Consider the following 72,089-nt stretch of genomic DNA (forward strand, 5'->3'; position numbering starts at 1 on the left):
ACAGATGGGAAACAAAGATGCAAAGATCATTCCCTATCCCACAGGGGTATTGACAGGATACATAGATGGTGAGGCATTCCATTAATCAGGGCCAGATAAAGATCTTAGATAGATAGGTATTTTTAAAAGAGACGCACACCTTATAGTAGATGGTGACATACATCAGGTGGTTTTTGTGGGGGAAACAGGTAGGGTTGTCCAGCTTTATCTCTTAAAAGCAGAAACAAAAAGAACTGGGCCAGCATTGACGATGAAAAATGTAAAGTGAAAGTCTGAGCAAAGCTGCTATGGGCTCTTTTTTGTTCGAAATGCTTGATTTACAGCAAGCCTGTAATTTTGCAGGATAAGAAGATCAAGTTGGTGGCAAAGGGGGAAAAATAATGTCTAGGCTTTGGGGAGAGGGGGAAGGAGGTTGGTGAAAATGCTGATATTTACTTACTGTAAATGTTGAGCCTATAAAATGTTCCCTCACACAGCAGCCTAAAGTGCCAGGCAGACAACAATAGCATGCTTGAATGAAGTTGTATATTGTTTTGTGAAAGCAGCAGCTCACAGCAGAACTGAGATTAATAACAACACGGGTCTTCTCGGTGTAACTTACAAGAACACACCAACACTTTGTGATCGCATTGAGCCTGGCCAAACTGCTAGGTTTGGCACTACTACAGCTATTTACATGAATGTCTCTTTTTACCAAAGGTGAGAGGGAATCAATTTCCAGGATGCTGCCTGAACAGCAACAAATGCCCCAACACAGAAATTTAGTCTGCTTGTAAAACATGCCTCTCTTAATAAGAGATGTTTGCAAGGAAGCATTGTCTAGTGGAAGGAGATAAAGGCAATGTTTAAAATAGCCTGTGTATGACTGAGCTTGCAATGCTGTCCCTGAAGCCCAACTAACAGACAATCTTTGCTGGGGATGCGAGAGGTTATAGTTCTACCTCTGGCATCTTTCTATAAAATGCATTTGTTAAGGGGCATTAATTCTTTGGGGCTTAATGAGGTGTGTGCATCTTCTGGTGTGCTTGAAAATACAGGGCCAAATTCTGCTCTCAGTTATGACAGCAAAAATCTGGAAAAGCTCTGCCAAAGTCATTTCAAACTGGGGAAATGAAGAAGTGACTAGCTTGTGACTTCAGCTCCCAACAGAGACGACGTGTAAGAGTTAATAGGGGGAGGGCATGATTTAAAGGTTCTGGTGGTATGCAGCGGTATTCAGGGCAGGGCATATAAACCCTGGCAGAAATCTGGAGAGGCACATGACTCCACATGTCCTCCTCACATACATGTTGCCTCTGGCTCTCAACACTGCCTCTCCTTTTCCCTCCACCACCAACAGCTCAGGAATGAACCTGGCTTCAGAGGAGGATTTGGAGTAACAGTTAATAAGCCTATTGTATTTACACAATAGAAATATTTACATAGGACTGTTCTGGACTGGTTCTAGTCCCACCTGAAACTATACCCAGTGTCTGGCCCTTTCTTAATTGGCATGTTTGTCTGTTTATTTAATGAGGTGTGTAGCAGCCTCTAGTGGTGGACAGCAGAAAGCTACATAGTTCAACAGCTAGGACAACAGCTAATTTAGGTGAGAGATTTCTTTTTTCTCCTAAACAATGGATCAGTTAGCTATTTCTAAAGTCCACTGGAGGCCATTTACTTGCACAAGGAGGTGACTCTAGCCCTTCAGAGTACAAATTTATCTATGGCAGGAGGGGATGTCTCTGTTTGTTGGTCTTTAACCCCTCTGTAACACACTCACACGTGGCATTATCTCAAGAAGGTCTGAGTAAAAGCAGAGTGGAGATCTCTAAACTTGTCCCCATTATAATATTTACTGTACCTTCCGTTCAGGGGTGGCTGAGAGGTTCAATTCATAGTCGTAAAAGCACTCTGAGATGGGTGAAGTCTGTAGCAATGCCCCTCTTCTGGCTTGTTTTCACTCTGCTCCACCCATAGATCTCTTCGGGTCTGCCTGCCAGTAAGGCAGTGGCCATTTTGTGAGGCAGAGCTGACGCATCACGCAGCAGAGACCACACACTGGACTCTCTCTCTCTCTCACCAGGATTTTATTCCTTCTTGTTTAGTCATTTCCCTTCCTCTAAGGAGCAGGTCAATCACACTGGAAGTTCTATATATTGCAGAAGAAATTATAAAAAGTGCCAAAGGTGAAAGAGGCTATGTCTCAGACAAAATGGGTGATACCCGGGCTCCATTAAAGTCAATACAACAGTATTTCACCTGGATCCCACGCTACTCACCTCCTTTCTTCAGATTTCTTCAGAAATCTACAGAAAGACTCCTGTGAAGTGCAGTGGGTTTTGGATCAAGCCCTTAATCTCTCTGACACTGAAAGAGAGACAGGGTGTGGGACAAAAATCGGTATTTAACTAGATTGCTCCCATCTCTCCTCTCCCTTCTGAGTCTCAAGCTCACATCCAAATACAAACAAATCCCAGACTGTGGTTACGACGACCTAATAGTCTCCCCCAGAATGTCAATGCCCCCCTTCAGTCCTTGCGCTTGGAGCAGCTGGATCTTCCCACTGGCTCAGCCGTGTAATTTCCTGCAGCTTCTTAATGAGAGAGTGCAATTTTTAAGTGGATTCTTCCACAAAAGGTTAATGAGAAATGGCTTGGGCTTGCAAGATATAGCTAAGAAGGGCCAGATATGGGATCTGATGAAAAGCTTCATTGCAGCTCTGGTGAGACAGATAGTGTGACACAATGTGCTAGCTGATATTGGTTTGCAAAGGCCTCTCTTGTTGCCTGGAACTAGGCTCCTATTTAATCTTCTTTATAATAAAGGGTAGTTTTCTTAAAGCAGAGACATAAGTTTCAGTATACAAAATTGTCAGCTTCTTCTTCTCCTTTCAGTTATCTGTGGCACCCAGACAATATGAGTGCTTTAGAAATAGATTAGATTCCATACTAATGAGGATGGGATGGGTGGATCACCACGATTTTTTTTCTCCAAATACTTATCCAACTCTTTGAAAAGTACTTTTCTTCTGGTTACCATTGGAAGTGTGCTATACCGAGAGGCCTGATTCACCACTCATGACTCCAGAGTGCACTAGTAGTCAAGATTCCTGGCTTCTACTCCCAGCTGTGTGCTGCATCAGTGCCAGCTATATACATTCGCCATTTCCCTCTGTTGATTTAGCTCAATTCAGTCACTTCCAGCACTTCACTTGTTTTTCCCAAATGCTAAAATTCAACATCTCCCACCTCTTTTTCCTGGCTCCGTTTAGTTTTTATGACAAACTTAAGCAGACCATGGTCACTCCTGTACTTAGATGTACAGTATTGCTAGTTAACATGAAGTATCAACCAATAGAAAGACCATAATCATTTATTTTAGTTTACATCACATGTAAGCAGCACTATATCCAGTCTATTAACTCAAGCCCTGATCCTACAGTCCTTTTGCAGGCAAAACTTCCATTGCCTTCAGTAGAGTTACACCAGGAAGGATTTTGACTCCATGAGTTTGCAACAGTGTATTTAAGGATTTGTCCACACATGGACATTCATGAAAATTAATCTGAATTAACCAAAGGTAAGAATTTGAAGTGGATTAGTGGGCACTGTTAATCAAAATTAAAGTACCCTTAATTCAGTTTAGTTTAATTCACTTTGGAAATTAGTTAATTCTGATTAATTTTTACTGGATGTCCCTGGGTAGACAAGCGCTAAGAGAATAATTTGGCTCACTAACTGGAACACTAGGGGCAGAATTTTGCCCTCACATATGTAAACTCAGTTTCCCTGGACTCCTACTCAGTGGTAAATTGACCTTTACATCTAGCCGAAATATCCAATGACTTGTTCTTTGTTAACCCTTTTAGATTTCTAGTTCTTCATCCTTTTGTTCATTCTCGCTCAGTGACTGCCCTACGTTTACTACATTTGTTAACTGCAAGTTTGAACCATAATAAATCCCACACACATAGTTCCTCTCTGTTATTAAAAATGTGTGTCTACCCTACTCTCACAAATTTTGAGGAACTTAGCCTCTTAGGGTCAATTGGAAAATATGGACATTTAAGGGGAACCCATTCAACGGTCATGTGTTTCTTCCACATTTTTGTATCACTATTATTAATAGATGCACCTGGTTTCCCTTACCACCCTTCTGCCCTCATAGATATTCTTACCTTTTGTGGAGTAGCAGCACCCGCTTGGACACTTCACGGAATGTGGGAACCAATAAAAAGACATTCATGAAAATGACCATTTCAAGGGAGATAAAATATCATTGTGTGAAATGGATTTGCTGGCACCACTCACCAAATTTAGCACCTATTCAATTATAGAAACCATTATTCCTCTTATACAGAAAATTCAGAAACTTTCCCTCACAGATATATTTTATTGTTTTAAGTGGGGTTTAAAACCATTTTGTTCCTTGTGATAAATCTCTGCTTATGAATTTTCTTAGAGATACAATGCATTCTTGTTCTGCTAATAACTTTACTGATCAAATACCATAGGACAATACACCCCTCTGCCACTTGAAAAAAATTAAGGGGCTATTTTGCAGCAAAGAGAGGTTTTTCCTAGGTGTGTGTGTGGCAGTGGGTGTTGAGCTTTTGATTTTCTCCTGATACAAAGGTTGGCTGGCTAGTAGGTTGAGTTTCCCCATGAGGAGTATTTAGCCAGCAAATATTGGTCAACACTTACAATGTACTTACAAAACCAGTCTTAGAAAGTGATATAACTTATTGCACTAACCTTACTAAAAAGAGTATCAACTTACATCAGACCAAGTCTCCTCGGATACGGGATCTTGGGAAGTCCTCCAAACATGTTTTCTCTGGATCATTAAATTATCTCATGCTTTCCTTCTGGATTCTTCATTTTTCTAAACTTTGTCTCCCCATTCGCTAAACGGCTGGTCTAGATGATTGATTAAATTAATGTCTGAACACATACACCAATCAATTTGTGTTATTTAGGAAGTGTTCTTTGGTTGAATGATGGCACTACCATCAAGGCAAGGAAGGAGTAGTTTATGCATCCTGAGAATCTACAGTCAGACTTCCTCTCCTCTGGCTGGTCATTTGGCTAAGAGCAACCAAACTAATTAGCCGGAATATTAAAGTGCAAAGACAACCAAGGCATGGAGAAAAGTTGCATGGAGAGAGAGGGGTGGGATGGAGAAGGTGCTCCAGAAAGTGAAAATGACTTTGCAATATTGTGCTGTTGACTAGGGATCTGGACTTTTTAAGGATGCCTGAAGGAAACCACAAGTCATAACTGCTTCCTGGTGGATGTTATTGCAGAGGCTCGTGAAAGAGAACTAAAAGCATGGAGGAGAAACGAGAGGAAGACCTGTCCCACTTGATCACTTGAGCATAGGAGAAACAAAAGGATGTGGCCGGACCTTCACAGCCATTTTTTTTTTTTTTCCTTTTTAACATTTAAAAACTTCGAAACACCTGCAGTGGGAAACAAAAGGTTAATTAAAAAGAACCCCCGTCTTTGCACTAAGCTGATTGCTGGGACTCCTGCCAGCCTGGGAAGGTTAAAAAGCTCAAGCATGTGTGGGCTGCGGGGGGAATGGCTAAAATTTACAGCCAGCTCCCTGGAAAGTCACAGTTCAGCTGTTCTCCCAGAGAAGGTGCTCATGGGAGCGGGCCTGTCCCTTTCAAAGCGTGGAGATTGATGAAGCCTTCGCTCTCACCAACTGTAAATATACAACCAGCCTTGTCAGAGCAGGTTTGCAACATCACTCGCTGACAGCAAGACATTTTTTTTAAACCTCCTAACCACACACACGCGCACCCCCGGACGAAACAAGGTTTTCTCAGCAAATAGAAAAAGCCAGTAAATAACACTGTGGGAAATACAGACATGTTGTGAGTGCCCAGGGAGATAATGTGCAGAGGGCATATGTGAGGGGTTTAATTCTCTCCTTTAGAAAAACAAACAAACAAAATAATCTTCCTTTGAAATCACAATTTATGGCCGAGTCCTGCAAGGTGGACTGAGATACTATGGTGATTGGGTGCCAATATGGGAAGCTGGATAGATTAGATACATTAGATAGATGGCTGCTGAGTTGAGGGCACTCAGCAGTTTACAGGAGTGAACAAAAATAATACTGAAATGACACTTTGCCCTTTGCCTACTATCTGGGGATCTCAAAGCACCTTGCAAACATTAATGAATTAACCCTCACACCTGCTCCTTGCATGGAGGGTAAGTATTATCCTCATTTGAAAGGATGGAGGAAAAAAAACTGAGACAAAGAAGCTGAAGCTAAGATTTTCAGCGAGTTCAGTGCCCAACTCCCATCCCTGCCTAAGTGACCTGTCCATGGTCACGCCGCGAGCCTGCGGGATAGCCAAGTCTCCCGATTCCCAGTTTAACTTATAGAACAAGAAACAGAGGTGAGGGGAGCTGGAAGTTATATCAAAGGAAGATACTTAGAGCGATGACTGGTGCACGGGTTGTTACCCTCTTGGTCTCGGTTTCTTTGCTTTTGCTTTGTATGTATAATACACATCCAACAATTCCTCTCCTGAGCCATAATGAATGGGCAAATTTCATTCAAGCATCATGGCAGAGGGGTATCCTCAGGAGGTGTGTGGGTGAGGAGAAGGCAGAACTCTTCAGGAGTAACTTAAGGTGGGTGTTTTAGCATCTGGTTAATCAAGCAAATGGCTCAGTAACAGAGGTCAGATCAGATGTTCCCCAAACCCAGTTACTGGTGCTTCCTATGATTAAAGAAGAATGATGCAAGAGTAAGATGTAACGTGCGGTGGAGCAATCCAGCCTCTGGGAAGAGGAGGCATAGGCGAGAGTTGATCGATTGACAGGATTAACCCAGAGGAAAGGCCCAATTTTATCTTCCCTCATCCCTTCTTTCAGATCTAACATAAAGACCCGAGTTAGAGACGGAGGAGGAGGAGACTGCGGAATGGAGGATCCCCTCCTGGTCGGATCCTACACTAAATATACACTAAAATCGTGGGCACTCTTATTTTCCCTTAAGGGACTAGTCCCCCTCTGGAAGAAATCACCTCCACCAATGGACATCAAAGGGGCATAGGAACATCCAAAAGAAAAGCAGAGCACAGATGGGGCCTGATCCAAATCCTATTGAAATCAATCAGAGCCTTTCCACTGACATCAATGGGCTCTGGGTCAGATCCTTGATGACCAAACTACTTAGACAGCAGGAAGCAACACTGTTATTACTGTATGAGTGTTTCTTGATCATCCAGTGCTAGAATTAACTTCTATCATTACAGTACCTATGGCTGGTTAAACCAAAATCACTCTCCAGTATTCTTTGCCCTTTTCTTCCCCCAGGAAATTTTTCTCTGTTATCATTTCTCTAAGGCAAAATTTCTGGGTAATAGGAACTTGTTACCTCATTTCCTAAGAAAAATTTCACATGCTTGATTTTATGCATGGAGAGAGGGGGGGAGGAGAGAGAGAGAGAGGTTAAATTGGCTGTCTTAGGAAATACATAACAAAATTCTGATTACTACAAAATTTTGCCTTAAAAAGAAAGTCAGCATTTCTTTTTTGCTCCACTGCTTCTGTTTTATAACTTGCTTCTGCTTTATGTTTAATAGATCAGACAGAGACAACTCTTCTTCCTCTTCGCCAGGGCTTGCTGAAGCATTCCTTTTGTACCCAAAACTCCCATACAAGTCAAGCCCCAAATCATTTCTTTATAGTTTTTTAAAGCCCTCTTCTTATCTGAGTCTGTATTTCCCTAACATAACCACCTGGGCCTTTGCAGGCCTTGCTCTCATTTAGACTGATCCAGGATGAATTTCAATTGCACACACTTCAAAATACTAAAAAACAAAAAAACAAACAAAGAAAAGAAAAGAAAAGAACAACAAAAATTATGGCACTAACATGACATTTGCAAACCATCACTTTGTTCATTCTGTTTGTATGTTACACCCCTTAACCTCAATTCTTTGACTGTCTTGTCTATTTAGACTGTAAGCTCTGTGGGGGCGGCGACTGCCACGGTCTTTTATCGTATGTTTGTACAGAACCTAACAAAATGGGATCGTGATCTTGATTGTGGGTCTGTGGCTTTACAAAGAAATATAAATGAATAATAAATAAAATAAATAATAAATAATAATATTAATAAATATTTCCCTTTCGGCTGCAACGGAAATCAAATGATTTCTGTGAAAATTCCTGGGGATGGAATGTTTCTACAAACTGTAAAAAGAAAAAGAGAAAAAAAAACGTGACGTAGCACAAGTGGTGGACAAAACCAAAATCACAACACCTCTGGAAGGAAGTGCTCACCCCTTGCTCATACAAATGGAACAGTCCTCCAGGAAACTGCAAGGACCTGTTCCCATCTTAGTTAATGGCAAAACTCAAATAGATTTCAGCAGAAGATTTCTATCCATAGCATGCATTATGCAGAAAAACCAACTGCAAAGTACACTCACTCTGCCTGACAATTAATATTTTCCAGATAAAATGTCACTGATGTCTCTCATGTGAGCCAAAATGGTTCGACCAATTTTCCATCAGACTCAATAACAGCCTTCAACAAATAGCATTGCCATTCTCCTCCAGTTTTATTTTGCTCATCCCATCGGTAAACTCTGCCTGCTGATGTTTAAAATCCCCAATTATTTGCCTGGTTCAGCCATACCTGTCATTCCACTGAACCTGCCTCTGCAAACATGCAAATCCATTGCCACCATCGGAGGGCCAAATATCCCCTCTGCCTCTGGGGGGATCTGTAGGTTTTGGGCTCTGAATCCCTGGTGTTTTCTTTCATGGGGAGGGGCACAAAATACCACACTCCCTAAAGGATGATCCAAAAGGAACTCCATGGGGGAAAACAGTCTCCTGTACCCTCCATGGATTTTTCCCACATGGGGGACAATCTGGATTGTTATTATGGGCCTGATCCAAAGTCAAATGATGTCAAAATTCCCATTGACTTCAAAGGGATTTGGATCAGTCCCCAGGTTTGCTAATGGCTAGATTCTCAGCTGATATAAACTGGCATAGCACATTTGAAGTCAATAAAGCTGCTCCAATTTACAGCAACTGAAGATCAGGCCTGATAATAAGTTTTTGTTACTTAGCCTTCTTTTGCTTATCTCCATTGACGTTACCCAGTAGATATAAAACTTATATTACACTGCAATTCCCTTTTAAATTCCTCTCTCCTTTTCTCCCCAGACCCTATCTTTCATTGCCACACTTTAGATTGCTGAAGATGAGAAAACCAAACTGAGGATGAAAAGTCCCAGTCGTCATGCTCAGTCTTTTATTTTATTTATTTATTTATTTCTAACCCTTCGATTCACCATTTGGAAGAACTTTAGATTTCAGACTTTAGCAGCTGTGAGCATCTGCTTATTTTTATGGAAATTGATGCTGTGTTCAGAAGGGGATCAATGACAATTTCTCAAGCTGGTTCAATTTTAAAAGCCAAAAATTGGCTCCCAGAGTCGTTCCTTCTCAGCCTTTCCCCACCAAAAAGAAAGAAATGGGAGCATGGATCAATTCAACAGCTAAGAGGTTCTAGGGCTGGTCGTGTTACCATTGCTGTCAATGGTAAAACACACGTGGATTTCAGTGGGAGCAGCATCAGGCCCTTTGTAGCCATTTACACCTGTGCAAAATAGGTGTAAAACTGATTTGGAAGCATTTAATACTCACTTTGAACAGGTGCAAATGACAGCATGAGGTGTAAGTCAGGTGAGAATCAGGCCCTCCATTCTGAGCTTGTTAGTTTTGCCATTTCGCTGTCTCATTAACCTGCCTCTTTGCTTTCTATATTGTCTTTTCTTCTGCCCTTTTCTCTCTTCATTTCACTTTCCTTTTAAATCTGAAAATACTTTTCTCCTACTTTCATGCTATTTCCACTGTGTATACATAGCTCCTTTACTTTGCCTCCATTTATCCATCTATCTAACTTAGACGGCTCTACAGTAGTGAATCTCAAACTTTTCCATGCCAGGAAACACAGACCAGTGGGATTCATCTCCCATCTAGTCAGGTCTGAGCCAGGATTTCTCTCTTCATTAGCAATCTAAATGGGACAAGTTGATTATAACACCCCTGCTGCATAGCAACCATCACAGTAGTACTGAAATTGTAGCATACACCCCAGATATCTTGTCATGTTTTCCTTTCTCCTTTATACTCTTTCCTTCTTCTTTAGGGTCCTGATCTAGAATGTAAACCATATGCACGGACCTTTGCACCCACTTGGATTTCCACTGATTTCAATGGGGGTCCGTTTACATGGAGTAAAGAGTAGGACTGAAGCCTACGTGAAAGCGATGAAATCTCTCTGATTCCATGATGCCAAAGTTTCTTTTCTTTTTCTTTCTTTCTTTTTTTTTTTTTTGGCAATGCTCAATCTGATCAAGTTAAATCAGAGTTTAACATTTATGTGCTGCTCTGAATACATCCCTTTGCTCTTTTGGCGACATGTTTGACTCACTTTCCATTTAATTGTTTTAAAACCACAATTCCAATCATTGAAGAGGGGTTTTAATTGAAGACTCAGCTCATAAAAGGCAGTGCAGTGTTAAAGCTTCATTTTTACAAGCTGTAACTCTGTTAACGGAGTACATTCGACATTGGACAGGCTTAGGAGGACAAATGAGGCTTATGCTTGGTGCAATCTTTAATCCACCTAGCATTTCTCAAGTCTTTGCTCGTCCTACCAGTCACTTTACTGCATTGTCTATAAATGTAGTTGAATTAAATATCATCGTGTTACTAGATGGTTTGCAGGATTGGTGATAGGATACAAAGCCTTTCGCCTCTAGATTGCCTTTTCAAATCCAGCCCAAGACAGTAGGGACCAAGAGTTATTAATGTTTCATGGCTTGTACCCAGTGGATTGAGAGGTCTTGAATCATTTCTCAATTGGCAGGCATCCATAACACAGATTGCACCTGTGATGGTAGAGGCCTATCCTGGAGATCCGGGGTTCAATGACACAAGGCAATCTCAACAGAGAGGACAAGGATGGAATAAACCTTACTGCTTTATCCCCTCTCTTTTTCTCTTCTCTGTGGAAGCTCTACGGCTGAGGGGTGAGAAATACAAACCTGCTCTTCTCACTACAAAAGCCCCCCCACCACCTCAAACTTTCCCTTCTTCTAGTCCTGTCCCTTTGATTCCTCCTTTCTCTGGTCGTAGGCTCCAACCAACCCCGACACCATGCCATGTACTGCTGCAGGGAGTACCGAGATGAACTATGTGTATCTTACATACGATTCCACTTGGCAGATATTTAAGCAAATCTTCATCGGTCTAGCACTACGCTGTACAATTCAACACGGGCCCAAACTCAACAGTCTGAGCCCCTTTGAAAGTGCTGAGCGCCCACAAGTTCCATTAATTTCAGGATGATGGAAATACTATCCTTTTGCCCTTTGACTTTTCATTTAATGTGTTAAAGCTATCCTGGGGAGATTGGAGATAACCTGGCATCAGGCTCACAAGATGCAGCTTTTCCTGCATGGTACCCATAAACTGGCATTTAATTGAGGTTTAATAGGAAAGTTATTGTATGTTAAATAAATACTAATTGATTATTTCAGATATATGTGTTAAGGGTTAACAGCTATGTAATGAGCTCCTCCGCATTAGTACAGCTGTTAAACATCAATTAATATGGGTTTTATAATCAATTGATATTTAACAGGCCTAAAGTTTCCTAGTGAGATTTAATGGGTCAGCATTGGTATAGTCGCCAATACCAATTGTTTATTTTTAAAAAGAAAAATATTTGTTGAAGGATTTACAAGTAGGTGAAAAATATGAATCCGTTAAACCTCAGCAAATCTGCTTCACACAATTAGCTGGTATTTACTAGACATGGAGGGGCTATCTTCTCAGACTCATATGCAGGCCAGGAAGCCTTTAGATTAAAAAGCGGATGTAGTTCAGATTCCCTACTAAACCCAGGGAAGAACTACTACACAGACCCCCAGAGAAATAGACTCGAGTCTTAGGGAAGAACCAAGGGGCTGAGAATATTGTCCATTGTTTCAGTGAATCTCCTCATACAGCAATGGGACCCTAGTTCTGAAACACTGCGCAGTGAAGTGGGTTAGCACCGGCTCTGGGGCACATGCCCACAGGGTTCAGACGTGTAGGGCACTCTACTCATCTAAACAATGCCGCACCATGTACACTGCTATTTATGCCTGTGCTAGCTGGGTGTGCAGTGACTGTCCTGTACTTGACCAAATAGGTGTAGACCTACCCTCAGATAGACACTACGGTGCTTAGAGATGAGATAAACAATAAGAGAAACACTTATAACTGACTACAAGAGAAGTACGACAGTCAGGATTCTGAAAGCTGACTAGGGGATTTAGACACACACAATTATCTTTAATTTTAATAGACATAAAGAGAATATACTGTTCTATTCTTGCCCTCTTCCATGCCTAGCTACAGTCTGTCTTTCATCCCCACACTCAGATATGCCCCTTCAAGAGTTAAACCACACCACTAATTATCAATATATCTCAAATTAAATTATGGCTGAGCTGGATCAAGTGGGACAGATTCTCACCTCAATGCTCTCACTATGGCATGCAAAAACACCCATTAGTGCTTTAATTCGACCAGTTGAGCTCTTGTTAAAGGCAGCACTAGACCGGTCTGTGCTAAACTTTTACACGTGTTGTTTAGTACACGTTAGCTAACAGTATTATCATCACGCCTTAAATCCCAGTCTAGACAAGGCCTATGTCTTCCATACTTGTTCAGAGCTGCATGGTTTGATAACAACTACTGGCATTTATTTTTTAAGTACTACAGAACATGATGCAGGATAGACAGAAAGCTAAAGAAATAGTAAGTGTATGTCTTATCCTGTCTTTGTTCAGTATCTGACACAATGGGGCCGTTAGGCAACATTGTGATACAGGTAACAAATAAGTCGAAGAAAAAGAAGGGAGAAAGATTTTAATGGCATTTGCCAACAGATATAAGGTGCAAGAACTTCTGTCAAAGCCAATGGAGCGACAGCAATTTACACCACATGAGAATTCAGCCCAAGAAATACAGATTTAGGCTTTACCTGATCCTGGCATCCTTGTCAATTTCTCTTTAATAGCAAACTGCCACTCTGGAGTCTTTTCCCCCATGCATGCATGGTCTCAATCACCATGTTTTGGTTCTCAAATGGTAATTTGCAGTATCTTTCCATTATCATTTAAAGCCTGAATATTTCATTCCTAGTGATTTTCCCATTATGCAAAAATTTATGTCCACTGGTTCAATAGTGTAATTAATTTTCTTTTAAAAATATTTCTTTTTTTCAAGTCTGGGGAAAAAACAGTACTTAAACCAGACAGGGCCACTGTATTATCAAAAACCTTAAAGTAGCAAAGGAGCTAATTACTGGTGACATGTAGTTACCAGGTGTCTCTGGGGTATACAGCAAACAGCCTAAATTCTCCTTATAAGCATTTTAAATAGATGATGATACTAATGAACTTAATAGCATCACTATCCAAGGTCAGCATCAACTCATTGCCAACTTATATTTTGCAGAAGGAGCTTCTCTTTAAATAGTGCACCCCTGCTTTGAACTGTAATGGTTTTTAAAAGTGTCTTAGCACACAAAGGCAAAATCTTTTTTGAAACAGGGTGGAATTGGTTGGTGATTATCACTGAAAAGCTGGCAGCCACCAGCTAACCTTCTAACAATGAAATATGGGAATTTACCTTCATGCTTCAATGCTTGCTATTCAGCTGTCTACCAGGGTCTAAATCAATGGTTCTACACCCTCCACTCAAGGTTTCTCTTTCAAACGCTGCAGATATGACCTTAAGTTCATCATCTAAACAATGCAGTTCACGTTTAATTTCATTAATCTAAGATCTTCCATAAAATTGCAATATGGCACCATACCTTTCAAGTACCTTCATTAAAATCCATGTTATTTCTAAATCCTATGCATAACTATGAGGTCACACGGTGTTTTATTAAAATGGGTTTTTGAAAGGCTCAGCTCTTTTATCATCAATTGTCATAAGGTAGCTCACAATAAAAAAAAATCATAAAACCTTCTCTTATCATTTAGACTAGGAACAGCTGACCCATCTCAGTAAATTACCCCTTCCCACTTTTCACCTTTTTTCCAGGATTTTACAGTTGGAGGAGAGAAACAAATGTTACTAAAACCCTCTTGTTTATGAATTTTCTGTTATTTATTAGAGGTAAAGTGGTTGTCCTTTTGAAATTAACCATACCATAAAAATCTAGAAGCAAGAATAGGAGAGATTATTTCCATAAAATCACTTTCCGACATGTTCTCTGACTACAAGTTGGAGTTTCTTGATATTTTTGTAATAGTGCATTGACACAAACTATACGCTTGCATGTTACATCTCTTTCACCTGACCTTTTGTCTGTCTTGTCTATTCACAACGTAAGCTCATTAAGGACATGGACTGTTTTTTATGTTTGGCTAGCAACGGCCTCTTATCCAGATTGGGGCTATAGGCACTATTGGAATACAAACAATAAAATAATAATAATAATAATAATTAAATAAACAAACTCAACTTTCTACCATATCTGCATAGAGTTCAGCTGCTAAGGCCCTGATTCTGCAAAGACTTCTGTGCATGCTTAACTTTACATACATACATGAATTGATGTTAAGCACTTATGGAAGTATTTGCACAATTGGAGTCTAAGCTCCAACAATCTGTTCCTGATATTCATATTTTTGGGTTGCAGGGGAGCCAACTCACGATGCTAGTTGATTTACCTGAAAGTGCATGTAACACTGTTAGGCCATGCACAGAATACACAGCCACTTTCACTAAATTAGTTGTTTGTTTTTTTTGCCAAATGCAGTTCCAAACACACATCTCCCAGCAACTTAGGCAGGAGGTGCACATATCACACTCTAGGGTAGAATGAGGCTCATCTTTGTATCTTCATTATGAATTTTTTTTTCACATCTCATTATATTATATATGAAAAGAGGGGAGCCACATGCCTTTTTTCATTTGCTACGTTCTAATAATGCAGCATCACAACAGGTTCACAAAACCTCTAAAACCCACAATTTAAAAAAAAATCAGAGCAATAGCAAGACTTCTTAAAATGAGAGAGATTCATCCATCATAGGAATCTTAGAGAGAAAGGATGTCAGAACAGACTACGGGTAACATTTAGAAAAGTGACTTAGGAGCCTAACTCCCATTTTCTAAGGTGATTTAGGCAGACAGGAACCAGATTTTTAAAGGTATTTAGGTACCTAAAGATGCAGATAGATGCCTAATGGGATTTTCAAAAGCACTTGGGCATCTGGCTCCCGATGTTTTTTAATATCCCCATAGGTGCCTATTCATGTCTTTGGAGACTTACATAACAGCCTATAGGCCAGCTCTTTAAAGGTAAGTCACAGAGAGCTTTTGAAAATGTGACTCTTAGTATCAGTTTTAAGCACAGCTGAATTATTTTTCAACTTCTGACTCCCGTGTGCCAGCTACCCCTACAACCACTGGCCCCACAGAATGAAGAGCAGTCTCCCCAGGAGAGCTACATGCCCCCTCCCCATATCTGCAAGAGTGGGAAGAGATGAAAGGGGAACCAGTGGAGACTTGGCTGCCCGCTGACAGCACCGGCCCGGGCAGCTACCCTAATGAGCCAGGGGAGAGTAGTTCTACAATGCAAGACTTTGACACATCTTTCTCACTGTGCTGGAACAGAAATAAGGGCCAAAGCAGTAAGATCAGAGAATGTCTCTGAAAATGAGGACATAAACCACAGAAAGCAATAATCTCAGTTGATCCTCATATCAAGATTATGGCATTTGTAAAAAACAACTATTATTTTCTGCTCTTTAAATAGAGCTGATTCAAAATCACTGATAATGTTTTGTGAAAAATTCCCAAAGAATTCCACAGATTTCAAAAAGGACTGATTTTTCAAGTTTGCATGAAATATTCCTACCCAAAATGTTTAGTTTTTCAAAAAATTTTAAGTGAAAATTTTACAGGTCTTGTTTTGTTTTGTAGGTTTTCCCCCTTTTCTTCCTTTTGGCATTTTGTCCCTGAAAAGAGAACAGGGGAAGGAAAAAGAGGGGACAAAACAAAAATTGAAAAGCAGAAAATGGAAAAGGTTTAATTTCACTGAAAAACCTGACAATTTTTATTTGCTTTAAAAAAAGACCATTTTTATTTAAAAAAAAAAATTCAACTACAAAATTTTAACCAACTCTATTTTTAAAATAGCTGTAAAGTGTTCAGAGTGTTCCCGTCCAAGATAGCTGCTAATAAGGTATGGGAAAAGAAACAATGCATCTTGGTCCCAGCCCAGCAGTTGCTACTCAGGTAAAACTCTCTTTGACATCAATAGTTTTGCCTGAGTAAAGGTTGCGTGACCAGACCACACTGAAACTGGGAGCCTGGCCTGCGTAGGCACTATAGGTTCAGACCTCACATTTTTAATACATTCTCAGACATGTTTTCCCTAAAAAATGGCACTTGCAGGGATGCCATGATGCCTCCAGCTAAACAATGTTGACTTGACGTTTGTGGGGCAGCAATTCATACTAGCAACACATTGGAGCATACTGGTGAATCTGGCCCTTACAGGACACGTTTTCAAAAGAACCAGATTTTGAAAAGAGCTGGGCGTCTATTTAGGTGCTTAAACAAGGGTCACATTTTCAAAAGCACGCAGCAGCCACCACTGCAACATTGTTGGCCACTTATTCTGGTGCCTAAGTGAGAACTGAGCTTTTCTTAAAATCTAATCCTATGTCTTTTCAAGATGAAAAATTTAAACCAAACTTGTTTTTTGTTGTTTTTTTTTTTTAAATGGTAAAATGACATTTTTCCTACCAAAAGAAAAAAAATCAAAGGTACTGTATTCCCAATTTTAAGAGGCCTGCAAAAAAAAAAAAGCATTGATATGAGATCTAGAGACACCATTACCCTTGTTGCCTATGTCCACTGTACTATTTTGCTTCTTTAACTGTACAACAAGAGATACTGAGACACTGCTATTGAGATGTCATTTGTGACAAAGCTTCCACAGTTAATATTAGCTGATGACTTCAACCTCGCCTTCCCTCATTCTTCCATAAAAAAGTACTCAGGCTGCAGTACTGCGGTTACAGCGTAACATTACTCTGAAGAAGCAATTACAGCAAACAGAGTGAGGAACTAAAGACAGGTCACCTAAATGAACTGAGGGAAAAGTACACGAGAAAACAAGAAAATGTCTTCATCACTTTTCAGGCTTCAAATTGGAAAAACAGGGATCAATACAGCAGAACTTCATTTAATGGTGTGAAAAAAACAATCCAACACAAGACAGGCAGGAATCACTTATTACAAAACAAACAAGCCAATTAGAACCAAGCAAGAAATACAGGTATGTGGAGCCAAATGTTCATTCCATTGGCCAGGGTTTTGAAGGGGGAACAAAAGCCTTTAAATGAGGATTCTCCACTGTTGTTTTACAAGGTGAGGGCATGTGAAATATGAAACAAAAAAGGGGTTTAATTGGCAGCAATTTATTCCTGTTTTCTCTTATTTTTCTTCCATTAATTTTAATGTTCATGAAAACCAGGGCAGGTAGCACTGGTGAATGCTAATGCTAAGCCAGGCATGGATAGGCGCTCTTCAGGCTTTCTCTCTCACTAAAGTTCTGCCAAAGGAATCTCAGTCCTGACCTGCAGAAGAACGGCTGGAAGTAAAATAATACTGAGCCACACTTCCAGATTCTTCAAGGTCCTGCAATGGAGGCACAACAGAACCCCTCTTCATTTGGGTTCTGGGATGTAGCTCAAATAATTGTACAAGCTCACTGTCCAAAATAAGGACAAGAGACAAGACGTGCCTGCTTCCACACATCAGTCCTGTAACCCAGATCATTTCAAATGGGCATCATAATCAATTTCAGACGCATTTCTGACTTTTAAAGCTACTCCTTAAGACCGTGCTGAGTCTAGCCCGGACTTCTCAGTGCATCGCTCTGCATGGCCATTATGAAGAACCTCAGCTGGCGTAAACTGGCATAACTCCACAGGCTTCAATGGAACTATGTCAGTTTAACCCGCAGAGGATCTGGCCCACAGATTGCTCTGAGGCATTTGGCTCACTATTACCCCTACCCTTGCTACGCACACAACAATATCAGGACTATTCTCTTTCAGCCACACACAGTAGGGGACAAATCACAGATCCACATGCAGGTGAGTCAGGGAAGCCACTGGAACCATGCGGGGTGGATGGGAAATAGAGATGGAAAGTGCTCAATGGCACCAAGAGGGTCAGTAGGAGAACCAGGTTCGACCTGGCGCCCAGCCAAGAGCTCAATCCTGCAGGCCACACTGCACATCATGTAAGTGAAAGGTGGCAAAGTCAAAGCTGTGATTACCATTCCCTGGAATGTCCATGGCAAAGGAAGGGGTTTTTATTATATCGCGTTACCAACAGTGGAAGAAGTATCAATGTCACCAAATGCAGCAATCAGCCAATGACCTCACTAGCTAGAAACGAAAGGACAATGAAGCAAGACTGGCCAAATCATGTGGGTAGAACTGTCTCATTCATTCCCCATTAAAACACTATGGGCCTGACTTGTCTTCCCTCCAGCCAATGTAAATCAGGAGCAACTCCACTGACGACAAAGATGTTACACCAGCGTGGGAGCAGAATACGTTGCTTTAATCATGACAACGCCAACAAATCAATCCATCTGACGCTTCTGTAAGGCCTCTTCAGAACGCAGACCACACTCAATGTAAATGTTAACTGATCAGCATCTGAAAGAAAAGCCAGTACCACACACTAAATCCACTGTGAAGAAGTCCTCATTAACGCAAAGAGCTGGTAGCAGAAAATCTAAACTGGAACAGGGGAAAAATAAGAAGCTACCGTACTCCAGAGTGCGCGCTGTCAGTGCTATATACCTGAATACAAACAGCTCTGCCATGCTGGGATTTTATTACCTTTACTGCCAATTCCCACCACAGCGTTCTGTAGCATATTAAATAGATTAATAGAAGTAACCTAGAGGGAGTATAAAAAGTGCCAATCTTCACTTATGGCCAAGTGCCACTGAAATGGAAAGAGAGAGAGAGTCTGGAGCTGACATTTGCAGAAGTAACGTCATGTTATTAAAACAAATTTGGCATGAGGGAGAAATATGTTTGCTTTGCGATTAATAATGGCTATGGGAGCATATTCAAAATCAAATATTTGTAAGGCAGCACATTAGCATTCTCCCCTCCCTACAAATAAAAACACTGCTTACATTATTTAAATCACGGGACAGGTATTTAAAAGGTACATGAGGGTGTGTGGAAGACATTAAGCCTAAACCTCAAATCTAACTTTGAATTTCATTTAGTCTTTAAAAAAAATAATCTGTAGCCACACACTCTAGATGCATTTACAAAAAACTGCCACACATTGCAATTTTTCTGCCTTTTTTCCCCTCTTAAAACATTGGTTGTATTTTCTCCCTTTATTTATTGGACTGCTAAATGGATTATTTCAGTAATAAATCAGGTTCTTTCATTACATTTTTTAAGGTATTGTCAGTTATGAAGTACAGTGTGCCATCAAAATTAAGCTCAGATTGCATTACCACCTATTTTATAGATACAGAATTACTTGATGGATTTTTCGCAGCAGTCTAAGCACTTTGTGTCTCTCCTTCAGAGAACAATGGGCTCCCTTGCTTCACAGAATCACCCTCCCCCCAAATTATAAAAATTTCATACCGATTTTTTCATGGATATCTTCATATTATGTTTTAAAAGTGAGGAAGGATTTTTTTATTCTTTTAGCCAGAGCTCACTAGTAACCCAAATGAAAGAAGTTTTTAATATGAACAAGAAATGATTCAGCAAATATATCCAGTGGGTCTGATTATTTCTAACTTGTACAGGTGTAAATCAGGAGTAACTCCATTGAATCCAATATAGTTACCTCACAGTGTAAAACCAGTTTGAATGTAATCAGAATCAGGCAACGTAATTCGTTTTACTCCTTTTATATCAAAGGCTACTGGCCTGATTCTGATCTCAGGTGTAATAATGCCAGAGTAACTCAGAGGAAGATACATTTAGTTGCCCAATGGAAGCAATGGAATTATTCCAGATGTAAACGAAGCCAATTCCACTGGAAGGAGAGCCTGGCTGTAATACACTGTTGTTGGGCAGGATAAACAGACTAAGTTTAAACTCAACACATTCTAGACAAATCTCTCCTTATGATAGCTCTGAATTTCATTTCTGAAAATTCTCTCATTTTGGGTGAGATTTCCATTATTTTGTTTCTTTGGGGTTTTTTAATGTTTCTTTTCATTCTTGTGAAAACTGTCAGTTTCACAGCGCTGGAGACAAACGTCCTTTTGGCATGGAGCAGATACAACAGAGGCAAGGTAGCTCTGTAGTTCAGGCACTGTGGTGGGACTCAAGAGATCTGGCTTTCGTTCCTGGGTCTACTACATTTGATCTTGGGTGAGTCACTTAATCTCTCTCTCCATGCTCTGTCTGTAAAATGGGAATAATACTACTTCTCTACCTCCCAGGGTTTTCTGGGAGTATATTAATTAATGTCCATGCAGGACCTCAGACACTACAGTGATGAGGGTCATATACTGGTAGGTAGGTAGACAAAAAGCAGGGGAAGCAACAGTGAATCCTTTCCCACAGCCCCGCCACCGAGCCTCAGTCATGAGGGATAAAAGGATACCACAGTCTCCACACAATGCACAATCCTTTGGCTCCTTGCTAAATCTCCCAACAAGAATATCCATTAGATTCATGGAAGTTAGGGATTAAAAGAGCCCTGTTAGATCGCCTACTCCAACCCCAGATGGATATCTCAGGTATTAAGGCCTCAGTTTAGGAAAGCATCCTTATTCAGGAAAGCACTATACGCAAATGCTTCACGTTAAATATATGGCCCCACTGAAGACAATGGGACTTACACAAGGTGCTGAAAGTTAAGCATGTGCCTAAGACCTTTCCTGAACTGGCACCTAAAAAGATATTATATTTATCTCGGACACAAGGCCAAGTAGACGTGGTCATTACTTGTCAACTGTATTCACTGGGTTGTGATGTGGAGACGTGTCTACTAGGAAATGAACTGAAAGCCCCAATTCATTTAATATAGGCCAGCGAATAGCCAGGTGGATATACTTTCAGTCACTATTAACCTGGGCCCCGTGTTCAAACCACTGATCTAGATGTCAATGTCTCTTTGTCCTATTACAGACCCCCTCAGCTCTCCAGTCACAGAGTTTGTTTGTTTGGGTTTCTTAAGCAAATAGCTAGCATTTTAGAGTTTGTTTTTTCCATTTTTAAAAATCCAATTTCTCTGAAGCTTCTTTTGCTTCTCGCCTAAATTAACAATAAAGTGATTTTTTTTAAAAAAAAGCAGAATGAAAAATGTGTCAGAATCAACTGATACAGAATGTATCACCCGCAAAGTTATTTTTAAAAAACCTTCTTTTAACCACATATTAGGCCCAATCTTTCTTTCAGCATACTAATATAAACGAGGAGTAAATCCACAGGGCCAAGTGGAATCACACCTTTTATACTTCCTGTCCCACTCACCCACTTCCAGTGGGATGGGCAAGGTTAGTCTAGCTCCACCCACTTGGGTAGGGAGGGTGACTCCTCCTCCTCTGGGTCGGAAGGAGGCCACAACGCCTCACTACAAGGTCTGTAATCTAATCTGGATCATGTCACAGAATTGCAGCATGTTTCATTCATCTTCCTGTGCTGTACATGTAGCTGGTAAACTGAGCATCTGGAATTTGATGCATAACTTAAGTCTTCTTTTCCCACTCAGCATCTCCAATTATTCTACTGCTTCAGTTCCACTCTAAAGAGTGTAGATACTGAACTGAAAACTTGGATCCAAACAGACCTCATAATTAGACAACATTCAGATTTAGATCCAAATTATACAACTTGCCCATGACTGTAACGGGCCAAACTCTAGGAAACTTGGGATCTTGACTCAAAGTTGGCAGTTTCTGGATCATCCCTAGGGAAAAACCACAACTTCCCTATAAAACTTTAGATTGACCTTTTGTTAAGCACGAAGTGGATAAACTATGAACTCAGAACCTTTCAGTGAAAAAAAATACCATGGAGCATCCCATAAAGACAACAACTATTTGTGTCTTGAAACTTTTATCGTTCATTAAAGACACATCACAGGACCAAGCTGCTCAAGGAGTTAAATGTATTAAGCAATTTACAATTAATATAGAACTCATTCCAGAGATATCTACTAGAGAGTACAACAGGGCAATTAACCCACTAATACACTAGGCTATTACATCGCTATGTCTCTTATTTTAGCCTGAGGTGATTTGAAACGCATTGGATTAAAGGATATTACAGGAGATAGCATGAAAAATAGCTTAATGTAATGAGCCGTCCCGTGATGTCTGCTATTAAAGATGATTTGCAGTTGAAAACTACAACATACAGTAGTTCAGCCATTTAGAAACACGAGTATATTTAACCCTTTTCTATATGGAATCCTTTAGATAAATCAGCATGGTGGTTTCTCCCTCCATTGTCCCACCTTCAGTTCCTTTATCTGAGGATTATCAAACGCACCTTATTAAAGTACAATGGTATCTTTGGGAGATTGGTGCCTGAGGTTGATAGAAAACCAGTAATCTGCTAATAACTTTTAAAAATAGATCCCTGAGAGAATAAATAGGCTCAGATCGAGGGAGGCTATTTGATTGTCAACGCCTTTGTGAAATGGGAACTTGTAGCACATTTCTATACTCGCCTTAGGCTTGTCATGCCAGTTTCAAATGGTAACTCAAACAGAACTGAGAGACAAAAGCACCGTATCTCATCATCTATCTATACATCTTACTATGGAAATAATGGCACCCAGCTAGAGGAGGGTTTAGCAGTTTGAAAAAGTTCCATCGCAGACTTACCAGAAAGACACCTTTGACAGTTAAAACGCTATTGGGAGGTTGCCTGGACTGATGGGCTGAAGTCCGCTCTCACACTGTGCTCAATCCAGAGTGACTCCAGAGGATTGATTGACAGCAGTGTAACTGAGATCAAGATCTATTTCTTCAAACAGGAACATGCCCTTTAGAGCCCACTTCATAAACCTTGACATTTTAGGATTTCAGATAAAGGATCTTCCTTGTGTAACCGCTACTTTTGTCCTTTAATTTGGCTTCCCTCTTCGTCCTTTTGTTATTTTTGTTTTCTTCTTTAAAGGGATGAGTTAAAACCCAATTAAACAAGGTACTTAAGCATGCGCTGAGCTTTAAGCACGAGTACTACCACTGAGTTCGACAGACCGCAGTGAACAGGCTTAAAGGTTGTACAGTGAGAATATCTGGGGTGTTGGCTGGCAATTATTACAAGTACCACTAAGGCTCCTTACACAAACTGCTAGGTTGTCTTTGCTGAAGAAGGGGAGACTGAAATTCTCATTGCAGCACAGGTGCCTCCATGTACATAGCCTTAACAGCAGCTCTCTCCTACTGACATGTACGGTTATTGATAGCCAAATTATACAACTCTAAAACAGCTTTCAAAACTCTGATCTCGTTCTCAGGGAGGAGGAGAGGGGACAGAGGGAGGAAGCACTTTCATTGCACACCTGCATAAAGTGATCAAAACAAAGGGTGGAATTTGTGTTATTTTTAAATACAAATGAATTGGTTCCTGAAATCAAATTAGACAGTGGCTTACATTGACCAGTGAGTGATTTAAATACAGGGTTCTGAATTCAGCATGCCTCAGTCCTGCAATCAGACACTTGCACTTAAACGTGAGGTCCCACTGACTGTGATGGACTTTCTGTCAGTGGACCCATGACTAGAGCTGGGCAAAATTTTCAGATGAATAGTTTATTTGCAGAAAAATGTAGTTTCAGGTTGACCAAACTATTTGCGAATTCAGATTGAAATCAATCCAAAACAATAAAATTAGAAAGGGAGGGAGGGGATTAGAAAAAGTCAAAACATTTCATCTTGACATTTTTTAAATGAAACGTTTTGACTTTTTGCTTTGAAATAAAGTTTCCTTTTAAAAGTTAGCTAGATTTAATTTTTATTTTTTAAAGGTTAAAAGAACACCTCCAAAACATTTTTGTTGGTTTCTTTTTAGCAAGAAAAACCAAAACATTTCTATTTCTGTTCAACCCAAAACAAAAATGATTTCTGATTTTTCAGTTCAACCACGAATTGAAAATTCAATTATTTGCTCAGCTCTACCCAAGACCGTAGTTTGCTCTGTGGGTACGGTTGTTTCTCTGAAGACTGGTGGTATAATAGGCTAATGCACTAGCCTTTATTTATTTAGATTTAAGTAATAGTGAAAAAGAGACACCTATAGAATTGTTTTAGGTGCCCAGACTTACTTAATCTTGTAATAGCAGAATACACCCATCAACATCAAAAAAACAAGCATTCAGCAGGAACAAATCAACAATGTGACAATGAATCACCCCCCTCACCTCAACTTTTTCAAAAAACCCAATCAAAGAAATGGTTTCTGCACAAGGCTTAGAAGGGCACCAGACTCTGGCTACTTCAGACCAAGGGAGTGAGGTCCAGAATCCTGGGGTACTCACAACAAATGCCCTATCAATAAACCCATCTCCGGGAGACCTGTTTGCAAAGCCACAGCTAAAAGTCAGTTTGTTCTTTGTTTCTTTGCCAGTGGCTACTTCTGTACCATGGTTCTAAACAGGATGATGTTTATTGTCCTTTTTACACTGGGCACTTCAGTCCTCTTTGTCATTTGCCAATAGGTGCCCTGCTACTAGGACAGAACTCCAGCTGACCTAAGTTGCCCAGGAAAAATGTAGTACTAGTAAAATGATACACACATAGTCTACACAGAAGTACCTTCCTCTTATTTCTACATCATGCCATTTCACTTGAACTGAGATAAGGAGCCACACTGTTAAAGATATTTAGGTGCTAACATCCACTGGGAGCTAGGTGTCTAAATACCTTTAACAATCTGGCCCAGTATATGGCCCATACTATATGTCTAGATATTTTTGTACATGAGCTGGCTTAGATTCTACAAGCCCTATTCAAAAAACTCTTTTTTAACAATCTCTATTTGCATAGAAGCAGAGGTAGTTAAAAATGCCAATTATTTTTCACAAGAAACTTTTAAAAAATTATGTCCCTCCCACCAAAAAAATAATTTCTTGTGATCATTTTGTTCTTCAACAAAAAAATGAAACAAAACAAATTCTCAGTTTTCAGGGGAAAAAAATTGGTTTAAAATTTGGGGGGGAGGTTGTGTTTTTGATTAAAAAAATCCAGAACATTTCAAACAAAGAGAAACATTTTCTGCAGAAATGTTCACATTGGTTTAAAAGCCATTTCTCATACAAAAAAAGGATTTTGACAAATAATTCTGACCTGTTCTAGGGAACATTGAAACATAGGGCTTACCAGACTGGATCAAACCCAAGTCCAGTGACCCATCTCTGTGTAAGAACGCTACAGAGATAAAAACATAAAGGGTGGTGGAGTTAAGCTGAGTTTGTATAGTTATATAGTGATACAGTGTGGACATCTACTGTGTCTCAGATACAGTCCCACAGTCACTCTTAACTATCTTCCCCCCACTTTAACATGTCCTTCCTCATCTTACTTTTGGAGGAGGTCCCATGTCATTAAAAGATGAAGGATCTTACCTCTTCATTTCAGGCTGTTGTCTGCCCCCTCATTAGTCATTGCTTTGACATCTTAACTTGAAGAAGCCATTCCTCACCATCAATGAAGTTTAGTGAATCTGCCAGCAAAAAGTGCTGAAGAATAACAAGGCCAGCCTCCAAGAGATATCTGCCTTGAACTGGCGCAATGGAGAAAATCACAAGGATGCTTACCGCCCTGGATCCTACTAGAGCTTTCAACATCTGAGATAACCCAGGCTCTCTATGCAGCATTTCTATTGGGTGCAAAAGCACATTGTCCCTCCCATAGTATTGAATAAGGATAACAAACAACAATGAACAGTTTGCATTTACACAGGGCCTTAAGTCCAAGGATCTCAAACAAATGCGAAATGCACTGATCCTCATAATACAAGTGAATAATTATTAGTATCCCCATTTTAGAGAGAGGGGGCTGGTGAGTCTGTTGCAAAGCAAGGAGCAGATCCCAGATAGTCTCTTTCCCAGCACTGTATCTTAGCCGCCAGATCATCCTTTCTCCACAATCTGCTGCCTATGGTACAGTACAATCCATCATCCTCCAAGAGCACAATGCACTATAGGCTTCAATAACTAAATCTTCTCCCATAATCTGGGGGATCTTAATGAAGGGTTTGATTTGTGTTTCAGGGGCATGTTTCTGCCAGCAATTCAGCCATCTGGCCTTCTCCGGGGCAGCATTCTGCATCTGAAAATAATAAAATAAATAAAAGCACTTTTTTCTTTAAAAAAAAAAAAAAAAAAAAAGGATTACATGTGGATTTTCTTATTTAAACAACAACAAAATGGAGAAGGACAATTAAAAGTGTGGAACAAACAAAGTTGATCTTAATTATCGGTAAAAATGTTTGGCTGAAACGCACTGTAAATCAAGAGTAACTCCATACAAGTCAACGGGGTTACCCCAGAATCACACCAGTGGAAGTGAGAGCTAAATTAGGTCTGTCTGTTTTTATATGGACCTAAATTCTGCTTTAACTTACCCCCCACACCTCATGCAACCTTATTTAGATTTTAATACCCTGCAATAAAAGACCTCCCCTCTAGTGTTCTCTTTGTCCCAGGCAGTCTTTTACAAGTACAGGCAGAAATAAACAAACGCAACAATTATCCCAAGATCAAACCAAATAACCCCCCCCAGCAACATAAATATAACAAATATTAATTAACCTCCTTACAAAATACTCACCAGAGTCCCAAACTACTTTCACCCATCACCCATACCCTTACAGATGAGGGAGAAATGACAGGCCCTGCAGGTTTTATGGGGATGAAAGTCTTTGTAAAATGTGACCTATCGTCTTACTAACATGAACATATAGGGTATAAAAATATGGGGGAAGTGGAACATTGTGTGTGTGCGCGCGTGCACGCGCATGACAGAAAGAGAGGGGGAGTGTCTGTGTCCATATATTCTTTTAAGATAGTCTAACATGAAAACATATTTCAGTTCCCTTGTCAGAGAGCACAGACTACTGAAGAGCATTCATCTTTTTTCCCTTGGTTTTGGATGCCAACAATGGGCATGATTATTATTTATGATACAAAATTTCTAATTTATTATTAATTATTTATTCCTGATTATGATTATTATTAGTCTTTCCTTGTACTCTCCTGCCTGTCTGGATCTATCCGATGTCTCTCGTCTTATACTTAGATTGGAAACTCCTTGGGGCAGGGATCAATTTTTCATTCCATGTTTGCACAGCATGACTAGGATGCCTAGGCATTATGGTAACACAAATAATGAAATAGATAATAATCATGTGCATTACTGTGGCAACAAAGAATGGGGCTCCATTGAGCTAGGCACTGCACACAGAGTAGTAAACAGTCCTTGCCCTCAGGAGCTTACAATCTACACAGACCAGATGGTTGCCGGTGGAGAAAAGGATGTAACACACACGCCGAATGAACGTGACGTCAGCAAACATCATGATAGCGCCATGATTTGGGGGGGGGAGGGGGGAGATAGTTAGCAGGGGATCAGCTAAATGGAAGAAAAAGTGAAGGGAGAGGGGGACACTGAAAGGAAGGAAGGTGAGGGGGCACAGGGCAGGGGAGAAGAGGGTCAGAGGAGCAGGTGTGGAGTAAAACTGAGGTGAAGAGGCTATGAGGGAGGGAGAGGAAACAGTTGGAGCAAACTGCCAGTCAGCACAGTGCACAGAAAGCCTAGTCAAAACAGTAGTACGTTCCCTGAATGGTCTCTGATTCTGATCTCCCTTACACTGTTGTAAACCAGGAGTGACTCCAATGAAATGTCAGACCAATGCAAGTGAGACCAGAATCAGGCGCAGTAAGTTGTCAAACAAGCCTTTTGCAGCTGTCTCCCTTTATTAGCTTCTGCGCTTCCTGTCATTGGCCCATGACACACACACAGTGAAAGTGTCGCTCTTCCCTTGTTCCTCACCCCGCCTCTCCCAATAGTCTGTCATCTTTATTCATTGTGTCATATCTACAGCCCCCACCTCACGTGGCACATTCCACAGGCTGGCTCTTGTGCCAGGGTGGAATCCCACTGACATAAGTAGGGCTCTTGGGGACCCAGAAGTCCACCCGTATGGGGCTCATTGCAGAATCAGGGCCTTAGACTGTAAGCTCTTTGGAGCAGAGACCATGTCTTTTTATGTCTTCTGTGAAGCATCCAGCACACCTTTGAACACTATAATATAACAAATAATAATGACAATAATTATAGTAAGTAGAGTAATAAAAGAAGAGCTGTCCAGATTATGGCAAATAGCAAATTAGTAAAAAGCATGCTCTGAAATTTAAAAAGTATGTAGATTTATATATATAAAGAGAGAGAAAGCCTCTGAAATGAGAATCATTATCACCATCATCATGGTTTCTCCTTTGAATAATTTAGAAGGAATAAGATTGAGAAAGGGGGGGGGGGGAAGTAAACTCAGCACAAGAATCTCCTAGGCAAACGGATCCTGAGCTGAGAAAATTCTGCACTGAACTGGAAAAAGGAAAACAAAACAAGCCACTTCCCAAAATTAAGCACCCACTCAGCAGCATTCATCAGGGTTTTAGGTGGAGGATGATGTTTTCCACAAAACCTCCTAGATGGGGTGGGAGGGAGTGTGAGGGAGAGAACTCTTTCTAATCAAAGAACTTGTCACTGTCGCTTTGGTGGTAGCAGATGCCATGAACAATAACTAGGATTCTGTGCCTTTGAAATGCATTATTAACAGGTTACATTCATTGCTATCTCCTCCCTCTAACAAGCTTTCCTTTTTATTTTACTCTGGTTTGTCTATATCCCAAGTGGCAGGGGAACCTGTCATTTCTTATTTTCTTCCAAAGGAACAAGTGATTTTGGAGGAGGGGAGAGGATGACCAGCCCTTTCTGACCTTTTCTCCTTCAATTTTACTCCTTTCTTCTCCTTGAAAAAAATGGCAATCACACTAGGTGGAACTGACAAACTCATCTCTGTGTCACACCGTTACATATACAATCGCCATGTCACTTGGCATCAGGAGAGAGGAGGTATGGCCCCATGATGGGTCTAATCTGTTAGTAGATTTAAGCTTTCCTTCTGCATCTCATGCTCTTTCTGTGTCTGCTACTTGGTACAGGGTGGAGTTATTTAATTATTAGGTGTTTAATTCGATAATACCAATGAAAACCTGCATTCTCCCTTTTTTAAAGTAGGTTTTTATACACGTGTGTATCTGCAAATTTCCCCAGTGAACAATTTTGACAGTGATAATTTGCATCTTTCATCACAAAGGGTCACAAAGCACTTCACAAACCTTCATGAATTAACACTTACCTACCATGCAGGGATGTTGTAAGATTTATTACCCCCATTTTACAGATGGGGAAACTGAGGCAAAATGGCCTGCTCAGGTCACAGAGAGCCAGTGGCTGCAATGAGGTAAAACTCTAGAGCCCAGACTCCCATTCTGTTGCATCCATCACAAAGTTACACTCCACTGAAGGCTAAGGGGAGATGTCATGGGAAAACGCACATGATGGGCTCACGACCCCTCACTACCTACCTACTACGCCTAGCACCACCACGATGAAAGTTAGCGGAGGAAAACAATTAATCACTCTCTTTGGAGCTCTGAGGGTGTGAGTAATTCAAAATTCAAATTAGCCGTAAAATGTGGACCCAAGGACTGTTTTTCACTCCTCAAGTCATTCTTCCTCCTTGCCGTTGACTGGAAATGAGTGACAGAGCCATTCACTCTTCCTCTTTGTGAGGCGTCAATGGGACTACACATGAGCAAGGTGACAGGATTGGGCCCATATAGGGGAAGTGAGAGGCCTGGGAGCAGCTAAATAAGGACACTGGAGTATTATTTTAAGCACAGAGGCATCAGGAGAGGGCCTTTAGGACGAGACCCTTTAGGTGGCTCTGAGACCAAACAAGACCCCCTGTTCAAGAAGGCCCTTAATCACATGCCCATCTTTAAGCAAAAGGCCTCCTCACATGCTGAAAGTTAGGCTTCTATTTCAGCATCGATAAGGGCCTCACCCTGAAGCAGCGACCATGAGAATGGGGATTTTGCCATTGACTTCATTGGACGAACGATCAAGCCTAGCGAGAGAGAGAGAGAAGGCCAAGGCACAGCCTGAACACCTGCTCTGTCACTTTGTCATCCCAGAAGTACCCCTAAGCCAGCCTCACAACATTCTACTTGCATGATTACCCAGAATATCAACATTTTCATCCCCATCATCATAACGATGAAAAGGGCAGAGACGATCTACTTCTCTGTGTTTGTGCAGTGCCTTGCACAGTGGGCCATGTTTTTGGCTGGTCCCTAGGCGCTACCATAAGCAGCATGATTACAGCAATAATTATGACAAGGGCCACATAAGTATATTTTGTGCTGGGGCTGATATGTCCGTAGGAATTTTGTAGGATGCCCTAACCCTACATACTCCAGTCCTTCTGAAGAAGTTGCCCTATGACATCCAACTCTGTATAAAATGTATTTGTTGGTTTTCATATTGAATGTAATTATGTGCACACAAGCCAAACTGGTTTTGCCTACCAGAAGGCAATACCTCTGCCTCTCTCTGACTAAATGCACTGAACCCATACATGTTACCAACCACTGCATGCCAAAGATTCAGTCCTTACCAATAGATTCTAGCCTAGGGCAGAATGCAATTCAAGCTGACTCTGGGTCTGGTTGACTCACAGAGGTTCAGGAGAAGAAGTCAGTGGATTTAAAAGCCACCATTGTAAAATCAAAAGGTTTCAGCAAACTTTAAATTTTATAACTTAGACAGTGATTAGCAATTAGCATTTGATTTGAGTTATGTTGTTTGATTTGATTTGGTTTTTCTTTTGCATTGAAAACTAGAGATATTAATAAAATTTAATCTGATTTTTTTAAATTACTCTTAGAATCTCTTCACTTAAAAAAGAGTAGAACAGACACTGATGCTTTTTTTTTTTTTTTTTTTTAAACAAATAGTATTTTTGACTTTCACCCCCTACCTCACCCTAGGTAAAGCATCATTTTAGTTAAATCAGTGTAAATAATTCTGCCTGGAATACATTTTTTCAGGACTACATATTCCTGGTGGGCCTGATGTGCACTGGATGATTATTTCTAATGTTTGAATGGAAAAGCACAAGGAGACGAGGGGGGCCTTCATTCAGAGAGATTTTTCCACAGAAAAGTCCTTTTTTTGAGGGTGGGGGGGATATTAGATGGTAACAGCAAGAGCATAGATTTTTGCACTCCTATAAATCATTATTCCTGGAGTGTCCCTGAGGGAACTGGAAGAATGAATCAGTTATACACACACATAATGCCAAACTTTTGAAAGAAAAGAAAAGAAACTAACTAACTTTAGGAATCCTTTTATAATTCCCTTCACCTACACCATGAATTGAACATGCAAAAGGGGAAAAAAAAAAAGGAGGGAGGAAGGAAAAAAATATTCCGCCCAGCATGCAGATTATCATTTGAAAAGATTCTGTTGCTATGTTTTTGTCCCTGGGTGATGAAAATGAAATTGTCTGATGTGTGCGCCGTGTTAGATTTACCTTCGCAGGGTTCACCCACAATCAGTAGAGAGGGGTCATGCCACAATATGTCATCTCACAGCTCCATCACACCAACTCCAATTTATACGAGGAGGTATTATGCATTTCAAAGGAACCCCCTGTGCGTGGCTCTTGTTACTGATCTATATCACAGCTCGGCTGAGGGAAGATTAGTTCTGCTGCAAAAGGCAACTACACTTATTTGTTTATTATTATATTCTGCTTAAAGATGCACTATTCCCTTTTTGAAAAATGTCTAATTTAAAGTGTGCATGAAAGGTTTTTGGTTTTTTGTGGGCGGGGGGAGAGGAGGAGTAAGAAGTGAGAAAATGCTGTACTCTCCCATAAGGAAACCTAATAGTCTTAAGTCTCCCATGTGTCCTGCTCATTAAAAAAAAAAAGAAAAAACTATTTAAATGCAAATTTGAGTTTTAGCTAGGGACTCCCCCAAAAGCTTCTCTGGAAGCACCAGGGAAATAGGATTCAGAAATCTAAAATGGCTGACAGCAGTTGAATGCCCAGAGAAAATGCTTCCCTTCTAAATACCCTCTTCCTCCCCAAACCCTGCTATCTGTGGGTTCTTGACTTCACAAGCTTTTGCTGTAGCGTGCCCTGGTACAGTCTGGCTGAATCACACTCAGTATCAGTTATCACTTTTCTTCACCACGAGTCTGTTTTACTCGAGGCAAAACACCACCCTACCGAGCTAAAACTGATAATATTAGCCTTTCAACTTGTGCTCACTGTTGCTTTAATCAACGTTTTCTCAGAAAGTAGATATTTTTGTCCCTGATAAAGGCTCTGAAGGATTTAATGAGGACACAGAGCATTACAGAACCTGGGAAGCAATGACGCTTTATGTAAATCCATATGTATTTCTCATTTAGGGAGGACACCAGATCGACACACACAGACACACACACAAGAAATCTCAACAAGCATCCAATAATTCAATACAGCCTTTTATCTTTGCTGTCAGATTTCACATAACCTACAGCATCTATAATCCAACAGGTCCTGGAAACTTTTCATAGCTAAAAATCATATTAGTTTGATGAGAAAAAGATATGGCACATAAGGAGAATTATTCTAAATGGCTCACCTCAAAATCCTGCCTGAAATCTTTATGGTTTTAAAAGTAAAGCTGCCAAAGCAGGGAAATATCTCATTTCTCTGCCCACAGGTGTAACTAGCAATTTGAAATATGCATATACGTACTGCATGATTTGTTGTTATATGCTCTCCCACTGCCTGCAGTACAGTATATAGTCATAATGTTCCACCGTAGACATGCTATTACACATAATATGATCACTAACAATTAGTCAGCGAGACAGCGATATCTCCCCATGTGTTACTAAGAGTCCTTGTGAACACATAAGCCTGTGACTTAGTCCTACAGTTTCATATAGCACCATAGAAGTGCATGGTGTATCACATGCTAACTGAAAAAATAAGATTTCCCACCCCAAATTTATAAGGACCCTACATGAATCTTGGATGTTATGAGAAAGGATTGTAAAATCAGATGCTAATTTAAGAGAAGACACCTCAAGAAAATAAAGGTTTGTCCACCAGGGCATAAAGTATTCATTTATTATTTATACTTTTTTTATGTATACATTTCTCATGCATTTTAATAATGATATAATTTGTTATAAATAATAATTACTATTATTACTAGGCCATATCCTGAGGTCCCCTGCCTATTTACAGGGCAATAGTTACGGAAAGAGAGAGATTATAGGGATAGTGAACAGACAATGAAACTTCCTGAAAGAAGTGCGCTTCAAAAAAAGATACACAAAATATGCCTGTCTTAACCCTGTTTCAGTTGTCCATACAGCTTCTCTAATGGCTTTAATGACACTGACATTTTGAATCTATCCAATGGGGTTACGGCTAGCCTGGACACAAATGATGTATCTTGTTCATGCAAAAGTATCGATACAAATGACAAGGAATACACACACTAATGCCCGGTCGAGCTGTGACTGAAGTTAATGGGAATTTTGCCACTGGTTTCTGTGGAGAAAGGAAGGGGTCCAATTTAGTGCTCAGCCCATCTTTCCCTTTAGTCAGAGAAAAATAATCCAGGTTCAGTTCCCTGCTCTACCACAGACTTCCCGCATGACCTTCACACATTCCAGTGACAACATCCCCTGCTCCAGAGTCCCATTCATTCCTCCATCCAGAGCTGACTATTGTGATGGAAAGTACTGATGATTTTCACAAATGCAAGTTATGAATTTATTATCCTCTGTATGACTGTATAAATATTGATAATCACTAAACACATTGCAACACGGTGCAGCAGATTCCGTCTCTGCAACTCCACTAGTGTTACATGATGATATCTCAGCCAGGGTGGGTGGAACATGCTTTGTCCATCATTTTAATCTCCTTTTGAAAGGGTCCATGAGTGAGTATCATGAATCAATGGTAGCATTTCTTATGCAGCTGGCTATACATGCTCAGTAGCTGTTCTTGAAAACAAATCTCAAAGCTGGGTTTATTTATCAATGTATTTATTTTAATGTAGGGGGATTTTAAAACTCCTGAAAGACGCTGCATTGACAGCTTGAAGACAGAAGTCCCCTATTCAGCCACACAAGTTATTAACTTTCAGTGATGGCTCTCTACACGGTGTCCTGCAAATATGCTTTAACTCTGACCTGGAAGGATCAAGGAATGTGGGAGGGATGGAAGGTAACTGTCCCCTTGTCTATTCATTCCTTGTTCTTTCTGATGATACAGTCAACAAAATTGCCAAACAATGCCCAGTTAATGCAGTGGCTTTAATTTCACAGACACAAACACACTGAGGACCAAGCAGAGATTCACTAAACCGGAAGGTGAATTGTGTTTCACTGTTCACCTTTTGTACCAACACTGCTTTAAAAGACACACAAAAATCGAAGGTTCGATCCTCAAGATCACAGTATAGTTCACATTAAATATATACAGTATAGCTTGCATTCAATATATTAACACAATAGGGAAAACCCTTTGCTGGTGTAAATTGGCGTAGCTCTGTTGAAGTCAGTGGAACTATGACAACTGAAATCCGCTAAGAACCTCGATCAGTGGGTCTGCCTGGAATAACCCTGTATAAACCAAGGCCCCATCTACACCACAGGTACTACAGCGGCACAGCTACGGCACTGCAGCTGTGCAAAGTGTAGACTCTTCCTTCAGTGACGAAAGGAGTTTTTCCATCTCCCTAAGTGACGGCAGCTAGGTCTATGGAAGAACTCTCTTCCCTCAAACTAGCCACATATACACTGGGAGGTTAGATCAACTTAGCGATGGCATTCAGGGGTGTGATTTTTCATACCTCTGAGCATCGTAGTGATGTTGACTTAACTCTTAAGTGTAGACCAGGCCTAAGTGAAGTCAATAGGTTACACGGGGTTTAAGGCAAGGCAGAACTTAGCTGAATGAGGCCTGGTCTATACTTATTTACTGGCATAGTTATGCTAGTCAGGGGTGCAAAAAAACACACACCCAAGTGACATAGATATGCTGACAAGCTCCTCAGAGTAGAGGCAGCTATGCCATAGTAGACAGCTTCTGGCGGCACAGCTATCATCATTTGGGGAGGTGGAAATGTCTTCTGTCAGTGTACAGTGCGACTATACTAGGAGGCTACGCCGGCCTGGCTATACTGACATAGCTAAGCCAGCACAAGCTCTGTAGTGTAAACATAGCCTGAGTAACTAAGCTGTGGTCTACATCTATATTTAGGTCCACTTAGCTACGTCACTCAGGGGGTATGAAAAATGTATACCCCTGAGAGATGTAGATAAAATGACCTAAGTCCCAGTATAAACACCATTAGGTTGATGGAAGAAATCTTCCATCGACCTAGCTACCACCTCTCAAGGGGCGGATTTACTACTGTGACAGAAAACCTCCTCCCATAGTTGTAGCAAGTACAGAACAGCAGCACAGCTGCAGCTGTAGCACATGTAGTGTAGACACACCCTAGAGTAAAACTACTGGTTCCTACCTTCCCTGGAAAATGAGCATTTTTAAAAGCAAGATTAAAGGCTTGTCCCAGCAGTTTAGGGACAGTTATGAACATTCTCACTAGGACTTCACTGGAAAGATTCTGTGACTTGTCCTCATTTTGTTCTTCCACTTTTTAAAAAAATATTTTTTTACATACAGGATTCATTTTTCCCTCTTATTCTCTCAAGAGACCAGCCTAGAGCAAACAATTTATAATTGCTCAGCATTTATTAAGGTGGAAATGTTTCACAGTCATGCCTAATTTTATTTCCCCCTAAAATGGTCTTTTGTACTATGAGTGTGATGCAGGGATGTATGGGACCCTAAAATGTGTGGGCATGTTTAAGTGTGCAGTGCCACTCATTAACTGCTCAACTAAGCACATGCTTTAGTGGAACACAAGAGACAAGGATTTATCTGTCCTTTAAAATGTGAAGGGTGGAAAAAAAAAATTATTTTTGGTAGGAACAGTAAGTAGACTGGCAGCATTCTTCACAAATGAAAATGATGCAGAAATCAGGCCAATGTTTCAGTTGCTGTGTTTTTCTTACACATACGGAAATCCATTGCTAAGTACTGCAACATAAGGTTATTGTGAGAGGGGACAGGGGAGCAACCTGATGGTCCTTGATCTTCTGTCTCCCTTTACAAAGAAACTCTGGGGAAGGGCTGTAGAAATGTGATCATTGGATAGTCAGTGTGGGAAGAACGCATGTAGGAAGCCAGAGTTCCACACCTATGGCTCACAGATTAGAACTGGGGAGCTTTCCCTTACTCTCTTTTTTATTTACTTGTTGTTTATGGGCCAGTTTCTGATCCCTTTACTCATGTCTAAAACTGTATTTACTCCGTGAGTTTTCCCATTGAAGTCAGTGTGACTTTTTGTGGAGTATGGTGCTATTCACCAGGAATAAGAGAATTAGAATCTGGCCCTATGTTAATAACATGCCTAGGTTTTCGGTTGTAATTATTAGGTCTGAATTTCAGTTCCTCACAATTCCTGCTCAAGTCACTAGGAGTACTCAGCACCTGTGAAAATCAAGCCTAATGTCCTTTTAAAAAAAACAACTGATGACTTATTTGTGCATTGTGTCTGAGGAGGCATTCTATCCATTCATAATTGTGTTCATGGTTTTTCACTGCTGTACAACTCATCTTGCATGATGCTGAAAAGCAACGTTCTGGAGTTTAAAATATTTTTGGTCAACAAGCAACTCTGCATCCCGCCCATTAATCCAGTAATAATTAGCATTTGCAATCAACAGCTGTGCATGTTTGTTGTGTTGCAGCTTATATTTTCGCAGTGATGACTTGCCTTATTTTCCTTTTCAGTTGCCACATCAGGTCTAAAAGCTCCACCCTACGCATGACAGTTTGTATAATGATATTGCACTGATTGGCACTGAATCTACACACTGAATACTAACCTCCTCCTGGCCATCTTTGTGGTTCCTCCACAGATCTCCACTATATGCTCTAGGCCAAATCCCATGGCTTCAAATTACTATACACTGGTTCAATTAGGAGTGCAAAATTACACATCACCTCTTTTGCTGTACCTTCAGAGCACTAGAACAAAAGATGAACAGATAAACTTATATGAAAAAAATGAGAATATTAATTAACAATGGAATCTGCTCATATTTCACTTTTAAGTGGACAGTGCATTTATGTGGAATTTCACCTCGCCTGGCATTGAAATGTTTTGTATTTTTAGCATTGTATTAAAGCAAATGCAAGGTTTGAGAGCTGACTGCAGCAATGACACTAGTGGAAATCTAAGTGTGCTACAGAGTCAAATTCTCATCTGGTGCAAAACAGTGTAGCTACATTAACTTCCATGGAGGCATGCCAATTTTGTACCTGCTAAGAAGATGACCCATAGTTTTCCTAGGGTTTTCCTAACAATCACCAATGCAAATCACGACACACACACACACACACACACACACACACACACACACACACACACACACGCTAGCTGCACCACAGTTGGCACACCTTTCTTTCTCGGGGCCTAATTCTGTTCTCATTTATTCCAATGTAAATTGGGAGTAATTCCTTTGAAGATAATGGAGTTACACCAGTGTATAATTAGTGTAAGAGATCAAAATAGAGTTTAATGCAAATGGCCATTCTGGGCAAAATAATGCACCCAACAGCTCCAACATGAATTGTTAAATATTTTTGCTTAAGTGAAAAATCTTTGCAGTATGCCTCATTAAGTTCCTTCATAGCACAGATAATCATTGGAAAAGAAAACTCAGAAACCCAGGGCCAGTTTCTAATCCCATTGATCGTGGTGTAAATCCGGAGTAATACCATAAAGCCGGATTCTGATCTCTCTTGTGCCAGTGCAAATCAGGAGTGACCACACTGAAGTCAATGGAATTACATCTATATAGAACTAACAGGAGAAACCAGAACCAGGCCCAGTGATTTCATTTGAGTCACTTATATCGGGTGGGACTGAGATGAGACTCTGGCCCCAAGACTACAGCTGTCTTCACACTAGTATAAATTATCACACAAGTATCATTTCATAAATGATTTAAAGTATATGGGTGAGGGGACGGTGAAGGGACTAAGCCCCTCCTCCCCTCACATTCTTTGCCATTGAATTTCCAAGAGTTCCTGTTAAGAAAGAAAACTGTCTTCACTTCCCCCTTGCCTCCATTTCTCTCTTGTTCTCAGTAAAACCGCACTCATTTCACTACTTTGAAAGCTCATAATATGATGGGTGAAAACAATTAAATGAAATAGACTGGTAATACCCATGGGAAAACATTTTTAGATATGATATTACAATCTTGTTTGAAAATTGGATTTTGCCAAGAGGAAATACAGTTTATTATAAAACACGTTTTCTTTTAATTTAATTATATAAGCTTTGACTTCAGAAAAAGGATGCTTAAATCAGACCCATTTAATTTTCAAGTGTATTCACCCATCACCTAGGGCAAATTGGTTTAAATTAGTAGGTGACTATATAAGTTCTAGATATGTGTCAGACAAAAATTTATCTGAACTCTGTATAAAAGACCATCTACATCAACAGCACAGCAACAGAAATTACAAGGATTGGAGAGACACGTTTTTGAAGAGCACTATTTGCTCTGATCTCTACAAAACCAGATTTTGGGTTTTTTTCCTTTGTTAATGTTTTGCCAGATCAGTTCATCACGCTGCATGTCTGCACTATGCCAATAAAAACTGATGACCTGCAGTTCGTTTCTACCAGGTGCATTAAATTCCCATAACGTGAACTGATCTTGCTAAGTCTACCATAGCCTCTTCTTTTGCAGAGATTACATTTCCAACCTAATGACAAGAGCAGTTTGTTCAGACATTGTAGGCTCTAGCAGAACAGCCATTGAACTCTTCCTACAATCTGTCACCGTGACCCAGGCTACCAGAGGCACACTGCTAACTGTAGGCTTGCAAAATAACTGGAGAGTGGCAAAATTTTGTGAGTTAAATTTAACTAATCCTTTCCCATCATACTTTTTTTTTTTTTTTTAAACATTTCTGTAAAACATGATGGACACCTCCGAGAGCAGAGTAGAAAGCTGGATGGAGAGAGGGAAATGGTGCCAGTTTCATTGTGAAGGCTAATTGCAGCGAAGTAGAATTGAGGTCATTTCTGCTGTGCTCTCCTGCCACCTGCCTGCTTTACTGTTGTCTTTGCAACAATCAACGCAGCACTGGTACAAAGCATTCCTGGCTCTATTAAAGAGAGATAACCTCACCGCCTTTCCCCTCACCAAGCTACCCCATCCTCATCACCTGCCACAGGAAGGAAAGGTAAGAATAATGTTAACAAATAGTAATAATTCTTGGTACTAATGCAGCACCTGTCACTCAGGGATTTCAAAGCACTTTAGAAAAGTAAGAACTCTTCTCCTCCTACAGCTAGAGAAACTGATGCACAAAGAAGTTGTGACTTGCCTAAGATCGTAGAGTACACAAGACCCAGGTCCTCTTATTCCCCTACCACCACTTTAACAACTAGACAATGTTGCCTTTCATGAAAAATGTCACAGACACTGATGGAAAGTGAGTGGCTTTGCACACAACTAAACTTTATATTTCCACATTTCCATTCAAATCAAGAAGATGAGCTACAGATGCTGCAATAGCAGTTTGATCTTAGGGCTTGCCATAGCTACTAATATTTTTCAAAACATTATACTTATTTACACCCGGGAAGAATCTCATGAGCTGGTAATCCTAAAGAGTAGAAAATTAAGACGTTCATTGAGACACAACATTGCACCTCCAAGTGTGGCATTTATAGAGGCAAGCCTGTATTTGCACATGCAAACGCGCATGTGGATACAGCACTTTAAAAGTCAATACTTTACTATTGTTCTACTGTTGTGGTAGAGTACAATAGCTTGCTACAGTACTACAGAAATTTCCACAGTGAAGTGAAAATACTGCAGTGCAGTCAACAGTGACTTTTTAAAAGCACATACGTAACCATAAACAACAACACATATGAAATCTTTCATCACAGGTCTCTAAGCTCTTTCCAGACCCTACTGGTATCAAGTCTCATTTTGCCCAGGTAAAATGTGTCCTTCCATGTGCAAATGCCAGTTTAAATTTTGAGTCTGCATTTCCAGAGACCTATTTGAAAAACGTGGCCACAAGCATCTCTTGGTCAGGTCCTTTGTGTTGCTGAACTCCAGAGCTCTGCTAAGCTCTCGTATAGAACAGGGTCTAATTTTGCATCCCTGCAGCAAATTTTGCTCAGCTATTACCATCACCTCCAACCACGGAATGGTAAACAACAGTCCCAACTTGTCAAAAAAACCAGGATGACTTTTTCCTAACAGCTATGTCAGAAACCCAGCCATAATTATAAGGAAAGAAAACACTGCAAAATTAAAATGCAATTTTATGTTTATAATTTATCGCACCCTGATGGACCTCAAAAAAAAAAAATTAGACAGTTCCTTGACAAAAGATACTTTGATTCCTAACAGCTGACAGCTAAGTATGTAGCACACTCCTAGTGGGCAGCTTTCACTGCAGGTTCAGGTCAGCGTAAGAGCTGAAACTTGCAAATGATCCTGAATGTCACGCTGACAAGTGAGTTTTCTATATCACTACAGCATCAGAAGAGGAAAACTCGTAAAAGGTGATCTGAATTAGTGGGCAAGGCAGTTTAAGGGCAAACACTAAATAAACCCAATCAATTCTCATCAGAAAGACAGTAGTAAGAATCATTTTTTAAAATTATAGATCACAAATTTAAAATTCCTAGGGCTGACTCCTGAAGCCCTTACTTCTTGGAGGGGAAAAAAAAAAAAAGAGTTTTGCCTGTGTAAAGGACTTCAGAATGTGGCTCCTGGTTTGTATCCCACAGTCCATCTACTGGATTGGATGGGAAATTATAGAGTCCCAATTTTACACTGGTACTGCATTTTTTGCATAATCAAAAGATGCTGTAAGTTCCCAGAGAAGAGTGCTATGTAGTTTAGAGGGAGATTTTAAAAAGCAGGAAGGTGAGTTGTGGCCCAGCTCCAGCTGACTTTCAATCATTTGTAAAACACTTGGATTGTTAGATATAGATATGTGTCTATGCGTGCACGCGCACATATGACAACTTTCAACAGGTGTTGGACACCGACCTCCCGCCTGTGTCTCCGAATTTCTCCCCCTTTGCCACTTAGGATCTGATCCAAAGAGGCACTAAGTACTCTCAACCCAGAGTGACTTCAGCATGTTGCAAGATCAAACCCTAAATGGACAAACACTGACAGTAGCTAAAATGCAGATGTATTCCAAGTGTTATGAAAACACATGATCTCAGCCATGGCTGGCAAATAAACATTAGAATGGGTTGTTTCAAATCTTTGTAGTAGCAAATCTCAGCACTTAACTAGTAATGCAATAAGTCCTATCAAGAACACGCTGAAAGGTGGAATAAATTTCATGGAGAACAATGCTGGTGATGTATGCATATGACCAACACACAATAAAACTGTAGAATGGTAGAAAAAAATGCATACAGTCAATACAATAAAATCAGCACAAATATAGGCTGTGTAAGCAAATAAATCTAACTATCCAAATATTTTACAACACATGCACAGAACACAATTTTTTCCCCCAGAAATCTTAGGGTAAAAAAAAAAATTATACTGTTTTGCATCTCGGTGTATTGTAAAGGCATCAGCGGCTGTCTGCACAAATTACCATTCATCTAGGCGTTGTTGTGGAAATTTTCAAGGGATTTGCAGTAATTATATGACAAAATGCTTGCAAATCTCACTCATTGCTGAATAGAAACGCACGGGTCAAAGATTGAACACTCTCAGCTTGGTAATTTGTAAATGTCTATCAGACTGGGGGCCACTGGAGGCATACAGGCATAAGCAGTGAAAAGTAGAGCGATTCCGTAGCAACCAGAAAAAGGCTTTTCAATACAGATTATAAAAGGCATAGGATAGTTTTACTTTCCAGCCTTTTTTTTTTTTTTTAAACTAACTGATCACCTTGCACCAAGAGAAGAGGGGAAAGCGAGGAGATAGGAGGAGGGAAGGGAAGAAAGGAAGGAAAAACAGTTTAAATAAAACTGGTGAGATTAAATTAACTGATACATACATTCACAGAGGTAGATCGTTTGCTCTGTAATAAATATGGACTCCTATCTTCCCTTCTCCAAGACAGCAAGGAAAGCAAAATAAAATTAAAAGATATAACAATAAAAATTATAAATGCATTGCAGTCCCACAGACCAGCAGCTTGTAATGAAGGCTGTTGCAGAGTTGGTTAGTATGTTATCTGTTCAGATCATAAATAGGTAGAAGGAGTCAAGGTGAAGGATTTTATTTACCCCTTCCTCTCCCTTCCACCCCCTAAAAAAGCCTCCCCACCATGGAATGTACTTAGTTTAGGATTTTGGCTTAAAAAACAAAGAGTCAATTTAACATACTGCCATTTTGCTGAAAGTGGGATTTGGAACTGAAATGTTTTAAACTCTACAATAGAAATAATCCAAGCACCTACCTCTCCATGGGAAATACATTAAAGTGACCTGATTTGCCTCTAAAGAGAAGCACCTTTTATACAAGACAGATAATTCAGACACAATTACATACAATATCCTGAATGGGCATTGAAAATACATGGCAGCTGCCCCCAGGAATCTGTGGGGTTTTTTTTTTTGAAGACTGCCCTCCATTTCAATGCTAACAGAATGACATTTTGTTTAAAAATTAAAATGTTTAAAAAAGAACAAAATGACAGGATTCCGATGTCTTGTCTTAACAACTAAAACTTGAGGATTTAAACCACATCTTTTGGCCTATCACCATCCTACTGGGAGAGCTGCAAAAAATCCTACTACTAGCAAGACCAGAGGAATTCCCATCGATGCTTCCTCAATTCCACCCAGAAGCTCTACAATCCCCGGAGGCTGAAGAGAGGCACACATCTTGCAGGACACCACTGAAAACCTCAGGCCATATAGTCAATCCCTCCTGGCTGTTTATTAGAAAATGGGCCGGAATAAGGGAGAAATCCCATTGTCTAAAGATCCAGACCTCTGAGATGCTGACTGCAAGATGCTGGGTCCCTCTTCTCTCATTAACGTAACAAAATGGGACATCAATGTGAGTTGGGCACATTCTGAACCTACCTGGAGCAACGACTTTGCATCAGGACTCAAGCTGTCACAGCCAAGCAGTAAGGGTCAGGGGTGTTCAAAAAAAACCAACCCAGCTCTTTCCATTCACACGGCTTAATGAGAGCAGTCCCTTTGGTTTCAATCACAATGGGCTTATGCCCCCAGTCACCCCATAGGTTTTGCTTTGAATTTTTGGGTTCAAGTTGCTTCTGAGCCTCAAAGTAAAACTGAGTCAAAACTAGAGTTTTGTATCAAAAGGACAGATGGGTCCAAGCTACAAAATTCAAATCTGGGTCTGGGTTGAAACCTGAACTTTGCCAAAGTTTTGTATGGGGAATTTCAGTTGGCCCTTTACAGAAAGAGGCCCACTCTGTAAAGTTCGGTGTCTTCAGGGTAGTTCTGTATCTAGAGTTATGGTTTGGGGCTCACGTCTTGACACAGCCATATGAAACCCTGAATCAGTCCAGGTTTGTTCAAAAGGGGTTTGATCCAAATTCTGCTGGAATCATAAGAACGGCCATACTGGGTCAGACCAATGGTCCATGTAGCCCAGTATCCTGTCTTCCAGCAGTGGCCAGTGCCACATGCTTTGGAGGGAATTAACAGAACAGGTTTATTATCGAGTGATCCATCCCATTTTCCAGTCCCAGCTCCTGGCAGTCAGATGTTTAGGGACACACAGAGCATAGGGTTATATCCCTGACCATCTCGGCTATTAGGCCTTGATGGACCTATCCTCCATGAACTTACATAATTCTTTTTTTAACCCAGTTATACCTTTGGCCTTCACAACTTCTCCTGGCATTAAGTTCCACAGGTTGACTGTGCATAGTGTGAGTATTTCCTTTTATTTGTTTTAAACTCGTTGCCTATTTATTTCATTGGGTGACCTCCGGTTCTTGTGTTTTGTGAAGTGATAAGTAAACTTCCCTATTCACTTTTTCCATATATTCATGTTTTTATAGACCTCTATCATATCCCCCCTTTGTCATTTCTTTTCTAAGCTGAACAGTCCCAGTCCTTTTAATCTTTCTTTGTATGGAAGCTGTTCCATACCCCTAATCACTTTTGTTGCTGACCTTTGTACTTTTTCCAATTCCAGTATATCTTTTTTGAAATGGTGCGACCAGAACTGAACGCACTATTCAAGGTGTGGGCATACCATGGATTTATATAGTGGCCTTATGATATATTCTGTTTTCTCATCTATCCCTTTCCTAATGATTCCTAACATAGGACTCTTTGCATTGACTTCAGTGGACTTTGAATCAGGCCCATGATTCCCGAAAAGCATTATCTCAGTGAATTCAGAATGAAATTCATTATGAAATGTCAAACCTGGCAAGTTGTGTTGTGTGTTTTCTCCTTACAAACATTTCACGGGACTTTTATCATGGGACAGCAGCTATATGCCAGGGATCTGTTTAGACAGGGCTAATTCTCTCTCTCTCTCTCTCTCTCATGAGGACCCTGATTCAGCAAGGTAATTAAGAGCATGCATCACTTTAAACGTGTGAGTTGTTCCATTGACTTCAGTAGCACAATTCTTTTTCCTAAAGTTACAGGTGCTTACTTACCTTGCTGAACAAGGGCCCAAATGACATCATCTCTATCTGGATGGAGACAGACTGAATTAGCCTTTCACTTCCGGAAGTACTTATCTGAACCAGGCTTAAGGCATGTGTGTCAGGGAGACGTGGAATGGAAGCCGGCTCTAACTGTGCCCAGCTTGCTCTGTGGATAGAGAACTTCATTCTCCAGCACTGTCAATCCAGCCCCTCCTCACGAACGATAAATTCACTCAGAGAAAGATAAGGATCTAAAATGCACTTCTACACTCGCATATTATTCTGTAAGTAAACCAACCATTTAATCGCCTGAAAACATAAAAACATGTTCCTTGGTACGTGGTACCTACCAGGGCTAGAAAAGTTCAAATAAACAGAGCAGTACGCAGTGGCACAGACAGATGCTCCAAACAGAAGATTAATGAATAAATCAAGGAAATTCTAGAGTTTTGTGAATACCAGGCATGAAGGCTATAAAGTATATTTTATTGTAAAAGGCGGGATTTTTTGCCCCATGATTCCCAGAAAATATAACGGCCATAATTGCTTACATGGAGCAAATCACTGTGCTCAGGCCCGCCAACAGGGGGGAAGGAGGAGCACAAAGGGAGGCAATCACCATGGGGCCCAACAATTTAAAAGGGTCTAGGCTTCTTTCCACCCGCACTCCATCCCTCCTCCACCCTAGGCCCTGCTGCTCGCTGCATTGCTCCTTCCCCCCACCCTCCCTTCCACACACTCAGCCTCTCTGCCCGTAACTCGCCGCTTACGTCCCTCCGCTTCTCCCCAACTCGCCCCCCCTTGTGCTGCTCGTCGACCCTCCCCCTACTCAGTCCCCCCAGCTGTCGCTTGCCGCCTGGGGGAAGAGGGAGTGTGGAAGAGAGGAGGGGGACCGAGCAGGGAGGGATGCAGCAGTGAGCGGGCCAAGCGAGGGAGGGGCTGGGGCTGGGACTGTGGGCGGGGCCATAGGTTGATGAGGCAGGATGGAACTGTTCTGCCCTAGGGCTGGGAATTGCTGTGGGTGGGCCTGACTATATCCTTGCTAGAGACCACTGGGTCATGCCCTGACAACAAACGTAGGGAGGCAGAACACAAATCCTCTTCCGCCAATTAGGATTTGGGGCTTGAGGACTTAGGAAGGCCTGGCTAGTTTCATTAGCAGTACGTGATACGGCGAGCAGGCAGGATTGTGAGGGGCAGGGCCTTAATGTCTCATCGTTTCCTGGTTCTTCCTCCTCTGTCTGTCTATTTCCAGTTGATGTCCCCTGTCTTATACCTCAGATTTGAAGCTCTCCTGGTCAGGAACGGTCTTTCTGTTCAGTATTTGCATAGCACCTAGCACAATGGAGTTGTCAGGCACGACTGCGTTACAAATAATAAATAATAATATTACCCATGCTGAGAGGCCAGAGCTACAGGCTGATTGCCTCTGGCAGTATTCCTGAGCCTCTGCTCCCTACCCAGCTAGGTCCCTCCTGGAACCAGGTTGCCTTTCTCTGGTTCCACAGCTGTGCTGTGTATAGAATCATTACAAACCACTGCCCACCCTCAGGACGTTACCTTCCGTCTGTCAGCACGATCCTGTACAGAATCCCACTCCATTCAGTGAAACCCTGATCGGGGGGAGGGAATTTGTCATGGGAATGGGGGTCCAGGAAGCAGCAGCCTTCCTGCTTTCCTTCCTCCTTCCCAAACCCCAGCTAAGCAGCTGCATGGGTTTGCATCAGGACCCTCCAGCAGCCATGCTACTGTGAAGTAACTGGATCTTACCACAGGGCTTTTCTGCATAGGACTGGTCCTGGCCCTTCTTTAGTCTCTCCCTCTCCCAAATCACCCATGCTTTGTTTAATGAGACACCTTTCCCTAACTTTCTTGGTAGTACATGTATCACGCAAGATTCCCTAGATACTGGAAGTTAACTGCTGATGTGGTTAATACCACTCCATAGTTTGTACAGCTCCTAGCACAATGGGATCCTGGACTATGACTGGAGCTCTTCTAGACATTACCACAGTACAACAACAACCACAACAACAACCACAACCACAGATGCTGCCTCTGCTAATTGTGTAATATTGTATTAGGCTCTGCTTCTGCCTCCCAATCAGGACTCATGGGAAATACACCATACCCCGGTTTTTCTCAGTGTGCTTATGTTGTAATGGTTTGCCAAACAAAATAGTGAATAAATACGTGAGAGTTGCCATGTGTTCTTGCAACAGAGGATAACAATTGTTTGTCCACACGCAAAGTCTACATTCTTCCCTGTCAGCGTCATTGTATATTAATGAACTCTTGATTCAATCCTGGCCATGGATGGTTCTCTGACAAAAATCATTTAGATATTAGTTCATTATTACCAACTGTAATCTTTTGGTACAAGTTTTCTCTTCCACGTGGTTTAAGATTCTTGCCTTGTTTACTTAAACTGGGAACAGGAATGTGAAGTTGTCTCCTACCTGATTATTTTGTAGGGGGAATACTTACTATTCTGCAGCATTGGGAATCTGATACCTGCTCTTGTAATTAGCTCCACCCTCAACTGAATTTAATGAATCTGAGAAAAAAATTATGAAGTACCATAAAGCCACTAGTATCATAAAGAGTACAATAAAATTGAGAAAAGCTATTAAGTTATAAATACAACCAATACATACAACATCACTCAGATGGCAGAAACTAGCTATAAAATAAAGACATTTTAAACCCTCATTCTACAAAGTGACTAAACCTCTTAATTCACAAGTCACACTTTCCTTTATGGCGCCCAATCCTATTGTCTGTATCAAGAGTTTTATAACATAGAACTTCCTGTAGCAGCTAAAAATATACATATAGGACAAAGGAGTTCATTCATTCCTTTCATATCTTTTACAATCTCTCAGCAAATGGTTACACAGGTCTCCACTTGGTTCTTACGAAATGTCTCACTTAACTGATTCCCTAAATACTGAGCAAGTGCAAAAACCACTCTCTGGAGTTATTTTATCACATGAGAATGATGGGGGGGATGGAGTTGGCACATATTAAACAAAATTCTGGAGTTTTCAAATACATCTGACTTGAAACCCTATTGTCCCACAATATACAGAGAACCAAATTCTGTTCTCAGTTATATCAATGTAACTCCACTGAGCCCCACAGAATTACCCTGAACCGACACTAATGTAACACAGAGCAGAATCTGGCCCAGAGCATGCAGTGCACACACCTGGTATATAAATACAGGGCAAGTTTCTGATCCCATTGACTTCAACAGAGTTAATATTATTATTATGTGTATTATCATAGCTCCTAGAAGCCCCAGTCATGGACCAGGACAATTTGAACAAAAAGATGGTCCCTGCCCCACAGAGCTTGCAATTGAAGTAATTCTGCTTTTACAACTATTGTAATAGAGATGAGAAAATGGCCCATTAGAAACCCGTCACATCAGACAGCATTTCCATTGAATGAATTCAAGGTTTACATTACTTACGGCCCAAATTTGTCTCACATACTCACAAGTAGCATCTTACTATGTAAGTAGCCCCTTTGAAATCAATGAGACTATTTGCATAGAAAGCTGCTGCTCAATGGGATAAATGGTGACAGAAACAGGCTCTATATATTCACTTTATGTATTCTATGTTATTTTGAACACAAACAGTAACAAACAGTTAACGAACGTCTGCCCAAAACTGCTGCATTCACTTTTACCGGCTTTTAAAAAAAAATGTACAGAGTGGAACAATAATATGTTGTGCAACAACAACAAAAATTATTTACAATGCAACTGTGTTTCATTTCAATCACTATAAACTTAAAAGCAGATAATTACTTATCAAGATTTCCAATCACTGTGAGAACACTTCTTGCTTTTATTTACTTTAAAAGTCCTGCATATTATGAATATTCATTGAAATAATTTAAAAGCCCCACTCGAAGCCCATTATGTTTACTGTTAGCCCAATAAAAACAAATAAGTTAATGATGATCTTTAATATGAGAATTTAATATTATTTCACCTATGTATCGGCTGAAAGTTCAGCTCTCTCTTAAAGTATAGTCAATTTACTGAAAATAAGTAACCACTATAAAAATATGCTGCAGACTATAAGTCAGAGAGGTACATGCCTCTGTATGTTTGTCTTCTGTGCTTCTGCATTTCTGAACAGATTTCTTCTGAATTTCTAATTTAATTTTGGGCTACAGTATCAGAGCAAGAAAAACAACAGCATGATTTTTCTTGGAAACATTAAAAATATGTAATGGATAGTTTAGGGTAATTGTTTCATAAAGAGACGACTAGACAAAAACACGAACGTCCAGCAGATTGACAATGAAACCTGACCTGAAAAGCCTCCTTATAATCCAACAGACATTAAAAAATACATTCATGTATTCTAGCTTCTTTTTAACAAAACTAAACAAAATAAAATAATGCACACACCTGCCTCACCATAACGAAAACAAGCAAAACACATCAAGACAGCTTTACTAACTTGTTCTTCAAAAGGTCCATAGTATCTTGATCCATTGTTTCTTGTTGATTATTAATGCAAGTTCACTAAGATCCTAGATAACTCTGGTGAGTCACTTTTTACAATGGGCTCTCAAAGATACACAAAGAGAAGAGACGGGAACAGCAATAATCAGAAAAGTTAATGAGGATAATTTACATTAATTGTATTATTTATAGGCCAGATGTTACTAGTTTCTGTTAAGTTATAAAACAGTTTTTTTAAAATCTATGTGAGCTGTTGACCATTTCCCAACAGCTTATGCTTATACTTCATACTGTATCATTAGAAAAAGAATAATTTCAGAGAGAGTATTAATTTTTTTTAAGAGAGTAAAAATACAGAGACCATAACATTTGTGAAAGCCGCGCAAAATGGCCATTTGACTTCAGCCCTGCCATAATTAAAGAACTTTTTCTGCTTGTACTGATGTCAACGAGAGTTTTGCCATTTATTATAATGGAGACAGGACCGGGCCCCAAGTTTTCATCTCTAGCCAACATACTTTCCTTAATGTTTTGCCACAATCCTTCAGTGGTTTCTAACTTAACACATATATGGCATTTAGACGTTCTTTTCTAGAAAGGATTGATTGGCCTTAGTGGTAATTTTCCTTTCATGGATTCGACAAGATGGGGGGGGGGGGTCCCCTCTATGATATATATAAAATATATTAGGATGCTACTTAGGCACAGACTGTGGAAGTAACTAACAGTTCACAAATGTTTAGCCAACTAAAAACAGGGGTGAGGGGAAGGGCTTCTATAATAAAAATGTAAACTACTGGGCTTTCCATTTTTTTTCTTTCTTACACTAAATGTGTCTGACAGGAGGTAAGCAATGCCAAACGTAATCTGAAATACATCAACACAAATGGCTGCCGTTCTTGAGTGGGCAGTAATCAGAGGCTGTGTGGCAGTAATTGGCTGCTACAACCTATCTCCTCTCTCACTCTGTAAACATTCCACAGCATTAGACAACAGCAGAGTTAATTTCAATATGCCTCTCGCTATCAAATGAAATTGGCAGGGTAAATAGGAACCACTGTTTATTTGCTATTTACCTCTGTCTTGTTCAGCTTAAATACTGAGTAAAAGCAAGTGCCATTAGGTCAGAAAGAAATTATACAGCCAAACATCTGGCTGGAAGTGAAAATGATATTAAAGATTAAAAGAGAGAGAAAGATAGAGAGAAACATATCAGTGCAGTTTTATATATAGGTAAATAATAATTAAACAAAATCTCCGTCAGAGATTTCAAGTTGTACTTGAATACTAGAGAAATATTAATTTCCAGATTACCTAAAGATATATTTAATGCAATAAAAATAATTTTAGATGGGAATGAGTTCTGAAATAGAAATGTATTAAGAAATGGTGGGTGATGTATTGTTTACCCCTGTGAACTAATGAAATCACCAACACTTAGCAATGAAGCGCTGGGGGCGGGAGCTGGGGGAACATGCATTTGATGTCTTTCTGTCTGAGAGGTATATAATAAGACAGAGGACTGAGATTGCTTCTACTTGACAATGAAATCAATGCAACTATAACAATTTATACCAGCTGAGGATTTGTCCCTGTATCAAAGTTCTAATATTCTCCCAGACTGGGCCTAAACAAAGTTACACAGTACTTTTTAAACAAGTCAGAGAGGACTAAAGATAAACACAGAAAAGGAAAATAATGCATAGTATCTTTTCTGTTTGTGTAGCTTGCAGCTTGTTGAAGGTAGCTTCTTCCATAGGGCTAATCTCTTCATTTACTTATTAAGAAACTATTGCACCCCTGCACATCTTAGCCAATGAGGGACATGGTGAATAAAAATATAATTCTAATTCTGTAGTTTCCACCTGATTTTGTACACCTTTATTTTTTAATAAAGGAATTTATGTAAAACAAATGGAGAACAGAACAATATTAGCTGTGATCTTAAAGCGCATTATGGATACCTCTCTGTAAAATGTTCATTAAAAAAATCAATTAAATGAAAACAGAATATACTAAAGGGCCCAATCCTATTCCTGTTGTGTCAATGGCAAAGTTCACATGTACTTCAATGTGTCCCAAACTAAGAGTAGAAAATAAAATGTAGTCAGGAAGCATATATGTATTTTTACATTTATATCTTTCCCAAAAACACACCCAGTAGCTACTCAGGAGAATCTTTAAGAAAATCTCTGAGAGGTTTATAACTATGAATCTGAAGGGTTCCTTTGAAGTTCACACCAACAAATTAAGGATCTGGCAATTTATTTAGAGTGGCTCATTATTTTTATTATTAAACCCAGCAACATTTCCGAGTACAAAGACACATGGAAAGGGAAAAGGTTCTTAAGAAAGTTATTTCTAATTGTTCTATTTAATTTTAAAAGTCTTGTTATCAGTGGGGAGGGAGGGTAACCTGTAGGCCAGATTCTCCCCTTGTATTCTTCCACTGATGTCAACGTTACACCAGCGATGAATATGACCCTGCCTGTTTAGCCTCAGAAGTTGAACAGTTCACCCATTTGAAAAGGTTTAGTCAATGGAGGTCTAAAGCTGTGTGTGAGTGTTGGAGGGAGGGAGGGGGGGTAGCTTGTCTCTCTCTGTTTTGAAGCTATGGGGCCAAACAGGGAAATTCAAAGATCCAAAGGAGATTATTTAAAGAAAAAAACAATCTGGAAAAGCAGCTCTTGTCCGCTGGGTAAATGACGTATCTTTTGAGGTTGTCCTCTCTAGCTGTCTATATAAATAAAATCGCTCCCCCCTGTCTCCATTTTTTTTCCGCAGAGCAGACTGTGCTCATTGTAGCAGTAAATGGAGTTCTTTAAAAAGATGTAAGGAAGCTTTTTGTATGACTGCTATGATGTTGACGGACACCATAGATCATGCTGTAATACAATGAAGTGCTAATGCAGGGCCTGATCCTGCTTCCCTGGCACACGTACTGGGAATTCTGAGTGCACAAGGAGGAAATGCTTGGGTCCAAAATGTAGACGTAGACGCTCTAGCCTGCATTTGTGACTCTGACGGAATAATAAGCAAAACCACCACATTACATAAATGATGCTCAATACAATACTCACCATTCAGTGTACAGCCTGAACTTGAGTTTTGGGTCCAGCCATTCACAGTTACCTCCTCAAGTGCGCTATACAATTAAAGAATTTGCTCTCTCAAATAATTGCATCATTCCTATTGTAAAAAGTAGTACAGGACTGCACAGTAACAAACTGTTATTTTGGATTATGACATTACAATCCTCCAGTTGGGTGTTTGTGTTGTTGTTGTTGCTGCTGGTTTTTGGCTTTTAGCAAGGGATGTTTCCTTAGCAATTGATGAGAATCCCTTTGGAAACACTGCAGTATGGAAGAGACCTAGTAGATAGATATCTAAGTGGGCAATTAGAGGGTTCGCAATGAGGTGTTTTCGTGTGTCTGGGAGCTTCAGCCAGCTCCTACTGACCTCAATGGAAAAGGTAATTGGAAGTTAGATCAGGCCCTTCGTGCAGAGCAAACATGAAATCCTTCACATACAAAAGTAATATCCCTATAATATAAGGCATGCTAGTTCCCTGGAGTAGGGCATTGCACAGTCTTAAACACTGCCAATAGACACCAAATAACTCTGGCATAATAAACTGGTGCATAACAGTGTGCAGTTGTGAGACACAATATATGCATCCTAAATAAAATTTTCCTTTATAGATGTTCAGTGCATTTTTTAGTGCTCATTGAAGTAAGGAACTGACAGAGAGCAGGCACCGTTCCAAGCAAGCAGCATACAAGCCTCCCACACACAGCTCTGTCAATGCTGCTCAGTTCTGACCAGCTACATCCCCCTGCTCTTCCAGTCTTGGGGCTTCAACTGGGGAACAAATCACCCTTCAGGATTTACTGTACTGTCTCAGAGACAGTCTGCACAGATTGCTCACTGCAAAGAAAAACTCCGTGGACATACAGCACAAATGGGAAGAGCATATCTATTCCGTATTAAAATGGTAGCGATTCTTAGCATCACGTGGGCAAAAACCCTTGTGTGCATGTTCCTCAAGGGGTTAAAAAACGTTTAGGTGCGTTTAGCTCGGACCTGCAAACATATCAATGCAAGCTAAACCAGGTTTAAATCGAATTTAAGAGCGTCTACACAAGGTTTAGCACCAGTTTAAAATCACACCTTTAGTTAAAGTAGGGCAGCTTTGTGTGTGGACCAGACCTTACAGTAGAATCTGAATATCACTTTCCCAACTCAAACATGAAGTGTTGCCCTTATTTAGACTGTAAGCTCGGTGGGGAAGAGGGGATCTCTCCATTACATAACTGGCACAGTGGCAGCTCGATGTCTAATTGGCACCTCTAAATACTTGCCGCAATACAAAAAATATTAACCATTTGCCCATGTAGGACCAGGCTGTCCTCTCACACTGGTTTTACGTTAACTTCCGTGGAGTCTGTCCAGATTTCTGCCAGAGTTACTTGGGATCTTTACAGGGTTTGAACCAAACTGCTTCCTGCCTATAAACCATTACGGTTAATGGAATCACAGACCTAATAGAATCAGCGGAGCACCACTTTACGCCAGGATAAGGGATCACAACTACAGCTGCACAAGAAGTTGGAGATATGAAGATGCTTATTCAGTGGAGCTGTAACCTCACCCATTTTGCTGAATTTACATGAAAATGCCCAACTGGGGCCCTAGAAGAGACCTGACACTGTGCATACCTGCCAGCTGTCTCCTCCTCTGCCCTCTCCTTTGTCGCATTGCTTTAAACCCTAACCAAGGTAGGGATTGCTGAAACATTGCCTGATAAGTCATTATGCTTCCAAAGAAAGATCCCAATCCTGCAACGGTGTAAGCGCACATGACCTTTTCGAAGAAGTTTAAAGGAGTTAGGTATCCAACTCCCATTTTTATCAAGGAGGCAATTTGCAGGAGGTGCTCAGACCTCTCAGGATTAGACCCCAAAATTGTTCAAATATTTTAACCCTCCTACTCCTGAATTGCTACTATGTGCAAAAAGTAAATTCTCAGTATTTGTAAGCCATCCTGATGTTGTGAGCCATGCAATGGGACAGTTATGTCTGGAATTATAGTTAGTAAACTGGTTTCTTTAAAGGATCCACAGAATTACAATGCCAGAATTACATTATACACCAACAGGTTCGGTAGTGTGGACAAACTGTGGACTCAATCCTGTAGTTTTCATCCCTAAATGACTAGAGCCCTGCAAATCCATGGATACCCGCAGACCATTTTTGTGGCTTGTGGATCGGATGCAGATACAAATTTTGTATCCACACAGGGCTCTATACATGACTCCCACTGCATCCAGTAGTGGTCTTGCCCAAGCAAGCACTGAAGACTGGCACCCTCCATTTGTACAAGATGTACCATAGGTGGGCATGTTGCTTTAAAGGCAGAACTAAAGAGATAACGGCCTTGATTGTGATGTCACTCACAAAGGTTTTACACTAACCTAAATGTACTGATCTCCGTGGAGTCGCTCCTGATAAACATCAGTGTAAACAGGATCAACATCAGATCCACGATCCCTGCCCCAAAGTCTGCTTTACTCTAATGAATAATCAGCATTTTGGGGTTTGAAGCAGGAATGCTGCTTTTGTTTGGCAGGGGGCAATTCGAGGGGGAAGGGATCAGGGAGACAGGTGGTTAGGTTTTACCCCTTGAGGGCTTTCCACCCCTAAGGTGTCTTCCTATTCTTTGCAAGCATCTTATGGTGTTTTATGAACACGGATTCATTCTCACGTGGCCCCTCGCAAGCAGGCATTGTCCCCATTTTACAAAAGCTGATGCACAGAAAAATTGAGCGTCACCCAGCAAGTTGATGTCAAGGGGACAGGGCCAGAGCCCACGAGTGCAGACTCCCAATCCCCTGACTAGCCACTGCAGGACATTTCCTCCTTCTTGCTGTGCTTACTTAAGTCTCATTAGCCTCTTTTATATTTTTGTCTATTATTTTGCTTCAATCTACCTAGTCTGCTTACACCTGGCTAGTTACATTTGTGGCGCCTCTTCTTCCTCGTTTTGATAGGCTCCTTTTTGTTGTGATTGTTGATGTAGCCTATATTCTGGTCAGAAGATTTAGTACAAGAAGAGAAACAGCCACCTGAGCATGAGGGCAAAGGGGCTTGAAAAGCAGCTGGAAAATGTCTGATGCATTTCTTAGAGAAATAAAAGCTGCACTTTATATCTGAATAAACCACACCCACAAAGAAGCCATGTTCAATACATACAGATATTTTATGAGGGGATGTAGGGTCTCCCCTTATGTCAGAACAGAAAATACTGGAGAGGTTCAATACTTAAAAGCCTCCAGAACTAAAGGAAACAACTGGGAGGCATTTCAAAAACAAACAAACAAAAAAAACGATTGCCATAAACATGTCCAGATACTACAAGAAGTCAGGTTTTTTTGGCAAACTTCTAGCCTTCATAGCAGGTTTCACGTGCTGCATGTTGGTCCCCACAATCAAGAGTAAAGTGTAAACAGTGTTTGCCTTTTAAAAATAAATAAATAAATAAAAGCTCAATAGGAAATGTAATTAGAAATGGAATGATATTTACAAGAGATAACCTGGCTCAGGATAATTGTATCAGCTGATAGACCGGAAGATGTAAGTGAAGCCAAAATAAAAAAGCCTGAGAAATTCTTCTGTATTATCTAAACTGCACCCCAGCATTAGAAGAAGTAGCAGAGCAGCTTTCACAGCCTCAGCCTTGAAAGCAGTCAATGCTCCTTGCATTATAGACTGGAACATCCAGCTAACAACCTCATCTTCCCCACCAAGCTACGTCAGCACAGTGGATAATTTCTGAAACAACCACCTGCGTATTTTAAGCACTGCTTTTTAATGTGAGATGCAGAGGTGAAAAAAAGAAAAACAACTCCCCACCTAATGGCTTCCGCATTATTTTACTTGCCTTTCTGGCATAATTTTAGTTTGTTTGGTCTTTTTTTTTAGGGGCAGGGGAGGATAGGAAAAAAATACGGTAACATTAAAGGCCACATTTTCAAATGTAACAATCAGGGCCAGACCTTCAAAAGAAGTCAACAACTGTTGTACTGAACGCATCTGAAAAACTGGCCATCGGTGCCACAATGGGATCTGCTGGGTGATCCACACTTGGAGAACCTGAGCCTCGGTTAGGTGCCTCCGTGGTAGCTGATTGCTTTCAAAAATCTGACCCCAGCCGTGGTTGCTCAACACCTGAAAATCTAGCCCCCAGCATCTTTAAGGCCGAGTTTGATCCTGCAGTCCTCACACAGGCAATATGCCTACTAAAGTCAGGCCCTAAAAAAGTGACAAGTCACTCCTCTTAGCCCCTCCTAGAAGAATCCCACTGATGTGTTTAATTGTACTGGGGTTTGAACCTGCACCAGGGAGGTCAAGGGGTGCAGAATCTGACACCTGATTAGAGAAACTATCAAATTTCCAGCCAGATCATTAAAAAGAAGGGATGGTGCATCTTTTGTAGAGAATTGTTTAAGGACACCTTGTGAAGTCAAACTAAATCTTTTACAGTGTTTCCAGTGCAGCTGAGGGAAGAGAAGAACAATCCATTAAAATTACTAATACTACTAATAAATAAATTAATAAGGATTATACTACTAATAAATAAAGTAATAAAATTACTCTGACTACTAATAAATTAACTTACAGTCAAATAATAAAATACTGCTTTTAGGTAAGCCCCATGTACCATGAGACTAAATATTTCAAAAATGTTTTTAATATAAATATAAATGGCATTTTATTATTCAATTAAGCAGTGATCACAAGGCAGAAGGAACTGCAGATACTAACACATTTTTTTTTAAATAGGGCCAAGCACTCAATAGAACAGTGAATAATGCCAAAGGAAGAAGAAGGTGATGAAAATTACATGCAAGAAAACAAAACATAACAAAATTTAAAATGTCTTTCTGCTCGCAAGAAAGATTAAACCAACAGACGTAAACTCTTTGAGCCTGAAATAAAATGATTACTACTGTTCCCCTATTGAATCCCCTTTTGCAGCAGCCTATTCCCCACTCAGTTGTTTCTTTCAGGAAATCAGACTCTACGCTGTATATTTTCAAACCATCTAGTAAAGAAAAAAAATCACCTGTTTTCTGAAAGCGCTACAAATATATATTTTTTTTATTTCAAGAGGCATAATAAATTACTTTAATTGTGATTACTGTTCTACCTCTTCAAGCCAGCTAAATAACCCTATTAAACCTAACATGGCTTCAAAATTTTCTATGGCATGAACAAGTGAAAAGAAACAGAGCAATTTATTTGTTTATTCTCATTCCCGTTGTATTCGTCACGGGAGAATCTGCACCCAAGCGCCCTTCTTGCCGCTAAACGGAACAGATTAAATGGAATAAAGAATTGCGCAGGGGGTGGGGGGGGGGAGTGCCTTTTTCAAAATTAAATGTTCTCCTGTAGGAAAGAGCGGATTGTAATTTGGGGTGTTAATTTCCAGTCTTCTACATTCTCCTTTTCTCATTGATTACTCTTATTTCTATGTTGTAACACTCAGTTCACTTCACTATTTCCCCCGTTCCAGCCTGGACCCTTTTGTTTACCGTGTCCCTCTTTGTGTGTGCTACAAAGTGTCCTGCACTGCAGTCTTAGGTTGCATTGTCTAGATGTACACACGGTTTGCCTCTGTCAGAACATCATCATCATCAGCCCCATCTATGAAGAGCTGCTTTCAACTGTAGGGAAAATCTCCTGGGCAGTGTTAGCATATACCATTAAGGCTGCTTAAGAGAGGTCTTCCCCATGTTAGCTGTGGCAAGGGGGACTGAATTGTCCATTACAATGCATTCAATTTGCTGCAGGACCAACCCTCTCTTTAGAACAATACAAAGGCATGGTTTTCCCCCCTATCTTCCTAGACATCAAAGTCCCAACCCATTACGCACTGGATGACCTAGAAGGTTTTTTCCCCCAATCTCTAATTTATATGATAATAGCATAAAATTATATAGCCCTTGTAAACCCACAGGCCCTCAATTTTACCCTACAGCACTTTAGGTTACATATGTTGTGTGATGAACACATCAATCGCTAGACATTGGGCCAAAGTACAAAGTTCAGATCCAGATCTAAATTTCCCCAGAGCCTGGGGATTGTTTTGGATCTAGTGTTTTCATTTGGTACATTGTAGTGACATAGCCCAACTGGATCCAAACCTGAATCAGAATTTCCCCACATTTCATAGATGCTCAGATTTAGGGTCTTGATTCTTGCTCATCTCTTGCTCACCAAACCAGGCTCAGATACTGTAGCTTCTTTGTTGACAGTGCTTACATGCAAATCTACAGTGTATTATCCTGAATGTGACACACCTCCAGCCCCCAGAACTCCTCCCCTTTATTCTCCTCGAAGAGAGACACTCCTCCATAAGGTATTCTTTCTTTCCTTTCATACCAGAGGGATAAGAGCAGTAATCAAAAATGCCCTATTGGTTCTGAGCAGCCACTAACTCCTTCATATTTCTGCCCGCCCAGTCCTAGGGGCATCTAGTCTCTCTTCTATGGGCCAAATTCTGCCTTCGTCTACAAACATGCAATCCCCACCGAGCTGTACCCAAGTATCTGAGGCCAGAAATTATCCTGATACATGCATGTAACTCATCTGAATGTAAACTGAAATAATACACGTCAACAGGAGAATAAGAACTCAAGACAGCAGCCTCCTCTGTGCTCCTAACCCCTCTGTCATCGCAGGTACCAAGAAGTGCAAAAACTTGTACATTCATCTGCTCCAGAATGGACACCAGAGGTCCCACAAGCTGTCTTCACATTATTGTTTTTCATGCATTTCCTGAAATGCGGCATATTTAATCTTAAGATTCATGCTGCCTTCATAAAGCAACACTGGAAGGTAGGTAGAAACACAAGCAGGCCACAGTGTCCCCTCCACTTCTTTGCCATAAATTATGAGAGGAGCAGATAGTTGACTCCTTTGGCCAAAATTGTCTCAGAACGAGGGAAGGTATCATCTACTTCCAGCCCTGCAATAGGGCCTCTGTGCATCTGAGGCATTGCCCTTTGAAGGGACAAGAGAAGTGCAGAATTGAAGAAGATGCATTTGCCACATATACATAGCTGGGTCAGATTTATCCCACAGACACCATGGGACAGATTCTCAATGGACCTATGACAAATTACCCCAGCTGAAGATCTGCCCCCAGAAGAACATTAAGGCATGGGAAAGATGCCAACGATTGGAAAGATGTAGGGTTGTGGTCTGGTGGCAACTGCTACTAACAGAATAGAAGTCATAGCCTCTTTGAGAAAGTATAACATATTAAAAATATATCGGAGGAAGAGGAGATGGCCAGTTGGATTGAAGTCACTAAGGAACTAATCTGGATGGGTTTCAAGCACCCACAACTCACACTGACCTCAGCAATAGTTATCAGTGAAAGAACAAATACTGGGCTTTCCATTTGAGTTTGCTTCACTTTTTTGTCTTGCTATAGTATGTTTCTCAATTTGGCCCCCGTGTCCACCCCTCTTGTTATACACAGGAAAGTTTGCTGACAGTGAGGAAAGGATCCAATGTGAACTGTTATTCAGAAGGTACTTCAGTAAAAAAAGAATCTTAAAACAATAAAAACTTTAAGCAAGTGTTTTATTCCCATGTTTTGGTGAGTAATACATTATCATCTGCCTTTTTAACTTACACTGAAAAGCTTGATTCTGCTCTCACTGACACCAGTGTGAATGTGGGGTGACTGCATTCAAATTACTGGGTCCAATCCTCAGCTGGGAGAAACTGGCAAAGTGCCATGATCTGGCCAATGGCTCCTGAGTGATGTAAGCAGAAGCAGTGTGAAAGCAGAATCAGGGTCTTGGTTTCCAAAGCTCACTTCCTTGTAAACACTGAGGGCCTGATTTTCCCAGCTCACCGACTCCGAATGAACACACATAACTCCGCTTACTCTTGAGTTACACTGGACTCGAACAAATCCCTGTCTTAAAAAAGACTGCGTTCCATTCCTATTCCCACATCCATGTCTGCATTGACTATGCTTTTGAATACTAATATTTAACATTTGTATCATCATACTGCCCAGAGGCCTCATTCAGGATCAGGGCCCCCTCATGCTAGGTGCTGTACAAACACATATGAAAACACAGTCCCTGCCTTGGAGGACATATCCTTCAAATGGCTGAAATCCCAAAGGAACTGAATGTATCTCCTATCAGCCCAACCCACGATGACATGACAGGGGTATTTTTTCTAATTTCTCTCTCAGGCATTCAGTATTTTGCCATTTCACTTTACATCCCTCTTCTTAAGGCACTAACCCCTCATGCCCTCTCAGCCACCTCTCATTCCCTTGTGCTACTGAATACGCACTCTCAGCCTACATACCCATCATCTCTTATCTTACTGCCTGTCCTGCTTTAACCTTTCACTGATTGTCATTTACATCCCTGTCATGCTTTTAATTTTCCTAATCCTCTAGCCAGTACATCCACCAACACTTCAAGTCTAATTCTTCCTTCACTTATTACAGATCATCCCCCTATGAAGCCCTCATGGTAGAAAACAACAGTTCACGGAAGACAAATTTCTATTTCCAGATAACTGTTTTTTGTCATTTTCAGTGGAAGTTCAGTTCTTTCCGCTCAACATTTCTGTTTTTAACTCCCATTTTAATGCATTTGGTTTAGTGTTTGGGTTATAGGGGCGTTGAGCATGGTTGGTTTGTGGTGTTGTATTCAAATACTGGCATTCTGGTCTTTAAAATCATTAAGCTGAGGCAGGGGTAGCTAGGGGATTCTAACAGAGCAATCACCTGGTAAGAACAGGGTGCAGGTTTGGATGCATTTTTGCAGCCGGGTGTTGTGAGATACAAAGCAGAACATTGCCCTTCTTTACCAGTCCCACAGTTCTGAACTGTTTCTTCTGCTCCAGCAGCCAATGCAAGTCCACAAAGGGGATATTGACTAATATAACAGCTCCACCTAGTGCTTTATGTTAACTATTTCCTCGGTGCCGAGATGCAGACATGGAAGCCTACACTACAGTCCATAAGCTTGGCCTGCTAATTTGACAGAGAAGGAAAAAAATTAAAACATATTAAAGGTGTTAATAAGTGACTTATTTAAACGGAGTATCACATATTGAACATTAATCACTTTGCAGTAAAAGTGTAATTAAGGAGTCACTCTGCCTTCTGGGGAAGGCTCGCTTGGAAGCCGAGGGAAAATGGTCTCTTTATTAACACAAATTATTTTATTTGGCTAAAGGTAATAATTCTAAGTGAGGTCAACGGGACTTCTGCACATGAGAATGGCATTATTGCCCGGCCAGTGTTTCCATGGTGACTGAGCTAAGTTCATCTTCCACACGGTAATGGATTTGCTCTTACCACCGGTTTGAATTGTTTCTAAGAAAAACAGCATTAGATCTGTCAGACGCATCTTCTCCTTGCCAGCAAAGGAGAGAGGGAAGGGAGTGGGGAGAATTGGAGATGTTGAGAAACACATTTTAAAAATACACAGGATTTAATTTAATTAATTATTTATTTGTTTTAAATAGTAAAACATTATTCCCCTTCCCCCCTCTCTTCTGGGACTCTGCAAGTTCCTAAAGAATAAGTGCTAAGGACAAGGAGGGTAGTGAAGTGACGATGGTGATGAAGGTGAGAGGAGAAGTGAAAAGTGGAGCCAGCCTCTATTAACTAACCCTAAAATTATTTAATTAATGAATTCATTAAAAGCCTAATTTCTCTGTTGAATTACATCTGATACCAAAGCAATAGGTCTTGTAAGATTTCAAAGTACAAGGGCCTTTAAAGATCTAACCCCCACCTTGCCTGACATGATGTAATAAGGGCAGGAGAGAAATGAGGCTGGGCTATACACTGATTTTATACTGGAATAGCTATGTCAGTTAGGGGCATGTGTGTTGTTCTTGGAGGTTGGTTTTTTTACCATTAGAGTTATACTGGTACAATTGTGGATGCAATTCTAATGGCGTAAAGATGCTTTTTACCACTATCGCTTATTCCCCTTCCCATGCAGGAATAACCTGCACTGATATAAGCACTGTTTATACTGGTACAATTGCATCCACACTGAGAGGGCTGTATGGCTTTAACTATACCACTATAGTCAAACAGGTAAAGACAAGGCTTGATAGAGACATCAGGCCTGACTAGTATTGGTAAGATCACTTCATTATCACTTGTTTCTTTAACTGCACACAGCAGGCCACATCCTGAGCTCGGGTAAACAGACTTCAGTCGAGAGATACACCAGTCAACACCAGCTCAGTACTGTAGCCCAGAAGCACATATTCAGGCTTATGGAGTCTGATGGGACGTGGTGGGAGAAGGCTGAGCCTGCTTTCTATGCAAGCAAGAAACAGAATTCTCTCTCTCTCAAATGCGTCACTAAGAAAAGTGATGGACGTGCCAAATCGCAACCCGAGGAAGCTAGCAAAAATATTAGATGCAACCTTGCTCAGGTAGCTGCATTAAAATACATGCTATTGCTTCCCAGTGGTAATACGATATGCTAATGAAAAGGCTAGCGAGCCTGCTGCAGAGTGGAATCAGAGCCATTCAGCTGCACCACAGTCCCCATACTGCTAACCAAGGATCTCCCCAGGCTCAAGGGGTAAATGCTTGTACTTTTAAAGCAGGGGAAGTGGCCATGTTATGCAGCATAGTGACAAGCCTGAAGGTCCTAACTGGTCATGGATTTGTTACCATGTCTGGCACTTCTCTAATACCTTCTGCCTGAGAACCTCAAAGTGACACTTCACGCTACTGAACTGAGCCCTACAAACATATAGGGAAGTCTGGGGTGTCCTAGGGCATCAATTTGTCCTCTCAACAAGATCTGTGCATGTGGAAAGGGAAGATTTGGACTCTGCAGCTCCAGACCAGTGGAAACCGTACACAGCAATACAGGTGATTCCCTCACAATGAGGGTTGTCTGTGGTCTAGACGCCAGAGACTCCACACTAGGTTTTGGTACTTTTGGCTTTCCCCACTGCCAATCTGAGTTGAAGAAGCCACATTAATGACAACTCCTACAGGAAATAAAGTGTGAGATTCTGCGACAGAGTAAAAAAGCAAGCAGAGTAGGCCAAGGAAGGAATAGAATATAAGGGTAATGGCTTGTCTGGGAAAAGTGAGGAATAGGAAATGAAATTCAGCTCCATCCCTTTAGAAAACACATGAACTGGCATTTCCATAGTGTGAGGAACAGGATGATTCATTCTGGATTTAATACTTATACCCTGTGGCTTTCCATTTATAATCATGAATGGTCCCGTTTTTCATAAAAATCACTGAAACCTTCGGATAAAAAGTGCTACCAAGATCTTAACACACACAAATGCTGAGCTGTTCAAAATCTGATCCAGGTGGAGATGGTACAGTTTGAGCGAGTCTGGAATCATCTTCTTTTGGGTGACAAATCAGAAAGCATTCTCGAAAGCATAAGAATCCTCATTCACATCATCCTGAAAACGTGCTCCAAGAAGAGCTCCTACTTATAAAACCCGGTTTCCTTTTTTTTCAGAGATCACAGTCACTTTTTTATGGAGGATGTTGGGGAAGATATCTCCACTAGGGGAAATCAGGATGTATTTTGCACCAGCTACTCACAAAACAGAAGGCAGCACCATATTTGGGAAGGTGGCTTTTCAAGAGACTTTGCTGTTTCCCTTTCAGATACATCTTCCTCATCCATGAGTACCTCATTTCAGTAGTCACTTTAACAGACAGCTTGTCACTTTCACCCCCATGGTACAGAGAGCTTAATCAACCATTGCAGGTGGATTCTATTCTTTTCCCTCACTGAAGTTCTCAGTATGGCACATATGATATTTAAAAAGTTTGACCTGGAGTTTGTTCTAGCACAGTTAAAGCCTCACAGAGCTGCAACACAATTCACATCCCCACCTAACGTGGTTACAAACCATGTTACAAGGTGATAAGGTATCCTGCTATCGACTTCCTGGAGGGGAAGTCTAAAAGTCTATAGCATGGTTTTAGCTTGCACCGTTGTTGGGATGGAAAATACTCCCTGACCACAGTGGACACTGAAATTATTTTACAACCCTGCTTGCAACAGCAATGTTCTGTCAGTGGGACTTACGCTGCACGGAGTCACTATGTGTAAATACCTCCAGCTCCTTAAGATACAGTCTCCTCTATAAAGAGAAATCAGCATGTTTAGGATTTTATATATATAAAATTAAAGCCTCGTAAATATACCAGTAAAAAACAAAACCAGCTTGGACTGTAAAACCGTGTTTTCCCACGCACATATTCATGCTCGCAGAACTCATGTGTTATTCTGTCTCCTGCAGATTATTGTCTGAATACAATGGTGATTTATCTGTCTCCCATGTCATGTCATTCGTTTATGTACAGTATTATACACAGAATACAGCATTAAGATTTTACTATTATTCTTACCTTTCAATGCAAAAGATAAGAGTGTAAATCTCAGAGACAATGGATATGTCAACAGAGTTGATCTAGTGTTACAAGTTGGGTAGTTTTCGGTATGTTCTCTCACCTTGAACGAAGCAAAAGCTAATATAATTTTTCTTCCACCACGCACTGAGAATTGGCTTATCATGGAATCAAACCTAATTTAATTGTTCAATGGCTTAACAAAGTTGACACAAGCAGCGTGTCCGATGTGGGGACATTAACATCCGGTGTATCACTGAAACATTCTGCCAGAAATGAGGAAAAGACATTGTGAACAAAACAATCCATTCAGATATATCAGGCGCTTCAAGTATTTCCTTTATTTTTTCCCCTTTCTCTCACTCTCGTAAACAGAACACAAAATCCAAACTTGCTTTTAAATTTTAATCCATGAAGCCTCAATTTAGTTACAGTCAACAATAAGCAGAGCCGTCCCTCGGGTACAGCGCTTTGGGGGTCCCGCACTTTGGGCCAGGACCAGCCGGGAGGCAGGAAGCTGCAGCCCGCTTCCCAGCTGAGCGCTGGGACCAGGCAGGAGGTGGTGGCTGCAACCTGCTTCCCGGCTGTGTGCCGGGACCAGGCGGGAGGCGGGTGGCTGCCGCCAGGGTCTCAGCTTCGCCCGGGCCCTGCATCCTCCTAGGGACGGCCCTGACAATAAGGAGGAGATAATCAAAGGACAAAGACAGTGTCTGTGTAGAATTGCAGGGAGCATGGGCAATTCAGGAGATTCATGAGAAATAGAGGTGATTGCCTCTAGGGGATTGGTACAAATCCAACCCAGGTAGGCAGCAGCTGAGAATTTTGGATATCTGACAGCAGCTTGGTGGCCTATATGAAAGGAATTGCGATTCCCAGTCCCCTTCCTCAGGGACAGGTTTACAAACCACTTAGGCCCTAGAAGGCTCTCTGCAGGCACTGCATGTTCAAAGTAAAAGTTAAAAGAGTTGACTTGCTGCTGGGTGCCTTAGATTTAAAAGTGTTTTGCATTTATTTAGACTAGCTGACATTACCAAGCCTCCAAGCTGCTGCTGTTGAACTATTTGTACTGTGGTAACCAGGGATCAGGCTAGACACTGTACAAACGTATGGCAAGACGACCGCTATCTAGGCCCTTAATGTGGCGCTCAGATCCACAGTCTCTGAGCATTTCACAATCATTAATAGATTTTCATCCTCACAATATCCCTGTGAAGTAGGGAAGTATCATCTGGAGAAACTGAGGCACAGAGGAGATTAAATGACTTTCCCAAGGTCATACAGAAAGTCCATGGCTGGGAATTAATCCCAGTTCTCTTGACTCCCAGTCTAGTGCCCTATCCACTAAACTGACTTTCCTCACTTGGTGCCCACTCTAAGGGGCTTACAATCTTAGTATAAGATGAGTATCAACAGGTGGCTACAACAAACAGATCAGGAAAAGAGATGGCAACCATGAGACAGTTACAATAAATATAACAAACAGCAGTCACAGCACAACAACTGCCTGTCCATGGTCCAGAGTTTCCCCCTCTACTTAGGGTAACGGATTCCCATGGTAACTATGTGGTGGTAGCACTTGGCAAATGTTGACTTTCTACAGTAAGTGTCTACCTGTCCTGGTGTCAACTTTAACCTGAACAGCTGAATCATCCCATAGATAGGCCAACGATAATAATACCTAGCGCTTCATCAGCAGATCTCAAAATGCTTTACAAAGATGGTATCATTATGCTCATTTTGCAGATGGGAAAACTGAGGCACAGAGAAGGGACGTGACTTGCCCAAAGTCACCCACCAGACCAGTGGCAGAGCCAGGAATAGAATCCTGGTCTTCAGAGTCCCAGTCCCAGCCCCAAGCAATATCCCCTAGGCCATAATTCCCACTAAATCACTAATCACCAAATCACCACCAACCAAACAAAAAAAAAAGATAAATCAGCAATTAGCTATCATCATCATCGAAATATTTCCCACCTAACAAGCCAAACAAATTAAATATTAAAAAATATGTTAAAAGAACATAATAAACCAAACATAAATTTTTGCACTTTTCAAATGTAAAACACCTTCCCGCCATGCTACCCAGAGAAATAAACAGTCTATTCACAAGTTACAGCCAGTCCCACATAACTTATTAACACCTAGTCAAGATTAATCAAGCAAAGAAAGCTAAAGCGGGTCCCTAATTAGTCGCTGATGATAACTATATTTGTCATTCTCTCCCAATTAGTCTACTGTACATTTTGGAGTTTAATTGCACCTTGTTCTTCATTTAAATGTCATCACATGCATATATTCTCCTCATTCTTTAGTCAATTTGACAAAAATTTGACATTAAATATAGATTATCTTTAGATTTTCATAATTAACACAACTGAACTGTCTTAGACCTAAATATATCTCCTTAAACTATAAATCTGGCCAGTCTCTTATAGCCATATATTGTAAAGAACTACAGGAACTCAGCTCAATATTTCTCCTAGCACAAACTTAATAGGCCTGTTGTGTAAACAAATACATACACAAACACACAAGCACACATTTTCCTTCTTAATTTCTTTCAGCACTCATAATAATACGTGTATGATAAGTGTGGAGGTGCCTACACTTACAGGAGGGTCAAATGTGGTCGAGAGTTATAAAAGCTTACCTCACATATCTCTGCCAGTGTATCTCAGTCCTGACCTAAAGCATCAAAGGTCTCAAATCAGCTTCATCTTTATGTTTTAGACAGCAGACTAGAGGCGTAAGCCACAGAGTACCTGACTCCAGGTAAGAAATGAGGGCAACGGAACAGGCTGCAAACCTCTCAAAGTGGATCAGCACTGAACTATTTAGCACAGTGGTCTCTGTAATTGTGATACATTAGGAAAATCTGCAGCATTCAATGTCCCTAAAAATTTCTGTGGGGCAACTGTCTAGTTTTATATAGAGCTGTAAGAAAAAATTAAAGGACACTGACTGTTTCCAAATTGCTATGGGGCTGCTTTTTTTTTGCCCCCCGTTACTTCCTTAACCAGGCCTATCCTATTTTTAGCATTTACAATATTGCAGCACAACAAGAGGCAAAACAGGCATAAGCACACAAGGAAACCAGCCTTCACATGTGGGGAGAGCAAATACTAGGTTGCTTTAAACCTAGAAATCGCCCTCTCTTGTTAGGTGAATAGCTCATTTATCACAGGGGTGCAACATACTAGATACATACTTATACATGCTATAGGCCGCATGGATTACCATGGTGCAGAGTCATAGGATGAGACCTTTTTGTAGCCCCCACCCCAACACCATCTCATGTAATGAATACAGAAAGTTTTTAATTGAGGATGTTCCCCACAGACAAACCTTGGGGTTCTCTCTGACTTTTTAGCTCCCAGACTAACTAAACACAGGTTGTGCTGCCTAGTGTCAACCACATAGGGCTAATCCAAAGCCTACTGATGTATAGGGAGATGTATAGTGATGATAGTGAGACTATTTCCATGGATTTCAAGGGGTTTTGGATCAGGTTGTAAGTGCTGGCCTGGTCCAAGCAGTTTTGGAATGGACTGCTGCCTACCCAACAAGTGTCTCACTCAGGTTGCGAGTTGTGATTACAATGCTGCTCCAAAATGAACAAGCTTCACCAGAAGGAGCATCCATTGATTAGAAGCACGTGAAATATTTAATATAATATGAAAAAACTACAACCAAAATAGGGGGTTTTTTTCCTGCTGCTTGTTATGAATATGAAAATGAACCCACCTTCTGCGAAAAAGTTGGCTACATAATAATCAGATCTCTTTTGCTTTTACCTCTTTTCTTTTTCACCCACATCACGGTGTGATGTATCAACTGGCAGACAAGGTGTTTTGTTTTTTATTAGGGTTGTTTTTAACAGAAGTAAAATGTTCATGCAAGTCACTTAGGAGCCTAAGATCCCATCTTCAAAAGTGCCTAAATCACTTAGGAGCCTAACTCCCATTGGAATTTAGGCTCCTAAGTGACTTTGGGCCCGATTTTCAAAGGTATTTAGGCACCTAAAGACACACTTAGGCACCTAATGGGATTTGTAAAAACTCCTGGGCATCTAACTCCTATTGATTTCAAAGGAACGCAGCACTTCTGAATAGCAGACCTGTTATATTTAGATGCTTAGATATGGATTTAGGAATCTAACTTGAGGCATTTTGGTTTGAAAATTTTGGCCCTAAGTTATTTCTGTAGAAATATTTAAACAAAATGTAATGAAACCCCAGTTTAACTCCTTCCATTCATATGCCAAGCAGTTTGCTAGATGGTGTAAAGAACTCTGAACAGGTCTAATTCAACACTCCTGTAATGTTATAACAGTGTGGACTTTAAGACAAGGCTGTTATGCCTGGATAGTGTTGAGTTCTCAGGCATCCAGATTAAAAGATATTCAATATATTGACGTTCAAAAGAAAGCTATTGCTGAAACTGCTGCCCAGTGACTTGAACTTCTGTGCCCAACTGCTCAGCTGCTGAACAAAGTTAATAGGTCCACCATATTGAGGAAATCGTTCAGGCATACCCTATGAGACCCACTGTTCACAAATAAGTACAGCTGCTGGAACCCAGGTATAATCAACCACCACTTAGTGGGGCTCTCTGAGCACCTGTACGTTAGAACGTTTGAAAGGATTACTGAGCTTTGATGCACACACTAGCACAGTGTTTCTGGGCTTGCATAATCCTTATTCTTTACAGTTCCCACAACAAACCGATCTCGCATTGTGCAGGAGGAGAAATATTATTTATTTCTTCTAAACTAGTCCTGTGCTCCCTTTCCTTAAACATCACCTAGTAGGCAATAGCAAAGCATTGATTCATCACAAACCCTTAAAAAAAGCATGCACCAACATATAGATATGCAGGGAAATTCTTTAAACCTGACTTATTTCTTTTTCCATTTTAAAGAGGAATACGCAATCTATGTATCACACAAACCATTGAAACTCCTGCTGCCACCACCCAGGACCAATGGTGCCCTTTGCATTACATAGGGTGGGAGGCTTTGTGGAGGGGGGGCATTGCCTCCTGTTCCATCTGATGACATTTTCACTGCCACACATGACATCGGGCCTTGGGAAGTTTAACCACATCACCCCTCTGAATTGCCTTCACCTAGCTGCGTATCATGCCTGTTTACTAATCTAGTTTATTAGACAAGTCTACTTATATACTGTGGAAGCTCATAAGGCTAGTGACCTGAAATTCAATGAGAAATGGAGAGAAAAAGGCATTTGCAAGTCAGTCATGGTTCAGTGTGGGTTTTTTAATCTGCAGGGAACTAGATCTCCAGAATGACTAATCATGAGCAATTCCCAATCATTACCTCAGAATTCAGTACACACCGTGTGCCATGTGAAGCCTCCCTCCTGGTACGTACGTACATCCTCTCCATACGGACAACCCCAAAGGGCAGAGGAGTCCATTCCACAAAGGGCAAAACCGAGCTGGAGAGCAAAGCATGGATGAAAACCAGTGTTCATTGATTGAGCAAGGAGATGAAATAGCACCCTGGTGAGAGCTTCCAGAACCCAGAATCGATGTTGCAAGGAATGGGTCCTGCTGATCCAAAGAACAGCCAGTATCACCCTCCACTCAAAACAAACAAATACTCTTTCCCTTCTATAGCACTGTCCATTTGAGGATCTCAAACCACCCTACCTCCAGTAATGAAATAAGCCTTATGACACTGACACACACACACACACATATCCCGGGACACACGTCGGTATTATTAGCCCATTTATTTAAGGTATGGTGAGCAGCGGCAGAGAGAGGAAGTCCTAGCAGGGTTGGAATAGAACACGGACCCTTCCTGGCGCCCAGTCATGGTCTGTAGCCACAAGACTACCCACCCCGGCCAAAATGAATATCCCTTCGTGTGTTCAGCATCACGTAATAAACACCCTGACACAGACTGTGTCGACATCCCAAATACTACTTTCCATTTTTGATTACAACTGAAAGCCAGGGAAAAAATATATTGTATCTTAAGCTATTCCAGTATTTACCTCCTCCTCCTCCTCTCTCTTTTCATTACAGCAATCACTGACCATTTAAAACATATGCTAGCCAGATTCTGAAACTCCTGATGAGTGATATGAGAGATTGACAACGTACTCCATCGTCCTTCCATCCTCATCCCCCCCCCTCCTCAAAATGTATGTGCGTTAACATGGAACAAGCTGCGAGAATTCTGGTTTAAGAAACTGATCAGATGAGTGAATGTCACAGACCTCAGTAGCTGACTCACAAGCATGCAAACTCACCAACTATCAAACCCAGGGATATCTCTCACTCTCAATGTTTTTATTGGAGCAATATATTCAATTGCTTGGGGATCAAATAAATACATACATAGCTAAGCACAAAGACAAGCAGGGCATACACGAGATCCAAGATAGCAAAAATATGAGCACAGACATCGAATGGACTGATAATTTGCAAAGTCTGATACAGTAGAATTTAATCAAATACCATCTTCCCTCACGCACTGCCCCCCACTCCAAACTGCAACACATGAGCCCCAAGATAACCAACAGCTGGTCTCAATTGCTAAAAGCACTGATGTCACCAAGTACATGGTAAGTCATTCTGTTGAATAAACAAAGCTAAGTGCAGCTGCTGACGGTCAGCAACTCCTGTGTCCCCCTTCCCCCCCCCCCCCCCCCCCCCCCCCATCCCCCGCATACTCCGTGCTATGGTGATATTTGCACTGAAAGCAGAGGTCAGGTTTAAAAAGTAGAAAAAAAAAATTCAGAAAACTGCAAGGTCCTACCTGTGCCTTATGAAGAACCTCCATGCACTGTGAATCCCTATTTCCTATTAAAAGCAAAACTCTGTCCGTCTGTATATTTCCTAAATGCTCCATGGTCCTGCAATGCAAGGCAATATAGGCAACTCATTTTCATGAGAGGAGGCTGCAGCTGAATGAATGAAAGGGGGGAAAGGAATGGAGAAGGGAAAAAAAAAACATCAAGGAGTCAAAAAGTGTATTAGAAGCAAATTTGGAAAGAAATCAATGGCATGTAATTAGATTTGATTTTTCTTCACATTTTGTTTGGCTGGGGGTTATATATAGAATCTCTATATAAAGGGAGTAAAGAGATTAAACTGTAGAGAACAGGTGCCTGATCATGAGACTGTGGCCACTAAAGC

This window comes from Emydura macquarii, unplaced genomic scaffold (assembly GCF_026122565.2).
Source record: "Emydura macquarii macquarii isolate MOO-44397 ecotype Brisbane River unplaced genomic scaffold, CSIRO-AGI_Emac_v2 contig_450, whole genome shotgun sequence".
Lineage (NCBI taxonomy): Eukaryota > Metazoa > Chordata > Testudines > Chelidae > Emydura > Emydura macquarii.